Source organism: Balaenoptera musculus, chromosome 14 (assembly GCF_009873245.2).
Source record: "Balaenoptera musculus isolate JJ_BM4_2016_0621 chromosome 14, mBalMus1.pri.v3, whole genome shotgun sequence".
NCBI classification, from domain to species: domain Eukaryota; kingdom Metazoa; phylum Chordata; class Mammalia; order Artiodactyla; family Balaenopteridae; genus Balaenoptera; species Balaenoptera musculus.
Genome location: NC_045798.1, coordinates 89926725 through 89987672, shown reverse-complemented (window position 1 = coordinate 89987672; position 60948 = coordinate 89926725). Strand labels below are relative to the sequence as shown.

General features: G+C 55.8%; 1 protein-coding gene across 8 annotated transcripts; it reads right to left on the bottom strand.

Annotated features, from left to right (window-relative positions):
* Window positions 1-5130: 5130 nt before the first annotated feature.
* CTDP1 (CTD phosphatase subunit 1) lies at window positions 5131-55360 on the bottom strand. Of its 8 annotated transcripts, none has more exons than XM_036822862.1 (14): window positions 51051-55357; window positions 45663-45746; window positions 44915-45008; window positions 43375-43503; window positions 42697-42795; window positions 41396-41546; window positions 38598-38688; window positions 36531-36697; window positions 34695-35681; window positions 34264-34405; window positions 33476-33679; window positions 22330-22492; window positions 13477-13661; window positions 5635-5903 (listed from the first exon to the last, which is right to left on the bottom strand). In XM_036822862.1, exons 1-14 carry the CDS (start codon window positions 51353-51355, stop codon window positions 5762-5764), a joined length of 2943 nt encoding a protein of 980 aa, XP_036678757.1. In that variant the 5' UTR covers window positions 51356-55357; the 3' UTR covers window positions 5635-5761. The 8 variants fall into 8 exon arrangements, with proteins under 8 accessions (XP_036678756.1, XP_036678757.1, XP_036678753.1 ...); XM_036822858.1 differs by having other exon boundaries at window positions 34264-34489; window positions 51051-55356; XM_036822860.1 differs by having other exon boundaries at window positions 34264-34489; window positions 34695-35663; window positions 51051-55356.
* Between the last annotated feature and the right edge of the window lie 5588 nt (window positions 55361-60948).

Here is a 60948-nt window from a genome sequence, read left to right as displayed (position 1 = left end):
CGGGAGGGAGGCAGGGGCCGGGAGCCATGGGGGGCGGGGGGAGAATACGGATGCTGTTGGCTTCCGGGAACCCGAGCAGCAGAAGGTCACTGGGTGCTGCCTGGGCCCCGGCGGGCGCCACTGGCACTCAGGGCTCAGACGGGGGCTCCCGCGTCACTTCATCCGGGGGCACGGGTGGAGTCGCTTCCGGGAGCTGGGCTCCTGTCACCCCCGGGGGCCCGTGGCTTCGCTTTGTTTCTAACGATAAAGCGGCTGTGGACTGGCCCCCCTCGTCCCGAGGGAACAGAATCCACGACATACTTGCTGTCGGACTGAATCTCGGAACAGCAGCGTTCGGCGCTCGCCGTGCCGGTCGAGGGGGTGGCTCTCTCTTGTGGGGACAGAGAGGAACCAAGGCCACACGTTAATCTCAGCCCAGCGTCGGGAGACTGCGCCTCCTCACAAAGTCCATGAGGAAACCCTGGGGGGTTTGGGGGGCATCACCGTGGGCAAGGAGGGGCTGCCGGCTCCGCAGCCCCGGGTCTTTACCCCGGGACCCTCCAGGGGGGGTCAGAGGCTGAGCTGCCCCGCAGAATCTGGGGTGGCCCCTGGAGACCCTGGTCCAGATGGGGGTGGGCGGTGCCCTCCTCTCCTGCCCCGCATGCCCCCGCGCCCTGCCCCCCCCAGCGGCTCCCGCCTCCCCGAGGGCAAGCAGGATGGCGCCCATTGGCCTTCACCTGTTTCCTTCTCAGCAGAGGTGACGATGGCGGCCGAGTGCTGGGCAGCAGCTCCGCCCCCAGAGATGCAGCTGGACGGGACCTGCCTCTGAGCCTCTCCCCAGCGACCGGGGCCTCTGCAGAGGGCAGGGGAGAGGCCGAGACCCTGACGGGCTCTGAGGTGGCCCCTCACGGGGAGAGCAGGTCGGGGCCCCCAGACTTCACGGGGGGCTCTCTCTGCAGGGCTGACCCAACCTATCGCGGCCCCTCGTCTGCCGTGGCGTGAGCCGGGGGTCCTGACCGTGATCCCTGCAGCACACACAGGAAGCCAGGACGTCCCCAACCTCAAATCCAGGCCGACTTTTCTGGAGCACTGTCGTCTCGGGGGAGACAGAGAGCCTGGAAGCAGCTGCCCAGAGAGTGCTCTGGAACTCGGTCCAGCCTCTCGGGTGACACGTCACATGGTGACCTTGTCAACTCGTGTTGCTGCTCGGAGCTCAGACTCTAAGGCCAGGTCCTTAGGGGCCTTCGTCTCCGCACAGATGGTCCCTGGTTGGTGCCAGGACGCGGCGGGCGCTCAGCTGTTAAGAGAGGTCAGAGCTCGTGGGAGACCATCTCCCGTGGATGCGGCATCAGTCAACCCTGGGCGGTAGCGTGTGCGTGCACGCACGCCGTGTGTGCACACGTGTGCTCCCACATGTACGTGTGCGTGTGTCTGGGTGGGTCATACGCTCAGCAGGACTAAGCGAGCACTACAGCGGGTCCAGCGTGGGCCACAGACGTTGCTGGCCTCAGGCCCCAGGGGCCCCTTGGGAGGAAGGCAGACAACGGGGGCCAGCCCAGCTGCCCACCTGGGGTCTGGGACGACTGGGGCCTGGGTCTGCAGCCTGGGATGCGGGACCAACCGAACTGTCCTTTTACTACAAAGCAACTGGCCTTGTTCTGTGCATCTTTAAAACTCAGACCGAGCGACTTTATTCACGTTCTTGTCACTTTTTATTACAGAAAATTCCAAACACATACAAAGTAGGCAGGACTCAAGCTTTTCCAGTGAAAATCGCACTGACCTCGCTCCCCTCCAAGCCTCAGCCCGCCCGCTGTGCCTCGTACTGTTCCAATGCAAACCCCAGACATCATGTCACTCCATCATACATCTTTCAGTACATTCTCTTAAAAAGGGGGCTCCTAAAAGAGCTACACTTCACCTAAAATAAGTGAACAATATTCATTAATATCACACATCTGTTCATGTTTAAAATTCCTGTTGTCACGCTGTGTCTGTGTACTTTCAGTTTGTGTGAATTAGGATCCAAACAAGCCCACGCGTTGGGATTGGCTGGCATGCTTCAGTCTTTAATCAGTAGGTTCCCCTCCATCTCTTTTGCTTTTCTTGCAAATTATCTTTTGAAGAAGCCAGGTTGTCTCACGGAGTCTCCAGCAGCCTGCCTTTTTGCATGTTGGATATTGACGATGAAAAGACATGGAGGAGACGTAAACGCATGTTGCTAAGTGAAAGAAGCCCATCTGAAACGGCTGTGCACGGTGTGTCCAACTACAGGATGTTCTGGAAAAGACAAAAACTGTGGACCCGGTGAGCAGATCGGTGGTGCCAGGGGCTGGGGGCGGGAGGGAGGAACGGGGGGAGCACAGAGGGTGTTTAGGGCAGTGAAAACACTCTGTATGACCCCATGATGGTGGGTACGTGTCATTACACATCTGTCCAAACCCACAGAATGTACAACACCCAGAGTGAATTTTAACATAAACTGTGGACTTTGGGTGATGATGTGTGGACATAGGTCCATAAGTTGTAACAAATGTCCTGTCTGGTGGTGATGTCGATAGTGGGGAAGACCGTGCATGGGCCGGGAGGGGGTGTACAGGAGAGGTCCACAGCTCCCCCCTCAACTGTGCTCTAGCCTTAAGCTGCTCTAAAAACTAAATTCTATTAAAACAATATGCATACGAAACTAAAACAATACATTGAAATGCTAATGTGGTTACATTTGGTGGCGGGATTATAGCAATTTTTCTTCCTCATCTTTGATGGGGTCTATGTTAAAATTTCACAGATTTAAAAAAGCCAGGCACATGACCACAGGAAAGGACCGTAAACGCTAAATGCGACTGTCACCTCCAGGTGGTGTGATGAACGTCCTTTGCTTCCTTTGTTGTACTTGAAAATTTTTCCACCTGGGCAGCACTTTCACAATGGAAAAGCTTTATGTAAAGACCAGGCGGCAGCTGTAAACGTGTGTGCGTGTACACACATGTGCACACGTGTACATGCACACACACATGCACACGCTCAGCAGTCCACACTGGATTGAATCTGACTTTGAAAATACAAGGCCTGTACCGTGAAGCTGGCCCTTGGGGCGTGCGAGTGGGTGGCTCTGGTCACCCTCCAGGCTCTTCAGCTCGTGTGGGGCAGCCCGGGTCCCTGCAGGGAACACGTGTCCCCGCCCTGACACCTGGGCAGCCCCCGGCCCTGACTCGGGTTCCCGTGTGGGGTGGGCCCACAGACGGGTCAGACTCACACGACAGGTGTCCCCACGTCACAGCTTCACGGTTGTTTTAAAAACGTGAAAAAACATGAAAAACTCAGATGGGACATGAGATCCACCCACGTTTACACAAAATTTCAACATTCCGTTTCTCAAGGAAGAGGGTAAAATTTCACATTTCCAGTGTTACAGATTTTTGAGTTTTTGTAAAAAGTGGCTTAAATTTATGATCTGCTTGTGCAAAGATTTCTCATGGACCTAAGGGATTCTCTCTCCCAATTCCTGGTCATGAATTTCCAGACAGCTGTCTTAAGCATAAAGCCTGACGTTTAAGTTACGTTCAGGATAGCAAGTTCAAGCTTCCTATTAAAATTTCTAGAAAAGATGTCACTTGGAGGGGTTGCAGCACATATTATCCAGCATTTCCCTGACTCGAGTGCACCTCTCTCTGCGAGACAGCACGCAGGCCCCCCAGGCAACCCTCCCCCAAGGGTGGCGCCACCTCCTCAGGAGGCTCAAGGGGCCCCGGGGACCTTCGGTGCCACTCCGGCCCCGGGACGGCTCAGCATCCCAAGCACGTGCCACTGAGAATAAGGCTGCAAGGAGACGTTTAACCACCCCCAGCCCTCTTAGGGATATCCACCCGAGAGGCTGTGTTGGGTTTCGGGGGAAACCTTGAGATTATTCATGTTCCCAGTTCTGTCTTCTCCGTTTCTGCCCTAGTACAGACCCATCAGAGGGGCCTCCCCCTCGCTGCTCCCCAGGAATGGTTCTGACCGGGAATCCTGGAGCCTCACACTGTTGTGGAGACTGGCAAGTACGCGAAAGTACACTCACCTTGGTGAGGAAACTAGGCAGGGACTGTGCCTGGATTCTTGACGTCTGCCGGCCCACATCTGTCCCGTGTGCATCATGATTCCCGCTCCCCTCCCCAGCCCCGTCATCAGGAGGGTGGGTGGCATCTGACCGTCAAAGAGAGGACAAACCACGGGAGGAGGATCCAGGTTCCCAATGACACCTGAGCGTTTGGTGAACACCTGGATCCAGCCGTACCTGAAGCTCCACCTCACTTCTCAGACAAGCCAGTCGATACAGGAAGACAAGCCCACTGGAGCTGTGGCTGTTACTTGCAACTGAAGAGTGTGAAGAGGACACAGCCTGAGCCTAACACTCACTTTTAATCCAGTAATTAGCCCGGAACATGGAAAGAAAAACGTTTGCTGTGTGCTGATCTAGAGCTGGAAGAAGGCACACCTTCTGTGTCTTGGTGATCCAGCAGCCCAGCGGCTGCCCCTCCACACGACAGGAATGCAGCATCACAGGCACATCCCGGGCTCTGACTCCTCCACCTGCAGCCTGACCTGGAGGGATCACGCAGGAAGGACCATGGGGCTGTCTCAGAGGAGGCACGAAGGCAAGTTCACCAGCGTTACTGCCCCGGGGGCCACGGCCTAAGGCTAGTGCCCAGGGGTCTCGGGTCAGCGGTACCGGGTGGGGTCTTCCTGGGGCCGCCCGAGCACACGGGGCCTGTGGGTGAGACCTGTGACCCCAGGGGCGGGACCACACGTGGCCATGCTGTCTGGCTGACACACCAAATACGATGAGTTTCACACCCTGTCAGCGCTGAGCTCCCAGGTCAGAACTGCCTCTGGTTTCCTTGGCTGTCTTAGATCAAATTTTGATAAATCTAGTGATTAGAAATAACACCGGTCCTTGGCATTCCTAAAGCTTTGGTGCAGTAAGGGAGAGACTAACCGCCACACACTGGCTGGAGAGGATCATCTGCTTTTCTGTTTCAGCGTCCAAGGCCCTGGCCATTCACCCAGGAATCTGCCCCGCGAGCTCCCTGGAGGGGAGCAGGACGGGGCGGCTGTGGTGTGAGAGCTGGATCCCGCGAAGAGGGAACGGGGCAGAGAAGAAGGCTTACAAAAGGGACTTTTATTAAATGAAAGAAAAATCTTGTTTGGTGGGTCACGTATGAAATAGATATACAAAACTTTACATCCGATCTCGCAAAGGAGCCAAAGGCTGCCCGCGAGCGCAGGGCCCTTTGTCCCGGCGCCCGTGGGAGCTGCAGGGCCCCGGGGGCAGCTGGGGGCCCCAGGCCTGTCCTCGTCACACGCCGATGCGCGGCCTCACTTGAAACCTGTGCATGTTCTGGTAGCTTCAGTTGTGAAAGAGCAGGAAGATGCTGGGTTCCTGCTGCATCACCCCTCTGTCTGGTCGGATGCCCAGCCTTCACCCTAAGTAATATGCTGCGGTATTTAAAGGAAAAACACCTCCCCACCCCACCCCCCTTCCTGATAACAAGCCGCAAACTCCAGTCCTGCTGTGCGGCTCTGCTGGGCTCACCCAGGATCTTTGGCATGGCCGCGTTCCCTGCTCCGCTGTCCTTAACAAGTAGGCTTTCTTGTAGAGAAACTTATAAAAACAGCTATTTCTGCAAAACAATGTGTTTCTGCAGGTGGAGCTCTGCAAACAGACATGTCCCTCTGGAGGACAGGCAGCCCCCCGAGGGCAGCCCCCGGGACGGAGGTGAGTCGAGAGCCCGCCCCGCGGTCACATGAGGTCGCCGAGCTCGGCCTCCAGCGCGGCCGCCATCTCGTCCGCCTCCGAGCTGCCCCCCTCCTCGTCCTCGCAGCTGGACGCGCCGCTGGACTGGCTGGCCGCGTCCTCTTCGTTCAGCTTCCTCTTGTGGCCCCTGCGAGGGAAGCACACGCGCCGTGAGACGCTCGTGGCGCACACGCTCCCCGGCCCCGCGGCCGCCAGCCCCCACGCTTCCGGGACAGCCCGGACAGCACAGGCCGGGCACCAGGGCAGCCTCCGTCTCCGGCAGGTAACGAAATACGCAGGATGTGTGAGGGCGGGAGACGGAGGGGCCCGGAGCGAGCTCGGGGCTACGGCTGGAGCTGGACGAGCCGCTGGGAAGGGAGGCGGGGACAGCCGCCAGCAGACGGGTGTATGTTTTAACATTCAGGTCTACAAAATCTATTTTGAGTTAACTGCTGAGTACATTGCTGACTCAGATTAATTATTCTGCATCTGGAGGTCAACAGTTTACAGTTGTCGTCGCACCATTTATCGAAAAGAAAAGTTACGTAGGAACTACTATGGTTTGGGGAAACCTTCTGAAGGGAAGAAACCCCCCAAAAGATTTACCTCTTAGAGACACAAAAGGCATCTCAAGCAGTCACAGACACACACGAGACTGGGAAAATGACGTGCAAGACTATGACGTCTATAACCTGAGACCTATAACACGCACAGAAATTTCTACAACAGACAAGGAATAACCTAATTGTGAGAAACACTCCTCAAACAGAAAAGCGCAGTTGGCAAAAAAAAAGGACCAATGAACGCTGAAAAAGATACTACTACGTAATTTGAAAAGCGAATCAAGGTGACAGTGAGGAAGCACATTCAGCCCTGAGGCTGGCAGAAGTCAGAGGAGAGCGACCCCGGCCCCGAGGGAGCACGTGACCCGAAGGGGACGTGAACGATTACCGCGACCCGGCGCCGCCCCTGCTAGCCGCTCCGGCCTGGCTCATCAGCACCGGCGGCTGCAGCTGGGCCCCCAGTGCGCATGAGGACAGGGAAGGGAGAGTAAACCCGAAGGAAACCCCTCCTCTCGGGTCCTGTCGGCACCGGGAGGAGGTCGGTGCAGGAAGGGGGGGCGGATGGGAAGCGACACGGCGGGTGGGGGGGCGCCAGGGTCTGGACAAGAGGACGGAGCCGTGTGGTACCCTGTGATGCGCTTTCAGGAGAAACACTGACCAAGGTGGTTGCACAGCAAAGCCACGGCTGGGACACGGCGCCCGGGCCTCGCCAACTCCAGCCAAATCTGAGCAGACACGCGGCCCGAGGGTCCAGCCCCTCACTCACACTGTAGGGTTAACTCTGGATTTGCGAGAGATGGTGGAACAAAAGATGGGGTTAAGCATAATTAATCTGAGGCGCTCACGCGATTCCCCTTCGCTGAGTGGTGAACATACAGATAAACTTAGAAACGACGTGTAGCTGGGAACAGTTTAGAGAGACCGCTTTCTCCTCTACCGTTCAAACTACTGCAGATAACCCCAATGACACCCACGCTCCACGGGGCACTGCCCAGCACCGCCTCCCAGGGACAGAACTGGGGGTCGCGTGTGCGCATGCGTGTGCAGCAATAACACACACGAGAGCAGAGAAGAGTCAGCCCCCAGGCCTGAGCCGTGCTCAGCTGCGGGTGGCGGGCAGAGGGGGGCTAAACCCCGCCCTCCCGGCCCCCGCTTGTGGCTGCACCGCCGGCGGCGCCGAGAGCACGTGGGCGCCGAGAGCACGTGGGGACGTGGTCTGTCCTCGAGGCTCCTCCCCGCCCGCCCTCCGCCTCCGGTGTGTCCCGCCTCCTGGGTGCCCCCGGGGTGGGTGCCGTGCGTGCCGTAAAGCAGATCCCCGTCTTCCGGTCACCGCGGGGACGAGCTTCCAGGAAGCACCAAGTACAAGGGCAAAGAGGAGGGGTCCCACCACTGGTGAGGAAGCCTCCGGGTCCAGGAAGAGCCGGGCCCTCTGCCTGGGTACAGAGACCCTCGTGCACCCCGAGGTGCTTCAACAAGGAGGCCGAGGCTGAGTCAGTGGACGGCGCCCGGCTGCGTCGCCGGGGCTGGTGCTCTGCTGCGGGGGCGGCTCACAGGTGGTGCAGGGGGGCCGGGGAGGGACCCCAGGGTGGGAGAGGCGCAGGCCCCTAGGAGGCTTATCCCGGGGCGTCCCGTTGATAAAACCTCCTGCACTGCATCTGGAGACCCCGCTGCAGGGCAGCCTTCTGGGACAGCATGGGCTGCACGGGGTGTCCGCCCCACCCCCCAGGGAGACGCCAGCTAACAGCCAGGCGGGACCCCACAGCTGTCACAGCCTCTGTGCAGAGAGACGAACGTCGACTGTGCTGAAACGCGGCTGGTCCCGCGGGAGAGGCTCTGGGACCTCGGTGTCCACTCGTGCGGCCGCGTCTGGGGGCCTGGGGACCAGGGTCGGGGCCACAGTGGCCACAGTGCCTTGTGCTGGGAAGAGCAAAACCTTCAGTCTCGGTTAAATAATGTTTGGAGTATTCCTATATCCAACACGATTAAGTTTTAGTAATTAAAAATCACCTCAAAGACTGGACACAGCGGCAAGTCGTGGATAATAAATGCCTAAAATTGAGACAAGTTTCCTTTCCTCTCAGCAGAACGTGCAATAACTGTATTTTGTTTTCACAACCAACAGCACAGTCCCCTAGAGAAACGCTAACAGATTTAATTTGGGGAAAATTTAAGGCTCAAGAATCGGCCCAGATTCAACGTGGAATAAAGCAAGAACGTGAACAGGAACGTAAATCACGTATGCACGTCTCCTCCCTCACGTCCCAGCCTCTGAGCTCTTTGCTGTAAAGAGGCACGTGGACCCGCACCTGAAGTCTGCTGTTTAATACGATGCACAATTATTTCAGCAACTACGGCAAATAAACACACATTATTATTTTATACTGGCGTCTAGCCAACAAGATCAAACAGTCCACAATGCATTTATTTTTCAAATTGCTGGTTACAACCAGCTTGGTATTTTTGGCAGAAAGAAAAAGAACAGAGCAGCACGGCAGGTGGTAAGGTCACTATTTTACCTAACAAAAGCTGTTTCAGGTACGTGTGTGCAGGTGCCCACGTGCGTGCAGGGCAGCACCTGCCCCGGGGCGCGGAAGGCCGTCCGGACCCCGAGGCAGAGAGGACGCGCGTGGGCTCCTGCCTGCCCCGTCCCCTCACGACAGCGGAGGCTCTGCTGCCTCTTCAAAGAGATGCACGTGTAGGTTACTGTAACACGACACCGGGCTCCGGGGCGTGTGATCAGGTCAGGGCCACAGGCTGCGAGGGCGCAAGGGCGCATTCCAAGGAAAAATCGTTCGGACCACGTCTCTCTCTTCAACTGTTTCTGGAGAGCCTGAGAACTCAGGTGATGGCACCTATTTCGAGACAAAGGGGTCTTGGCTTCCTGCATCTTCGCCGTGAAGCGTGCAGATGGGGACCTCTGAGCTGACCCGGGGCGGGTCCTGAGCTCCCGGGATGTGTCCGATGGTGTCCCCCGTCACATTCGGGAAGGTGCCGGTCATTACGCCCCCGGCAGTCCTGCCACGTGCGCGCCGAGGGCCTGGCGGTGCCGTCTGAGATGCTGTCCCCAGGACCCTTCGGCGGTTCTCAGTCTCCGCGGCCCTGGGAACGTACCCCGTCTGTTCCTCTGACGTGGTCGCCCTCTCGGGCAGCTTCTCTGGCCTCTTCTGTCTTGTCTGTGGATCATTCTTCTGTCTCTCCGACGTCCCGTGATTCTTTTTGCTGGAAACTGGGCGTTTTAGTTACTGCGCTGCGGCCACTCCGGGCCCTGGTCGCCCCTCCCCCCAGGGCGGGGCTGTTCTGGTGAAGCTGCTGCACCGGCCCCCCTACCCCCCCCCCGCCCCCCGCCAACAGCGCAACGTCCCTGGGGTCCAGCCTTGGGCGCGGGCTCAGCGCAGGGAGGGAGAAAGGCACACACACCTAAAACAGCGCCGCTTTCTATCCGCCATGCTGCAGGGGCCAGAAGCCGTCATGAAGCACCGTGTCAGGGAGGGTGGGGGACAGCCAGCCCTCTCACCATTGGCACGACCCTCCACGGTCGCAGGGCAACTCGAAGCAGCTACCAGCTCAAGAGCGCGAAGGCCTTCCGACCTCGGCGATTCCGCCTGCAGAAAGCGACCGTGTGTGATGACCTCGCACACGCAAAGGGCTGGGGCACCAGGGTGTCACCACGGTGCTGTCGGCTACGGCGGGTTGAACATCACAAGTCGACACGTGAATCGACGGGAAGCCACGTGTCCACGCAACAGAAGGGCAGCTCCTCAGCCACAGCCTGGGGAACGTACAACCTGAACCAAGCACCTTGGTCCCAGGGTCGCCAGCTGGCAGCGCAGACACAAGGTGTCTGACGGCAAAGCAGCGACAGGGTGGAGGTGGAGGGCTGGCTGAGAAGCGGCCTTCGGGCTCCACCCCGGCAGCACAGCTGGGTCTGCTCTCTGGTCACAAACACCAGGCCCACGTCTCCTCCATCTTCGAAATGACCAACCTCCCCAGCGTAGTCAAGACAGCCTTGCCTAGGCGACCACCCAGCACTGAGAACAGCTCTCACGCGTGAGGGCCTCTGCACACCTTCGCACCGTCTGTCTACACGTTCGGCTGGGACCCCGGCCACCGCGCCCCTGTGGAGAAGGGGAGGCGGCAGAAGTACTGGGCGGCGGGAGCCCGGGACTCGGGTCAGGAGTTTAGCCTTTGGACGTGGAGCCATGCTCCTGACTAGTTCACCACGGGGCCGGGTGGGACGGGGAAGGTGCTGAGACTAAACCCTCTGGCACTGAGAGAACGGTCTTCGGGAGAGAGAGCCGGCTTCCGCTGGCCAAGCCTACCGCCCAGGACACGAGACCCCAGGCCGAGTCTCCAGTCGCACGTCTCCTGCGAGTGGTGGGGACAGGGGGGCGTCTCCAACGCCTGTGGACGTCTTGTCGGGCAAGTGCCTGCCAAACGGCCCTGACTTCTTACTCAGGGATCTACCTCAAGGAGCGGAAGTGCCCCTCCAGCTGCCGTGTGTAAAACGGGCGTCTGACGTCTGTTCATTTGAAAGAAGAGTGGATCGGTTCTCAGTGGACAAGCCAAAACCCCACGCCCGTCCTTCCGTCAGAAGTCACCTTCAAGTTCCAGTGACGTTAAGATCCCGTAGAAGAGCCTGGCCACTCAGGCCGGCAGGATGTGCTGCCAACCGCTCGGGAGAATCCAGGCCGCGATCCAGGGCGCAAGGCGCCACCGCTCACGGCAAAGGCCATGGACCGAAATGTTCCGCAGGCAAGAAACAAACCCCCCAAACACGTCTGACTTAATTTCAAATAAAAACGCTACTATGGGAAAATCCAAAGCGTGCACACTTCTGCACCTACAGCCCACTGACAAGAATAAAACATACGCGGAAACCACATTCGCCAACTTCTGTGCAGAGAAAGGGATGAGCTCCCGAGCTTGATCACGGCGCCTCAGCCCCGACGCAGGGCAGACTCGACGTCGGGTGCAGGGAGACGCCAAGCGGCGGAGGGGCAGGCGGGGTCGGGTCCCTGTGGCCGCCAAGGGGGAGGCGGCCTCTCGGCGGACCCTGGGCTTTGTCCTCCTCATCTCAGATTCCCACACCACTGAGGTCAAGCCCTACAGCACGGTGTGAAACGGCGGCTGCAGTGAGGATGGCGAGGAGACCGGGGCCGGGGGGGGGGTCCTGAGCACCCCCCACCTGCCCCACGCCGGCCCAGCGCGGACCACAGCCCCGCGCCAGGCCACCGGCCCCGGCGCTGGACTCCCTGGCACCGTGCAGGGCTGACAGGAGCCGCAGTGGACGCAGGCCACATGCCTCTGGCCCCGACGGCAGCACCAAACCACTGCGGGCAGGGCTTTCTCCGCGTGGCCCTGAGCTGCTTCACGTGTGGGCAGATGACTCCGTGGAGACAAAGCAGGACGCTGGCCCCAGGACTCCGGCCCGTCCTTCCCAGTCTTAGAGAAAAGGCTTTATGTCTTTCTCTTCACTTGGCAGAGAAAACAGAATCGGGCACGCAGAGCAGCCCAGCAGCACTGGAACCGGGGTTCTGGGAGTGGACTCCTCAGAGAGGCCCCGGCTCCCCACATCCCTCGAGAGCCCCAGGGGGCCCTCGCACTGGGCTGAAGACGCAGCTGAGTCAAACAACTGTGTAAGGCAGGGGTCTCCAACCCCCGGGCCTCGGACTGGTCTGTGGCCTGTTAGGAACCGGGCCGCACAGCAGGAGGTGAGCGGTGGGTGAGCGAGCGAAGCTCCATCTGTATTTACAGCCGCTCCCCATCGCTGCATCACCGCCTGAGCTCCGCCTCCTGTCAGATCAGCGGCGAGATTGGATTCTCAAGGGAGATGAACGCTGCGGGGAACTGCGCATGCGAGGGGTCTAGGTTGCACTCTCCTTATGAGGATCTAATGCCTGCTGATCTGAGGCAGAGCTGAGGCGGTGACGCTGGCGCTGGGGAGCGGCTGCAGATACAGATTCTCATCAGCAGGGAGGTTTGACTGCACAGAGACCATAATGAATCCATGGCTCGCAGACTCGTATCAAAACCCTATCAGTGCGTGGCAAGTGAAAACAAGCTCGGGGCTCCCACTGATTCTGCACTGTGGTGAACTGTATGCTTATTTCATCATACATTACAAAGTAATGATAATAGAAATAGAGAACACAATAAACATAATGCCTTGAATCATCCCGAAAGAAACCACCCCTCCCCTACCACAGGTTTGATCCCTGGTTGGGGAACTAAGATCCCGTATGCCGCGAGGTACGGCAATCAATCAATTAATCAATCAATCAATCAATAAATACATACCAATAAGTAAATAAAGTAAAACACAATAAAATAAAAAAGAAAGCACAATCGCACCCTCCTACCTGACTCAGTGTCAGAACTTACAGTCCTAACAAGCTGAGTAACCCCGAGAGCAGACACTGGTGTTGGCAGCTGCCCTCGGCCTACGCCCTGCACACGCGTGAGGTCACGTGGGGTCCAGTTCTCACCACGACCTGCCTCCGCACACTCGAAACCCTGGGAAGACCAATGACCCCGCACAGGGGCTGCGAACACGCCACGCAGCCGGACGCAGAGCACGGGGCCGCCGTCGGTGGACAGCACGCTGCTCCCGGCCGTGTCCCGTCCCGGGGCCACACACAGCAGCCCTCCAGACACGGGCGGGGACTCAGGGAGGGGAGCCCCCCCGCAGGCTCCTGGGCTGCTGGGACCACACCTGGGCACGAACCACCACCGACAACAGACACTGTGCACTCTGTGAAGGGGAGGAGTTACATCTGCCCAAGTGGTAACTGAATCATAACACACTCGATAAAAATCGATGGCACCACAAGTGTAATACTCTAAAAAACCTGTCACGTGCTTTGTATGTTTCAGAAACAGGACAGTGACCTTTGCCCTCTCAGGACCACCCAGACCGACGTCTTCAGGTCTCTTACCCCCTCACTACTGCCTTGAAAATGATACCCGCACGTCGTGGTCCATAACAACACTGGGAAGCTACAACAGGATAACAACAGTGCACTGATCAACACGGAAGGCGTCTGGCACTCGCGGGGCAGCGCACAGGCCCCCCCTCACCTCCCAGGCCCCCCCTCACCCGGGCCCCCCCTCCTCTCCTGGGCCCCCGACGGCCCCCCTTCCTCTCGCAGGCCCCCTCACCTGGGCCCCCGGCCGTCTGCCGCGTTCCTCTCGCTGGATGGCGCTGACCCGAGCGTGGGCCCCCTTGGGGCCCCCAGGGCCTCGGGCCGCCTGGGCCGCGGTCCCCGCTCCCGCTCCTCCGCATCTCCCGGCTTCCTCTTCTCGCTGTCACTGTCATCGCTGCCCTCTCCCAGGATGTCATCCACCTGACGAAGGGCCAAGAGTCAGCACAAGATCACCTTTCTGAAGAATCCACGCAACGGTCCCTCCCCCAGGAGTGACACCACCGCAGATTTCTGCACGGGCCCCGCTTCCCGTGACTAAGCACGCAGGACACGTCGTAAAGCTCCAACACGGGGCCTGCCGCGAGAGGGGTGCTTACAAACAGCACCGAGGAGCGTGGACAAGGCCCACGGGGTGGACGACGGGAGGCAGAGGTGGCCCAGGCTGTCCCTCCTCCGCGCCCACCTCGCCGGGTCCTGGGACCCACGCGGCCGCGTGTGGGGCGCCCGCGCATCTGCCTTCCCTGACAGGCCTCAGGCTTAACTGCTCACGGACACGGCAAGGGAGGGCGGCTGGGGGGCAGGGGGCAGGGCCCCGACGACACCTGACGCCCACGACGGAGGACGGGGCGTTGGAGAGAGGAAGGCAGTGGCGCGAGGAGGAGGGCCCCTGTTTCCTGAACACGGACCCGCCAGCACCTTTCCCAGGAAGGAGCAGAGACCCCACGTCCCGTCAGCTAGCATAACTACGTTCTTAGGGCCTCAGAGCGGGGTCATGACCTAACAAGTTGGATCTGTGACGCCGCTTCGTGTGTGCGAAACGACAAGGGGTTTGTTCACCGGGCTCTGCCGCCGGCTCCCAGCCAGAGCTCCCGAACCCCCGGAGTCTCCCGGACGAGGGAGCTCCTTTGCTCTAACGAGGCGACCGTGGTGGACTCCGGGGCGGGGCCGCTCACCCAGAAGCACCAGCGGATGAGCGGCCTGGACCTTCCCGCCCCACCCTGCCCCCAGGAAGCCTCCCTAGAACCCCCAAGGCACAGGGCTCAGGAGCTTCTGGCCGGGACCCTCCCGACCTCACCCGTGTGCCCCTCACCCGCTGCCCGTCAGGCCTCGACCACGTGCCCGATTCCGCGTTTCCCAAGTTCTCAGCCGTCCCGGCAGGGGCGTGGGAACCGACAGGCGGCCGGCTGGTCAGAAGGACGCGTGACAACCCGGGACCCCCCATTTACGACTGCGTCTGGCGTCGGGGAGTCCCGTGGGCCGTGCGCGTCCTGTGTTTCTCGACTGCTGGCTGCGGCTGGGGGTGAAGGTCTCAGGGCAAGCCAGGCGGGCACTGCCACACCCCTGGTCAACCGAGCAAGAGTGACCGTCCACCAAACGCTCAGGGAACGACCCCCTGCAGCTCCAGCACAGCAAGGCTGGAACCAACAGCCAGCACTCGAGGGCCGCGCGGCACATGAGAGACCGAGGGTGGCCGGCGGGGGGGGGACGAGGGCCGCGCGGCACGTGGGAGACCGAGGGCGGCCGGTGGGGGGGACGAGGGCCGCGCGGCACGTGAGAGACCGAGGGCGGCCGGCGGGGGGGACGAGGGCCGCGCGGCACGTGAGAGACCGAGGGCGGCCGGCGGGGGGGACGAGGGCCGCGCGGCACGTGAGAGACCGAGGGCGGCCGGCGGGGGGGACGAGGGCCGCGCCCACGCAGGCTCTTGGGCTTTCTGAACTGTAAACTACGGGGATGGGATGGCCACTTTACCAAGCTAAGACACGCCAAGCAAAGAAGGCCGTTAGGCGCACCTCACTCACGGGAACTCTGGCTTCTTCCAGCAAAGCACCCATTTCTACCTGAGCCCTGAGTCCGGGAGGCTCCCGTGGGGCCCAGAGCCCAGGACGACCAGGGGATGCCCCCGCGGCGCCCCTCCCGCGCCCGCAGCACCCTCCTGGGCGCGTGCCCTGCACACCGGCTGCTCCCCGTGGCGCTACCGGGCCCGCCCGGGCCCGCTTCCCTGGGAGAGTCGCGGACTCGCGGTGCATGGCAGGGACACCTCGGGGCAGGCACCGGAAACGGGACAGACCGGGTTTCAACCCTCTGATTAAATTCGAGGGCGGGGGGGACACCGCCTCTACAGAGCAGCCCTGCCCAGGGACCACCCGCCACACCCTGCGCGCTCAGGCCAAGGCTGACGCCTTTGAACCCCTGTATCCAATTTCAAGTCTATCAACACGCAGCTTAGGAAGGGACGACGCACACGGACCTCACAAGCTAAAATACGGAAACACTTTGACAGTTAAAGCGTTGGCTTTATCGTCGGGGGTCACGAGATCCTCACACGTTATATCCTCTCGGGTTAAACTAAAGGCACTTAACAAAAAGCATCTAATTGTACTAATTCTAACAGGTTATTGGCACTTACACTTCACTGGTATATTTAGTTGGCTGTACTTAACTTCATTTTGATAAGCAAACCTCCTGTCAGATTTTGCTCTGAAAACACTTCAGGTCTTTAACTCCACATCCCATCTTTGCAGGGGAAAAGAAAGAACTAAAAGAAGCCAGTCGTTTAAAATCTGCCCGAAGCACGCCATCCCAGCAGCTCAGAGACTGCGGGGTGACCCCAGCTTGGGCCGCGTGCCAGGCCCCCCAGAAGGGCTCGCGCCTTGGTGGCGTTAGCACCAGGCCTGGTGGACAGCGTGGGCTCATCCCGCAGGAGGTCTGGTCTCACCTCAACCCTGCCTGGTGTGCTCTCCCCGCGGCTTCCCTCATATAGAGCTCTGCACGAGGACAACTTTGCCCTTCCTGAAGAACAGGGATCTGCAATGAACCATTTACTTCGTAAATGTTGTTTTAAAAATGCTCGTGTAAATATTTCAAAATCTTAATTAAGGGAAAATCTAAAAGCAAGTATGTGAAGAGAAATACAAAATTCACTTTTTCCTCAAGTACTGAAATCTCTCAAAGGGCAAGTACGAATGACATCAAATGCTCTTGGGAATGTTTCCACCCATCGACTTGGAAGATGCAGGATCGTGAAGAGTTAGTGAAACTCATCTCAGCTTCTGACCCATGGAGGTGAGGCAGACAAGGGAGAAACAGAAGAAATGGAAACAGAGCAAGTCCAGGCCAAGAACGGCCAGAGGGGACACGCCTCGTCCCAGCCCTGGTGCCAGCACTTTCTTCTTCCCACCATTCTGTTGCTTTGCCTGCAGAGGGAGGGAACCGGACGCAGCGAGAGCACGAGTGAGCTACTCTAAGCGACTAACAGCGCCGCCCGTGAAGAGGACACGCCTCCAAGGACCACGTGCGTGAATTCTAAGCTCTGGTCTCAGGCAACGCGCTTCTGGTAAGGTGGAAATGATACCACCTGAAGGGTCTTTGGACCAACACCAACGTACTTCTCTCTTGGCCAGAAGAACAAACGTCCTGGTCACTCTCCTTAATATGCTGCATTCTCACGAAATAAAACCGAAAGCAGTACCGAGCCTATTAAACTTAACTTTCTCCAATGACGTTCCCGTGATGTGGAAAAGGGGACCAGAAGGCAGCCGTGCACACACCCGCGTGGTCGACCCTTGTCTAGACTTCACGCTTCAGGCAGACACCACCAGAGTCTGCTGTCCCCTCGGCGGCCGCGGAGGGGACGCTCTCCCGGGGCCCACAGAGCCCCGCGTTTCGCAGGAAGCGCCCCGGTGGCCGGGCCTCGGGCAGCCGTCTGCCCCCGACGGTCCCCGCGTGCTCGGCACCCACCTGCCCGCCACGGGCCGGCCCAGCAGAGTCTGCGGAACAGGCCCCCAGGGGAGCGAGAGCCGGGCTAGGACGTGCCTCTCCCTCACTGTCGGCATACTAACGTGCTGTTTCCACACGTGCGTTATCTTCAATCTCAAGTATTTCTCCTAAAGCCCAACGCGGTACCTCAAAACACCTGGAGTCCCCAGCAGCGACTGCGGGGCTGCCCGCCTCCTGACGCCCAGATGGCACGGCACGGCGGTAAGACACGCTGACTTCGGGAGCCTGTCCCCCACACTGACCCTGACGGCCCGCCCGGGAGCGCCCGCCCCGCCTCGGGCTCGGATGCAGTCCCGGGAAGAGAACCGACCTCACACGGGAGTCGAGGCTGACCAGGCTGCACAGACAGAAACGGGACCACAGGGCGAGCCCGGACAAGCAAAGGGGCCGAAGACAAAGGGAGGAGAAGACTCAGGTGGTCGTGAAAACTAACCATTAAACCTCTGCAGACACGTACTGCTCCTAAAACACGCGGTAAGAACACCCAGTACCCGAGCAACGCGTGCTCTGGCCTCACGTCAGCTCAGGGAGCCCACATGCGGGGGGGGGGGGAGGCAAGTGGGCGTCAACCCCGACCCCCACCCCGCGACCGTCTGTGTCCCGCTGGGCCGGCCTTTCGCACAGCCCGCTTCCATCCCAGGGGAGAAGGAGTCGTGACCGCCTTTGAAGAAATTCCACAACTGGCCAAACTAGTTTATGCCATCAAGGGCAGTAAATTTAAGTCTTCCGCCAAATTTGAGGTTTTCAGCCATTATCTCCCCAAGTATTTTTTCTGCACCGATCTCTCCCTCTTATGAACTCGGACGACGCAAACATTCAACTTCTGATTTGACCCCGGCGTCCCTGAGACTCTGATCCCTCTGCCCGGTCTGTTTTCCTGCTGTTCCTCAGGGTGATTCCCGTAACCCTGTCTTCAAGTTCACTTAATCTTTCCTCGACACGCCCGTCACCAGGGGTCCTCCTGGTGAGTTTCAGGGCATCTGCCTGAGCGCGTGTCCGGCCCTGTCTCCACGTGGCTCTTCTTCGTGGTTTGCACTCTCTTCAAGGCTCTGCCTCTCCCGACGGCCACGGCCACGCCCGCTGCTGTAGTGCTGGTCTGATGACCCCAGCGTCTGGGCTATCCGGGTAGGCGCCTGCTGTCACTCTCTTGGGAATGGCCCGTTCCCGTGTTCGTGTGTTGAGTAACTGTTAAATCGTGTCCTGGACATCCTGAATATTATGTCCCGGTAGAAGCTCTGGAGAACAGGGCTTTGTGTTTTAGCAGGTGACCAGCCCAGTCGGGCTAAGACGGAAAGCTCTGTCCTGCCGGCCGGGGACTGCGACGGGAGTTTCACGCCTTTGCAGTGCCGTCCGCCCCACACCCAGCACGGCTGGGATCGACTTCTAACAAAGAGTCGAAGACAGAAAAAGCGGGAGGAGCAGAAACGGAGCCGGAAGCCGAGGCAGCACAGGGGACACGCGCACGCACACGCCCGCACACGCGGGCCACCGCAGAGCGAGAGTAGCGCAGGAAGGTGGCAGAGGAGGGAGGTGTGCCGTGAGCTCAGCGCGCCTGCAGCCGTGAGATGCAGCCGCGTCAAGCGCGCCAGAGGCAGAGTCCAGCCCTGCACTGGCCGGGGGGCGGGGCCACAGGGCGCCGTCCACACGCGCCCGCCTCCGCTCCCCTCTGCTCCCCGACGTGTGCGCCGCTGGTGCATCGTGCTAACTGGACACCTCCAGCTGAGCAGACGCCGCACGGCAGGCGCTGTGAGAACTTCCCACGCTTTCCTTGTGCATCTGCTAGTAACAAAAACACGTGCTGACGGAACTGATCACCAGCAAAAGCATGCTGTGAGAAGACGCCACCGCCTCTGGGAAATGACAGCTTTATGGCAACCACGCAGAATGGAAGACCACATCAATCCTAAGAATCATTAATTTGCGCAAAGAATCGCGAATGTGCTAATGGCCCTGACTTTTGAACACAAACCCAAATGCTGCTGGACCACGCCTGCTCTAGCCTCCGAAGTCCCCGAAGCTGGGTCTTCAAGTAGCTTCTGGGATCACCTGGCTTCTTCTCAATGTTTTGAAGCTCGTGGAAAATGTGCCTATTTTATTCAGAACATAATCCTCACAAGGCAGTGTTTGCCACCAGCACAGAGCGGACCCGCCGTCAGGGGTGGGATAAGCAGGTCTGCAGATCCCCCTGGGGCAACAGCCCCATGACATGCGCAGCAAAATGGACCACGGCAGCGAGGGCAGCAGGCTGAAACTGCCACCCACGTGTGCAGCGGTGGCCTCTCGGGGTCAACGGACCACCTTCGGACACTTCGGTTACTGCGTATCAAAGGCTTTAACCCACAAGATAGCAAACCTGTGCCTGAGGTCTCAATTTCTCCAGTGAAACGTGTTAATGTCCATAAATGGGAAATGAGACAGGAACTCGCTGTGCTGACGGATGGTGCTCGCTGGTCCAAACAGACCTACGTATCAACAGAAACAAAGCATGCCCCCAAACTATCAAATAAAGTCCACAATCACCTCCTTGAAGGAGGCTGCCGCGGGGCTGAAAGGGAACTGCTGCCCAAAGTCCGCACGCGGGCTGCACGCACAGAGGCCACACCGCCACCGCTTCCGCCTGAACCATGGCAGACGGGGAGTTGCTGGGCCTCTACTCGGCAAACAGCTTTTTCACGTGAACCAAAATACGCAAAGACAACCATCTGGCATCAACAAGACAAAGACAGCGGTGATCACACCAGATGTGCGTACGCTTTTGCTTCTTTGAAAAAAGCAACGAGGAGGTGCTGCTCAGATTCTGGGTCTGCAAGATGCTCATGTGAAATGCCAGCCTGCGCGGGGCGTGATACAAGGACAGCGGCATTCCTGATCAGGGTTAGGTGCAGGCTGCAGGTACGGGACACCTTGGGGCTGGTGAGATGTGCCTTTTGGTGAGAGGAGCTGACACTGGAAATGAAGGATTCGGGGCGGCTGGGGGCTGGGAGAGGCGTCTGTGCTTGGGACGCCCTGGCTGTGGAGCCCGCAGACGTGGTCCTCAAAGCGTAGAGCAGACAAGCAGCTGTCGCTGCCGGTCCCGGCCCACCTGAAGAGCCCCCTCTGGTGGAGTAAACTACAACTACAAGAGGCTCAGAGCCACTGCCCAGAGGAGCCCACAGGCAGCACCCTCGTCAGTAGTCCCGTTTCCCTGAGCTTTACGGGGAGGGAACACCTCTCTGGCCTCAGCCGCCTGCTGCGGCTCCACGGGGACCTCCCGTCCTTCGTGCGGCCCTGGGGACCACAGCCTGGTCTTCTCTGGGCAGAGCTGCAGGTGGTGGACACGGTCTCTGCCCAGCTCTGTCCGGCCTCGAATCCTAAAGCCCCACACGGCCCCCGCCCTGCCACGCAGGGAAGATGGGGAGCCGGGCGCCCGCTCCCCTGGTCACCTGGCGCCCGGCACTGACCGAGCGGTCCCTCTGGGGCCCAGATGTCACCGGGAATCGAGCAGGACCCCCTGAGCACCGCTGGACACCAACCCCTGGTTCCCTCATTTATAAAACGACAGCCATGTTCGCTGGCATCCCAAGTCCAGGATTTCTCTCTCCTTCAAAACCTTTCTTCCTGAAGAGTCAAATCTAAGGTTTTAAGGCTAATTTTCATTTCTGAAAGAAAAGTCAGGTTTCAGAGTGGTGGGAAGTGTATTTAACACTTATTTCATGTTAAGATTTCGACACCCTTTGATGTGCAACAAACAAGTGGCGAGATTGTGGCCGCTGCTTGACGAACTGAACTGTGTCTGTGCAGCGGTCCAGCAGCGAACCCGCCCCGTCCGCCTGGGGGGACTGGGGTGAGGGGGTGGGCAGGAGGAGAGAAGTGAGTGTCCAGCTGTCCCCCGCCCACCCCCAGCAGCCAGCTTCCCTCACGGAGAACAAGGAACATCCCAGATCAAGAAGACAGGCTTACGGATAAAGAAATTTTTCTAGGAGAAAACATTTTTATGAACAAACCCCAGCAGTGTACTGGCTAAATGCTCAAAAAGGCAGAAAACAGCAAATAGAGAAATTCGGCACATCTGAAAGCAGGTTTAAGCGTCACGGGATAAATTATCATCTAAAGATGATGGTCTGAGTTGCTGGTAGGATTCTATACTGAATATAACATTCTTCTGCTACCGCTGGAAGTAAGCTGAAATGCATCTCTGTCCTCAGGGCTCTCCCTGGCATCCGCAATGGTCCGAGGACAACTTCTGTCTGCACAGTACGAGTGGCTGAGTGGCTGTGGGAGCTGTCTGCCTCTAAGATGCAGATCTGAGGGCCGGAGGAATGTCGGTCCTGATCCGGGCCCAGCTCCGTTTAGTGGGACGTGAGGTGTGGTGTCCACGACGGCGCCTGCGTAGAACACAGCCCCAGAGCCATGCTGCCCAAGCCGCCTTCCACAGGCTGGGGCCTCCTCTGAGGGGCCTGACCTAGGATGGATCAGGGGCACACAGGGCCTGGGGCGGGCACGGGACACAGGGCGAGAGGGACAAAGGGCAGGCTGACGGGCGCTCCCACTGCTTCCTCCGTGGGCCACAGACAAACAGCTGACTTGCAAAATTATCTGTAGTTTAGTTTTGTTCTGGTCCTAAGGAGAATCCCCTCTGTACTTAATCTTCACTTCAGAACGGATTCTGGGTCCTATTATCATTATTCCCACAATTAAGCATTTAGAACAAAACACCACTTCTACCCACGTTGCCTGAAACCTGTTAGTGGTGTAACAGCCAATTCCCAGTCACGATCTGGGTGTGCTTCAAAACCTACGTGCAACCTGAGAGTGCAGAGGGTGTCTCGACCTGGGCCCTGAGGACGCGGGGGCCGCCCGGGCACCGCAGGCTGCTTGGCGGCTCCCCTGGCGCCCACCCACTCGACGCCAGGAGCCCCCTTGTTAGCGACAACGCCAGACACCGCCGTGGGCGCCGGGGCGGAAGGGGGAGCAGAAACCCGCCTTCTACGCTGCCAGTACACCGACTGGTCACTTCCCGCTGTCGTCACCTCCTCTCCCACGCGTCCCGTGGAGACCAGAAGGCCAGGCTGAGGCCGCACGCGAGGCGCGCTGCGGCTGGGCCGGGGCTCACCTCTCTGTCCATACTCTCTAAGTCCTCCTTGCACAGCGTGTACAGTGGCATGGTCTCCGACATGCTGGGCTGGCGCTTCCTTCCCGAAGGACCAGGCTGCTCTCCACCTTGATTAGCCGGCAAGTCTTCACCAAACGTCTGCTGGTGATGTGGCTGAACCGCTCTGAAAGGAATTTCACAGGCCCTACATGAGGAGAGTTGTCTGAGGTCACCTTTCCAGCCCTGAATCAGATTCCCGACTCTCGGGATAGGTAAACACACACGCACACACACACACACACGATATCCCAGCTGTGGAAACACACGCTGTCTCGTGGACGGTACCTACTCAGGCTTGATCTGGGTTTGTTTACGAAACCAAATCCCTGCTGGTCCAGCCAGGCTGCGGGCCGGTCAGGCTCGCCCTCCTTCGGGCTAAAAGTGCACACTTAGCTCCTCCCATCAACAAACTGCACTGTCCAGAGCATCCGCCTGGCGGGACTCATTTGAGAGCAAAGGGCAAAGGTGAAGAGAGACGGTGAACACTCGCCCAGAAACCAGCCGGAGTGCTACTCACCCTCAAAGTAAGATCAAGCAGCCATAAGATTTCACGAAACAAACCACTTCTGTAACGTGCGGGCTATAAAAGTGGACATGACGTGATGGTGAATTTAAGAAACAGAGTGCCCGGGGCTGCAGTGAAAGTCCGTCCGTCCACAGAAGACAGGAACGTTCAGGGTCACGCGTGTGGTTTTATTAAACTATTCAATACCAACACTGCATGAGGAGCCAACCTTCTGTTCCCAAAACGCTTCTGTCCTGGAGCCGAGCCCAGGCTGGCGTGACAGTGACTGTCCTCTGAGCTACCCTCTCCGTTCCACCTGGAACAGACCCCAGAGCGCCCCTGTCCCCCGCACACGCTCTCATCCCGTGTCAGGTCCCCAACAAGGGGCAGTGCCCGTGACGGCCTCAGAACTTAAGGGGCTTCGTGAAGCGGGCGCCTTCCTCTGGAGCTGGCCGTGGGCACCTCACGGCCACCAGGAAGCTGAAGACGGCATAGCAAAACCTTGTTACTCTGAAGAAAAACGGTGGTAATAAGTCTGAATCACGAAACTGAAAGGAAGCACCTGTACTGGGCTAACCACATACTATCTGATGGTGGTTAAGATTTCTGACGCAGAAACATGAAGGACCACCCAGAAACCGCTGACCCCTGCTTCTTCCCAAGTCAGGCTCTGTCCCCAGCCCCCGCCCGCCTTGCCGCCGCCACGTATTCACGCAGCCTAAGAGCTTCCTGCCCTGCCTTCTGACCTGGGCATCAGGCTGCACCTCAGCCCACACCCACTCCCCGTCACCCCACCAACCAGAGCTCCTCTTACGAATATGGAAAACGGCAGAAGCACCCTTTTACTAGCACAGCCTCCCTTCAGACCCAGCACAGGGAAGGTGAGAACACGTACACCCCCTACGGAAGGCTCATGGGCCCGGGGGCCGACTGGTCCTCAGGGCAGTGGGGTGTGGGCTCAGCCTGAGCTGCGCACAAGCACCTGAAAAGGCAGGATGTTCTTCCACGTGGAAGATGCTGAAAATCGGCCACCACGTTGGGGGCTCCTGAGAACCCCCTGAGGGCATTCGCAAGATCCTCCCTCTTCTAGAGACACACCGGGCGAGGCCAGAACTCCCTCCGGCGTCCCCACCGGATGGCAGGTCACACCAGGCGGACCAGGAGGCAGATGGGAACCCTGTCTTCCGCTACGCCAGAGATTCACAGAAATGCAGATGAGCCGCCCTTCGCGATTTGGAGAATAGTTTTTCTTCGTTAAAACAGTGTTAATGTGCAGTGGTTTATTGCTCTTTTGAGATGAGTGAAAAAAGCGAGTATTTTAAAGGCGTCTCGGTTTTGCTTTCTAACCTGGTGAACCCCAGTCGACGAAGCCCCCAGGACCGACGGCCGGAGGGCCAGCTCGCAGCTCCCCGCCCCCTGCTCGCACGTCTCCCCCCCACGGGAACGGCGCCGCGAGACGCGATCGAGCAGATTCCCTGTGGTTCCTGAATCGGCTCCGCACGCACAGCCGGAGCCCCAGGCCCCGCGGTGGCTTCCCCGGTGCTTCCTGCTCCTCGTCCCGGGAACCGGCAACTGGACACACCCGCGGGCGGCCCGGCTCAGGAGCAGCCGCAGCCTCCAGGACAGGACCGGACCGGACCGCAGCCCCGCCTGCTGCCTCGCCCTGACCCACCGCGCAGCCCCGCCTGCTGCCTCGCCCCGTTGCCCCCCCCCACTCCCGGCCAGCGGTCACGGAGCTGGCGGCGGAGTCGCTGGCAGAGCAGAGGTTTCTCGCTTGGAGGAAGCGCCTGATCAGTTTTCTTCCCCTGAGTCATGCTTCCGGTGTCAAGTGTGTGGACCCTGCCTGGCCCGAGATCCTCGTTCCACATTTTCTAAGCAGGTCCGTGAAGCGCTGCGGTGTCAGTGGAGCCCACCCACCTGCCAAAACCGGGAGGCGTCAGACTGTCGTGGACCCCGCACCCCCAAGGCTGCCCGGCAGTAACAGTGACCCCCAGGCCGGCGTCAGCGGAGGCCGAGCGGGACCCTGGACTTCGGCCCCGGCCCGGCAGGGGTGAGGAGGTATCTTATAGCTTCTGCGGCGGGAGCACAGCCTACAAAAGCCAGCTGAACAGAAGGTCTCCGCAAGGCCCAGACTCTCAGAAAGAGCCCGTCTCCAGGTTTCAACTGAAAACCACCTGTCACACCAAGAGCCAGAAAGATCTCCAGCTGACTGAAAAAAGACAATCAGGAGATGTCAACTGAGGTGACAGAAATGACAGAACTGTCTGACGAAGATTCCAAAGTATCCGCAATAAAAAGAAATGCTTCAATAAGCAATTATAAGCACACTTGAAATAAACGAAAGAAACAAAAAGCCTCAGGAAAGAAATAGAAGATAAAAAGAAGAACCAAATGGAAATTTTAGAAGTGAAAACAAACAAACACATGCATTGGGTGGGCTCAGTATCGCGACGGAGGGAACAGAGGGAAGGAGATCTGAATCTGAAGATGCCCTAGAAAGTACTCCATGCAAACGACAGGAAACAGACTGAAGAGGAAAAACGCACACAGCCTCAGGCCCACGTGATGACAGTGAGGGTCCACGTTCCTGTCACTGGTGCCCCAGAAGGAGAGGAGAAACACGCAGAGCTGAAGAAGTGCTTGAAGAATAGTGGCCGGAAACAAATGCCCCAAATTTGGCCAAAAAGACGTGAAGCTTTCAGATTCGAGACTCTTAAGTGAATCCAGAACAGGATAAACGCCCACATCCATATTAAGACACATCACCATCAAATTTGCAATTCAAGACAAGGAAGAAAAATTCTTGAAAGCAGTGAGAGAAATGCTACTCCAGTTACAAGGGAAATACGACTCAAGTAACAGGCCAAAGAAGAAAAACTGCGTGAGCTTGAGGTCAACACAGATAAGGCGATGAAGAAATTCAACACCCAGTCACGGTGAAACCCAGGGGAGACAGGAATCCGACGAGGAGCAGCTACAGAAACTCGCAGCCGACACCACACGTGACGGGGAGAGGCTCAACGTTTTCACCCTCAGACTACGAAAAAGGCAAAAATGCCCACCAACCAACCACTGCAAGAGACAGAGGACCCCGGAACGGACCCACAGGAATATGGTCCCCTGAGCCCAGCAAAGGTGCAGAACCAGTCCACGGAGGAAAGACGGCCTTGCCCACAAACGGCCCCACCCTCAAACCTCTCACGTTAGGCCAAAACTCACTCGAAACGGACCACGACTTCAATACAATACGTGAAACTACCAGGATCCAGGCCAGGCAGGGTCCACGGACCTGACACCGAAGCTTAACTCACGGAAAGACCACCAGTCAGAGAACCTCCCCCAAACGAGAAACGTCTGCTCTGCCGACGACTCTGTTAAGAGGGTGGAAGGCACCCCCAGAGCACGAGAAGCTTCCACAAGGCTCGCAACGGACGAAGGACAAGGGCCCAAGACACCCTAAGAGCCTCGAACGCACGGGCAGGCGACGGGACGTCTCGCCGAGGCGACTCCACAGAGGCAAAGGGCCGTGAGAAAGGGTGAGCACGAAACCACACGTCCCACACCCTCAGGGCGGCTCAAGTGGAAACGGGGGCACCAGATGCAGAGAAACAATGTCCCCCACCCGCTGGTGGGGACGTAAAAGGTACCACCACTGCAGAAAAAACTGGACGGCTTCTTGTAAAACTAAGCACACTCACTGTACAACTCAGCAGTCCCGCTCCTGGGCACCGATTCAGGAGAAACAGAGACTTGGGAGAAACAGAGATGTACACAGACGTTTACAACAGCAGCGGCTGTATCAGTAACATTCCAGAGCTGGACACACCCCAGATGACCTCCGGTGGGTGAACGCCACAGAAGCCGCGGTACCTCTTACCACGAAACACCCCTCAGCAGCGGACACGGCCACATCGGGGCAGAATCTCCAGGGAACTGTGCTGAGTGGAGCTACACACCGGTGACTCCACTTACTCCGTGTTCTCGGGATGACAGGAGTACAGGGACGGAGACAGACCGGCGATGGCCGGGTTAGGCTTGGGGGTGGGGCTGGGCGGGCTGGAGGTGGGCCGGGGGGCCCTGGTGGGGACGGATGCTGCGTCTGGACCAGCCCAGTGTCAGCGTCCCGGCTCGGGACTGGCTGCAGTTCTGTGAGATGACGCCACGGGGGGAAGCGGGTTAACGGTCCCTGGGATCTCTGTTATTGCTGACAACTGCCTGTGAGTCTACGATTGTCTCAAAATAAAACCTCTACTTTAAGAAAACAAAACGTTCACAACTTACAGCACACAACGAACAATGGGTAAATGAAAAGGAACTGGGAGTTTCAGAGGCTGTCCGCGCAGGGAGACACATTTGGGTGCCTGATGCCGGGAAGCCCGGGGCCACTCGCAGCCCGCTGTCTCCGTGAGGGGTGCTGCCCCCGCCCTGCACCTCTCACCCTCAGACACACCCCTGAGGTCGTCGCCTGCGGGAAGCCCAGCTTGGGCTCAGTGACCCCCCCGGAGCCACGCCTGTCGCACGGGCCCTAGCTCGGGGGGCCCTGAACTGAAGCTGCCTGGGGCGGACGGCGCCCAGCAACTGCTCTCAGCGCCAAGGTCCACACCCTGACAGCACTCCACGTGCGGAAATCCCGTGAGGGGGAGCTCCGCCCCTCGCTCCCCAGGGCCCTCCGACTCCAAGCCCCCCGGTGGGCCGCGCCCTAGCCCAGAACCAGAAGAGCAAAGCAGCAACTAGAGAGACTGACAACTCCCAGATGAACACGAGGAACAAAGTGACGACTGACAGCTCCAGGCGCCCTGTCACAACAGGGCCTGTGGGGTGCCGGGCTCGGGACACGGCTGCGACGCCACCCGTGGGGGAGGGGCCCCTGCTCCTGCCCTCTGCACACGGGTGGGTGAGGGGCCCCCCCAGGAAGCAGGGCCAGCAAGGGCCGACGGCCCAGCGGGGTGGCCGGCGCAGGGCCGGGGGCCCAGGGCTCAAGGGCGCGGCCGTGTGGAGGGATGGATGAGGCACAGACGTGTCTGGGTGCGGCAGCGCCGCCCCCTCACAAAACCTACACGGCCAGCGACTTCGTGAGTCACAGGAACGCTCTTCTGTGTACCTAGGCGGTCTGATAATTACCAAAAAAATTAATATTTTGGTGAGATTCACACCTGCAAGTTCAAAAAAGAACGAATTTCCTCAAAAGTCAAGTCACTAGAATAAACTACAGCCCGACGCGTGTGTTTTCCATAGGAAAGTTGGGCAGAGCTGGAACACTGTGATGTCACTTGAAACGGAATTACTGCTGTTCACGTACATTCTACACATCTGAGAACAAATGTGTGGTGACCTGTCGCCTGATTATTAGTGTCGTACGGTGAAAGACGCACTCTCCCCGCATCCTCGGGTCTGTGTTCAGACGGCACTCGACCACTTCTCATCGGAGAAATCCCAAGCCTGCTGCCACTGTCTTCCACCAAGGCTTAATAATCGGAAAACCATTTTTGTACCTAATTTTTAAACATTCCAAACAGTTTAAGACAATATGCACTTGTTCTTTACATATTAGAGAAATAAATCAACGTGTGACTTTGTTTTCAATGGTAAGAAAGCAGATTCTAAAACCAGGAGCGGCTCAGGTAAAGCTCAGGACAGTACTGACTTCGTGATGCTTGAAATTACGTAACTGTTACTGTAAAATTGCACTTCTGTGCCCTTTTAACGCACAGATCTTTCCTGTCGGTGTGCTTCTGACTCAAATTACAAATCTACAGACCATCCCCTGGAACAGAAATGCGACCACACAACCAGCAAGACTGCAGTGAAACGTGATTCTCTGAAGAGCGGCCCAGGTTGCTGCTGATACGGCCCATCCTTCGTGTTCCCTCATCTCAAGGGTCAGTGCCCATAACGTCGTTTTACGCCAAGTGATGCCCGTCTACGCTAATCTAGGCAGCGATCGTCACCAGGCAGCCTAAGGAGGCTTGTCCACTCTGCTAAAGGCTGGAAGCTGACTGGGCCAAACGGAGAACTAACACCACAGAACCCCCTCCTGAAAACCGGCCGTGCTCTCATCTCTGTGGCTGTGTCTTCACTCCTCTCGCCCGCGTTGGAAACCCCAGACTCTTCGCGGGCCCGTCCCCTCCCAGGTCCACCCCTACTGGGCAGGGGCACCTGCACGGGGGCATGGGCACCTCGCACCCACCCGCTGTTCTCAGGCCTCTGTGTCCGATCACGACAGTGGCCACACGGATGTGACCTGGGAAACGAAGCATCAGGGCGCACTTCCCAAAGGAGCTGCTTGTGGAGATGCCCGTCACCGCCCACCTCCCCCCACCGTTTACACACCCTCTCCTGCGAGCCAGAAGGGTGGGGCCCCAGCCCCCGCAAAGCACAGGGCTGGATGCTCGGAGGGGCCTCAAGACACCTTCCCATTAACTGCACCTCACCCAGCACCGCGTCCGAGCCCTTGGCGTTTCCGCTGCCTGCGGGTCCCGAGTCCAGTCGGGAGGCATTCCGGGTGGGCGGCCGGCTCACCATGGGCGCCCTCGCGTCCAGCGCAGCCAGCCTTCTTGGGACACCTTCCCGAGCCCAGGCAGGGCAGGCGAAGCAGCCACCCAGGGCATCGCCCCGTCCTCGCCGCACGGGCAGCCGGGGCCCCGAACACACACGGGCTTTGTCTTGGCGCGAGTCTTCCCTGCGCTCCCCTCTGTCTGTGACGGCGGCCGCCAGCCTGGGCCCCTGGTCAGAGCAGTGGCTTCCCTGAACTTGGTGTCACCGCTTCCTCCCAGGATGCCACCAACAGCCATGCTTTCTGTTGCTTAAAATACAACCAGGCCTCCGAAGCCTGACGGACGGAGCCTCCAGACCCGGAGAAGGCGCGGCCGCTGCAGGAGGGCCACGGGCCGCCAGCCCCGCCTCGTCCTGGCGCCTGCCCTGCTCCCTGCTAAGCGCCCGCACCCAGGGGACCCGGCCCCTCCCAGTTCCACCCACACGTGCACGGCCAGAGTCGTGCTCAATGCCTAGCTTCTCTTACTTAGGTGACCTTATTTTCCATTAATTTATTAGCCCTAACATACTTGTGACAGTTGAACAACAGCTTGCTTTCTTTTGCTATATAGAAACGTTAAAGTTTAAGAGGTAAAAACCAGCTATGTAGTTACACGTCACATAACAGTGTACAATTATAAAATCACTTAATAGTATGACATAACATCGATACACCACTAATATTAGCACTAACTGACGTTATGTAACGTATACGGCGTCGTATAACAGATGCCTCAAACAGGCTTTCTCTGTCTGGTTTTAAGAAGGTGACGTGTTCTGCTTTTCTCCATCAACTGGCCTGTGGACGCCGAGCTCCGGGATGTGAGTGCTTGTTCCCTGTGGGCTGGGGAACTTCCACGCTGACCTGCCCACCCACCCCTCCTCTCCTCTGGGGTCTCGCGGGGCCCCACGTCTCCTCTGTCCCATTCCTTCCTTTGTGCACCCAGTCTGCATATTTTCCATGGGCCGTCTTCCGTTTAATTTTAGGCTTCGCGTTTTTCAGTTCTAGAACAGCCATTAGATTATTTTCAAAGGATTTTCAAAGGCTGCAGTCCTCTGTTGAGATTCTCCACCTTTTCGCCTGTCCTAACGCCTGTCCTTTCTTTCGCCTTATTGGCATGGTAGTCACCGTCCTCTGAAGGCTCCTGGAATCCCAGGAGCCTGTACGGCGGGGGACTCGAGGGCCCCTGGGCTCCCCCGTCTGCTCTCCCCTCCGAGATCTGTTCCGATGGCCTCAAACCCCCAGCTCGTCTCAGAGCCGGGGAGGCACTGCCTCAGGCTCGGCTCTGCCCAGCAGCCACACAGGACGGGGCCCTCGGGGACCAGCTGTGCCGGAGGCTGGCTGTTACCTTCACGTGGCCACGCAACACGTGCTGTGCGGACTTCTGGTTCCCTTCCGCAGGAGGGTTAATCTAACCCGAGCGGCGCCATGTCGCCAGGAGCAGAAACCCTCCGCTGGCGGGCGCCGATCTCAGGCCCGCGCTCACCCTGGGGTGGACTCCCGAGCCAGAGCCAGTCCTCAGCGGGCGCCGCCGGAGCTGCTGCGCTGTGCCGTCCACAGCTCTCGAGCACAGGCGGGTGGGTTCCGGGCAGCACTGGACCACCACGTCTCAGTCTTCTGCTGGCTGAAGACGTGAGGAACGGCAGCCGGCACTGCCCCCCGGCCGGGCCACCACCTGCTCGGCCCCGCGTCTCCTCCCGTGAGCACCTGGACTGCAGCTCCCCCCGCCCCACTGCCCGTCCTGGCTCCGCAGGGCCCGGCGTCCCGAGCTCACTCACAGATCCCCGCCCGTCCCCCAACGGCTCCAGGACTGCGCGTCCCTCACGCCGTGATGTCGGCCTCCCTTTGAGCAGGTGCCTCACGCTCGAACTCGGGGTGTTTGGCGGCCTCTGATGTAACCTTGCTGGAAGTTCCCTGAAAGTCTCCGCTAACCCTGACCCTGTCCTCAAGGCCCGGCCGTGTCTGCCTTGGGAGCCCCGCGCTGGCTGCAGACCCTGGGCCCACGTCCTGCCTGGGCGGGGTCCCCCTCGGAGGTGCGTCCCGCACACTCGTCAGGCTTACTTTCACATAGAGGGACCTCAGAAATGGGGGTGATCTCAACACTTCAAAGAACAGTTCAGCGTCAGGACGAACGCACGACAAACACACACCAGGTGGTGACAAGCGGGACATCCTTAACAACCACAGGCCTACACACGTGAGGAGTTCAAGGCGTGCATGACAGGACTAGGTTTAAAGAAACAAGCTACCTGTGAGGTTCTTTTGGACAGTAAAATACAGAAGAGCTACAAAACAAAACTCAAACTGTTTGCAGGACGACACGCCTGAGTTGCTCTAAATACTGAAGCACTTCTGTGCTGATGGCGCACCCTCCGCAAGCACGGGCCAAGCCCATCCGTGCTTCAGCATGACCTCTACTCAACCAGCAACCCGCTTAGCTGCTGCTCTGGAGACAGAGGACGCCCAAACATCGGCTCTACGTCAAGAAGGATCTGACAGTGAAACGGCAATTATAAACACTTGAGCCATAAACGTTCACTATAAAGAAAAAGTCCCAGCAACCCACGTATTCAAACAAGGATGAAGAACCAGCACAGCTCGGTAACAACCGTGGGACCCGGAGCCAGCCAGGCACCTCCTCCTGCATCCAAGTGGGGACGCTGCCTACCTCACAGCGAACATTTCCCAGAAGGGATGGTGACAAAGCTTCCAAAACCCAGTAAGGAAAAAGGGGTCAATTAAGGGTATAAAAAGCCAGTCCACTCAAGTGAGATCCAGGAGGCTAATCAACATGTGCAGAGGCGACCCTCACGCCGCTCGGCAGCCGGAGACGCATCGGAGAGAGAGGGCGGCCGTGCGCCTCGAGACAGATCCAGGAGGAAGGAGAGGGCGGGGCCGGTCCTGCTGGGCGGGACACGAATCCCAACAAATCTTTGGCAAAGTAACAAATAACGGCCCCCATTTATTACAGTCAAGGACACCCACGACCTTTAACCTAGTAACCCTGCTTCTGGAAAGTAACTCCACGGGAGTATAAGCAGCACAGAGATCTCAATGCATCTTCTTAAGTAATTAAATATCACGTTGTCGGAAGAAAATCAAAGCTTCATCAGCGACGATGCTCTTAGAACAAAATAATCCACCCACCAATAGCCCAACTGAAACTGGCCTAAACCCCGGGCGTCTGTCCACATCTGGAGCCCAGCCGCAGGGTCAGCGGACACCCTGCTGGCCTCCAGGGGCCCCTCGTCCACATCCACTCTGCTGGCGTCAACCGGCTCGTGTCAGCCCCTGTGGAGTGTTGCCGAGGCCAGGGACAGGCCAGAGGGTAGGGAATCGGACTCTGGTGGAGCCATGCGGTCAGCGCAGGAGAAATCCACCGCCACACGTGGGCCGCTAACAGGAGAGGCGGCTCTCAGGATGTGCTCGGGGCTCCAGGAAGGAGGGGGCCCGGAAGCAAGACCACGTGCGTTCAGCACAAGCATTTCAAAGCAGTGGCCACTCTTCAAAAACAAAACAAAGCTTCAGGTCCCTCATTTACACCTCAGAGTGCTAAGGTGTTTACGGGGTGCTCTGTAAGGTCCCAACTCAGCTGATCTCCAGTCAACATGCAGAAAGGAAACAGACACTTGTGGAGACACGTGTGGAAACCACTGGCCACGTTCCCTCAGGGCAGTGCCTTCCTCCCCGACCTGGGTCTCTATGTTCCTATTTACCAACTGCCACCACCACCAGGGCCCTCAGTGTGACCTGTGACCTGTGACCTGAGGGCCGGGGCTACAGAGCAGAGCCGCTCCCGACTGGCCCTTCTGGGGGTGGCAGCGGGGACGGACCTGAAGGGCAAGGCAGGAGGGTCAGGTTCAGCCGCCTGAGGCCCCCCTCGGCACCGAGCAAAGGTGGAGCATGTGCAGGTCCAGGCTGAGCCACAGACTCGCCTGCCCCAGTCCCGGGACCCGAGACGGGACGGAAGAACGTGCAGGAAGGCCCCCAGCCCGACCCCACAGGCACCCCACTCCACTGCCTGCCGGCTAAGCCCTGCAAGGACACCTTTGCGTGCGGGGCACGTGTACCTGAAGGAGGAGAGCTCCGCGTGCACCGGCAGGGAGCCGGGGGGCCCGGGGCCCGCAGCGCCCTTTCGGATGAGCTTGCCCGTGCTGGCGTCGTAGATCCGAACTTCAGGGCCAGGCGGGGCCTTGGGATGCACAGGTGTTGGATGAAACAGGGTGGTCGGAAGCAGGCCCTGCCTGTCGGGAAAGGCGGCCGGGCCGTCCTCCCTGGGGGGTGAGAACGAGGGCGGTGAGGAGGGGCTGGGGCAGATCGGGACCCCCCGCGCCTCCCTCCCACCGGGACTGTGAATCCGCACATGAAGTCGTGGTTCTCCGTTAAGCCTGGGGCTCGACCTTGGCTGCGGACACAAGGCCCCTTGGAGAGCACAGGCTGCACCGCTCTCTGTCTGACGCCGTTTTCGGCCTCATCTCTGAACACAGCACCCGCTCTGATGGAGCAGGTGTGCCGTCCCTGCCGCCTGGCTCTACCCACGGGCCCTCTGCACCCATCCCTCGTCCTGGCCACCCCCTCCCTCCACGCTGGACTCTGTAAAGACCCTGTGACTCGATGGGACCACGTCCCAGCTGTGGAAGAAACAGCCGCAAACTAGGATCCGCGGCTCCAAGCTGACTTGTGTCTTAGGAGAAGCACTTGCGCTTCTCCTCCAGGCGACGCTGGTCGGAGGCGCTCTGTGTGACAGTCTGCTCGGCGGGGGCGGCGGGGGCAGGCGGGCGTCTCCCGAGGGGAGCAGCGGCCGTGCGGGCTCCAGCGCGGACCCTCCCTCTGAGCCCGCGGCCCCCGCGGGGCCCACCTCTGGGACTTGGCCTGGTCACCACGCAGCGGGAAGAGCCGCTCCTCCACCTTGTCCCAGCGCTCCAGGCAGCTCCACAGCCAGTCGGGGTTGACCACATGCAGCTGCCCGCAATCCTGGGCCTGGCGCACCTTCTCCGTGCCTGCGGGCACACGCACTCTGCTCGGAGCCGCCGTGGGCCACTGGTCTGTCGTCAGGGCTTGGGGCGGCGGGAACAGCAGGGGCCCTGGAGGGAACAGCCCTCAGAGCGGGGCCGGCCACGTGATGGCTCCTGAAGGGCCCCGTTTCTCTACGTCGGTACCCACTCCAGAGCCTCGAGCCCGGGGCCTCGGGGAGCAGTGACACCCGGGTGCCCCCGGTTCTGAGGGGGAGCCGGAGCCGGGAGCCCCGCCCAGAGGCGGGCGGGGTTGGGGGGGGGGGGCGTGACTCACCGGCCCGCGCGGCTACCAGGTGGGTGGCCCGGTCGGGGTTGTCGGGGTCCAGCACCAGCTGGGTGAGGATCCTGGCCCCCAGGGCCGTGGCGTGGTAGTGCTCCCGTGTCTTCTCGATGGGGAAGTTCGTGGGGTGCAGCCCGCTGAAGATGATGGCGACGTCGGCCAGCACCCTGCTGCGCAGCTCGGGGACAATCTTGCGGATGTCGGGCGCCTCCTGGGTCTCCCCGCGCAGAAAGCGGTCGTACCTGGCATAGTAGGCGGAGTGCACGCGGGCGAGGATCTCCTCCAGGTGGACCAGGTGGTCGTCGGCGTCGGCGTCCTCCTCCTCCTCCTCCTCCTCCTCCGCGCTCTGGTCCAGGGACTCGCCCACCGTGATGCCCGACTGCTCGCTGTTCTGGGACTCCGTCTCGGCCTCCCTCCTGTCGGCACAGCCGCCGCCCAGCCCGCAGAGGCCGTCCCGCTCGCCCTCCCCCTGCACGGCCGCCTGGACGCCGGGCCCGGGCTCCACGCAGGGACTGGCGCCCGGGGGGCCGCCCTGTGCCGCAACGTCCCCAGCGTGGCGGGTGGCCGGAGGCTTTCTCCGGGTCTTCTTCTCCCCACTCTCCCCATCAGAGGGGATGGGGGACGGCCGGCCCTCGGACTCGCTGCTGCTCGCGCTGTCACCGGGGACATCCGGGTCCGGGTCAGGGCCCACCGGACCCCGCACGGGCCTCTTCTCCGGCGGCGTCCGCCCGTGTTGCTGGGTGCCCGCCAGGGGCCCCCGGCCGTCAGCCGAGGGGGTGCGGGCGGCGGGCCGGGCGCCCCTCTCCTCCTCCTGCCCGGGACAGGGCCAGCCCCCACGAGGGCCCGCGCCCCCGTTGAGCTCCCTCGTGGGCTTCCCGAGGCCGTTGCTCTGCTCGACCCCAGACACCTGCCTTCCTTCCTCGGGATCCTTGACGGACGGAGGCTGCTCCGTGGCATCGGCACCTTTAGGAGAAGCACTGACTGCACGTGTGCACAAGAGACAAGGTCACCGTTACCTAACATGTAAGAAGGAACCCCCCGTGGAAGCAAACTCCATCCACCCGCCACCGGCTGCTGGCTGGAGCCACCTCTGGCCAGGGGGCGGCACCCTCGGCCGGGAAGGGCTGGAGGGTGAGCAGCTCAGGTTTGCGGGCCCCACCCGGTCACCTCGTTCCGGGTTCCACAGCGGTACGAGCTGCACAGAACACGCCTGGCTCCCAGGCTGTGGTCGGATCGGGCCCCGCTCGAGCTGTGCTGTGCAGCCTCGCCCCCGAGGGTGCCCTGGGGTCTCACTCGCCTGCCTACACCTCAAAGTTCTACTTTAGCGACTACGGCAATAACTCTATGCCTCAAAGTGGATTATTTGAAAGCTAAAGATCATCAGAAACACTTCAAACCAAAACTTTAAATTTTTTTCAGACTCTGGGTTCCAGCTCGCCTGGGAGGTTCCCCGCAGGCTCTGGGCTGGGGCCCGGCACCAACCACCCACGGGATGGAGTCTCACACACCAAACTCCCAGTGTCATGCTTGTCTTTCAAGGGAAGCCGGGATGAAAGGTAGCATTTAGATGCATTAAATTAAATAGTATTCTTTAATCTTTACTCAAGGGGAAAAACGTTTAGGCTGGTACTATTAAAAGAAAAAAAAAACCCAAACTGAAACCAAATAATACCACGTTTTTCAGCATAATATAAATAAACCCAACACAACCTCTCTGACCACTGAAATATAAATAAATGACCAAAACCAAACTGAGTCCTGAATTAACAGCAGCCACAGCGGAGACAGGACCGAGCCAACGCTATCTGACAGCCAGGAGGGGCCACCCACCTCTCCTCCTCGCCTGGGGCTCCCGGGACCCGGACGGGGCATTGATGTCACCTATGCCCTGGAAGTACACGTATTTCTTCACAGTTATCAGGTTGGGGGCAAACTTCCACACGTCTTCTCGGTCATCGATAATGCAAACCATGGAGTCTCCACAAGGAAAAAGATTTCTAGAAGTAAAAATGCATCGGAACCACTAGCACCATTTACAAAAGGTCACCATCAATCGAACGTCAAGGTCGTCTTTTGTATGAAACCAGCAGAGAGCATGTTAATCAGAGCCAGATGCAAGCTGCACTGAGGGCTTCTGTTTAGCTCACGTTTAAAAAAATTTCCAGAGAAAGTTACACTAAGATAGTTACACTTTCCTCCAGTGTCTGACACTCCTCAAGGCAGGAGTCATGACAAATTCTTCAAAGGGCCAGAGAGTGAAGGGTTTACTGTTTGGGGCCATGGAAAGCCCTCACCCAGGGGAAGGTGGCACGGCCCAAAGGGCCTGGCCACATCCCAACACGGCTTTATTTACAAACACATGTAATCGGCCTGTGCCAGGTGAGAGCTATCAGTTACAGGCAGGAGGGCAAGGCCTTACTCAAATCTCGGATGGGGCACCTACATGATGCCACGTCCAAAAAGTGACTGTTGTATTCCCCAAAGCTATGAGGATGTACGGGTGGAGGAAGAATGTTAACAAGGGTCCAAAAAGCCACCTGATGGACACAGGCCTGCTCTGTGGTCTTTTCACTTGATTTCTGCCCACAACACTTAGACTCAGACAGACAGGTGCAAGCATGCAAAATTCAGAAGGATGAGTGCTTCCTGCCTGTTTTCTAGGATTGAGAAACAAACCCGGGAGAAATGCATGTCATTGTTCAGGTTTTCTAGCTGCTACTGAAGGCTACAACTAGTCAGAAAAAAACGTTCCTGTGTCCAAAACTGTCTTCGGGGAGTCCGTTTTCCACAGGCAAAACACAAGCGTCGGCTACAGTGACTGACACAGTTACCGCCTTCAGCACATCTAATTCCAGACGAGGGAGGTGAAAACCACACCGAATCGAGGCCGGGGGACAGAGCCAAGTGCCGCCCCCGAGCTGCCGTGGAGCCCCTCTCCTCTGACGCGCTCGTCCTCGGGTAGGGTTTCCCCCGGACAAGTCATCACACCCTCCCTCAGTTTCCTTCGTCCTCGTATCTGCTCATTCGGATGCCTAACCAGTAAACATGAGAACTGTTTCTGAAACAGGTACTCTGATTCTCTTCTTGTATCCCATAGACGTGAACAGGTCTCAGTCTGTGTGGATACCCTAAACCTGAAACACGAAATGTTAGCTAAGGGTGGCCAACGCCAGCCAAAAGGCCACTGAGGCCACAGCTGTTACTGTCTAAGTCTTAGGAATCAACAGCCATGAAAAAAGTTATATCTGATATAGGATCATAATGGGGGGAGGCTACCTATCTGGGTAGAAATGGGGAGATTCCTTGTACAGAGTGAGCAGGAAATTCCCAAGAATATAAATCAGCCCTTCAGTGAGGGGTGGGAGGGAGCCCTGGTGTAAGAGCACAGAGACCGGGATGGGGAGGGGCACACGGGGGTGGAAGGACGTGGAAACGGGCCGAGCGCCAGTGCAGAGTATCACGACTTAGGAGTTGATAACTGACTGTACGCTGCACAGCACGCAAGGTCTTAAGGAAACAGAAACCCGAGGTGCCAACACCCCCTAAAACTCCCGACTAGGCCAAACAGCCCCCTGGCCCTCTGGGGAGGCTCTGGGGGCTCGGCCGCCCAGACTCTCTCTCCACGCATCCCCCAGGCCCTGGTCTCGCTCCTCCCCCGACACCCATGTCGCCCCGGGCTCTGGCCCGAGTGCCCCAGGAGCCACCATTGCCTGGACGTTCAAGGAGAGCAGGGAAGGGAGGGGTCTGGTTAGAAGACAGCGGGCTTGCTATGTGCCGGAAAGTGGACGCTGGTAACCGGGAGAATAAATACAGAACGATTGGTCTGAGGCTCAAAATGCAGGCTTTACAGTGGAAACTGGACGGTGACCTCAGCGGTGCGCACAGCCAGGTACATACCTAAGGTTCCCCGTTTTGGAAAACGGGTCAATACATTCGTCCCTCGATAATATTCGATGAGAAAAAAGCTTCTTCTCAGGATCTAAGAAGCCTTTGAAAAGAAAACAGGACAAGGTCACGTGTCTGAGATGCACTGACGTCCCTTCCTGCGTGCGGTGATGTGCAGACACAGAGCACCGGTGTCAAGCACTTTCCTCTTTCAGGTGAGACCGTCACCCTCTTACAGTTCCTTTCCTCTAAGGGCTTTGGTCCAGGAAACGTTGACTGAATCTCCCATCACCTGGAATCTTGCTAGGACAGCAGACGGGATGAACAAAGTTCAGTGTTACCCCGGAAGCTCAGAGCCGCGGGTAATTAACACGTGAAGGCACCACGTCCGCCCACCTCGCAGGGGACTCGGGGCGGCATCAGGGAGGAGCCCATCGCCGAGAGAAGGGGCCCCAAACAGGAGTTCAAATGCTGGTTTGGCTTTGTCATCTCCCTGAGCCTTCGTGTTCGTAAAGCAAAGGGGAAGGCAGGGTGTTTGGGCAGCACTCTTACACTCACACCGTGACAGGAGAACCCGTCTTTCCTCAAGCCTTTCTTTCCACAGACGAGGAGGCACCTTCATAACCTCACGTGCGTCCTCTCCCACACGGCCCGCCCAGAGCTGCCTCCCTCTGTGACAGGGCCCTTGACACTGCAGATCTGACACCCACGCCTTACTGTTCCCTACTACCGACGGGGACGGAGGCGTCACGTAGGTCGCTAGGCCTGCAGCCCGCGGTCCTCCTGCGAGCGGAGCCGTGTGCCCCTCCTGAGGGCCCCTGTGCAGTGAGGCGGCAGCCGCCCGGAGCTTAGGGCCTCGAGGTGCCCGAGTCGTCAGTGTTTGACCAGCAGACAGCGCTCATCTCGCGAGAGAAACGCACGCTACCGTCTTACTATGTGAAGACTTGTAGGAACGCTGAAGCCTCTCAGCCGCTAAATCTAAAACACTAACTATCAGAGCCTCTGCAATAAATGAAAAGCGTGCGAAGCGCTTAACGTTTCTGCCCCAACGAAAGCGTGTCTATCCTCCTTACACCGAAAGTACACACTCTGTGAAAACAGTAAAGTTGACGGAAAGAGGAAGTCACGGAAGCATCACTGTTAAAACCAGTCAGGCCTCCGCACGTCTGACCTCCGCTTGTCATGTGCGAACGAGCAGACTGACACGGCCGGTCGGCCGACTCCTTCCAGCCAAAAGCGCTGTGCCCCCGAAGCTCAAATCCACGTGCCCCCGAAGCTCAAATCCACGCGCCCCCGAAGCTCAAATCCACGTGCCCCCGAAGCTCAAATCCACGTGCCCCCGAAGCTCAAATCCACGTGCCCCCGAAGCTCAAATCCACGCGCAGCTCCCACAGCTATGTGGGGCACCAGCCCTGGGGGCCACGTGCTTCCTCCTGGGCCCTCTCTGCAGGTGAACCGTGGTCGCTCTCAACGCCCTCACCGGGGTGGCCGAACCACCTCGGGTCCCCCGGTCGAGGTGCTGCTCGGAGGGTCTCTGCACCCACCGTCGCTGGGATACTGCCTGCGGTTTCCTCGTGATGGCCTCGTCTGGACTTGCTGCAACTTGGGATTCTACGGCACACGGCGCAGCCTGAGATGGGGCTGGGGCGAGCCCTGCTCTCAGGAACCTCAGGAAGCGGCGATGGCCACAGGCCCTGGGGGCGGGCAGGGCGGCAGGCAGAGCAGAGATGCCCCCCCGGGACCTTCGCTGGTGCTCTCTGTGCCTCACTAACTGACACCCAGCGAGGCCAGGTTCCAGAGGTGACGGCCGCAAGGAGAAGCCTGAGGCCGCACCTGAAGACGTCACTTGCTATTTCCACGCGGGGCGTGGCTGACTCAGCGGTGTGAGAACTCTGCAAAGGAGATGTGCCAGTCTCCAAACCACGCTCCCGGGGAGCCGCAGAGCAGCCATAGGCTGAAGGTGAACACGCTGAGTGTCAGCTACAAGATGGATTAACTAATACGCTGCCTCCGTGTTTGTGACTACCATTTCCTACAAAGGCACCAAATGTTAAAGGGGGATTTAAAATGTATTTCCCCGTTGACAAAACCAAGACCCGTCTGCGAGGCGCCTGCATTTAAAAGTACTTAGTTTAACGTCCCTGTAACTAATCCTAAGGAGCTGTGACATACCGCAGGTGCCAGTGTCCACTGATGGGCCTCAGTGGGCTGGAGCCCAAATGTGCCTACGCAGGGGAAGCTGGTGCCCTTCACCCCGTCCCCAGCCAGAGCTGGGGGCCAGGGGGCTCCCGTGTCCATGCACGAGAGAAGCCAGCACAGGACCGCAAGCCCGAACTAGGACAGCAGATTAATGCATCATCACGCTGCTCCCTTCCAAGCAACAGAGACTGTTCTGTCTGCGATGAAAGTGCTAACTGCAGACAAACACAAGCAACACGGCTCCAGAGCTATTTCCAAACGGATTAACATTTTTTAAAAGAACCCTCGTAGAGAGAGTTTCTACTTTTCGACGTATGTGTGGTCCTGACCAACTTCCAAAGTGGCCCGTGGCGTGCAGCTGACCGGAGTGATGGCAGCCTGCCCTCTGGACTGGAGCGCGTCTGGTCACGGCCCGTGGGCCCAGCAGAGCAGGGAGGTTCTCGGCCGCCTGCAGCCTGTGGACTTAACTGGGCCCCCACCTGCCAGCTGGGAGACTGAAACTGAGTTTGGGAGACCTTCCTGATCTTTCCCCTTCATCTTCAAGAAACGTCGAGAAAAAGAAGCCAAATGTAAAGTGTCCAGCGCGGGGACTGAACCCCGCGGCCGCTCACCTGCGATCGTGTGCGCGTACAGCCGGCTGCCGAACGTGAAGACGTGAAGCTCGTACAGCTTGGCGATCTTCTCCAGGAACCCCTTGCAGTGCGGGCGCAGACGGGTGTGCAGCATCGGCTCCCCCCGGCCCAGCTGGAAGTGGAATATGCCCTGCAGAGAACACGCCCGGTCATAGGGCGGGAGCGGCGGTCAGGGGGCGGGAGCGGGGGGTCAGGGGGCGGGAGCCGGGGGTCAGGGGGCAGGAGCGGCGGTCAGGGGGCGGGAGCCGGGGGTCAGGGGGTGGGAGCCGGCGGTCAGGGGGCGGGAGCCGGGGGTCAGGGGGCGGGAGCGGCGGTCAGGGGGCGGGAGCCGGGGGTCAGGGGGCGGGAGCCGGGGGTCAGGGGGCGGAAGCCGCCGTGGTGAAGGCTTGGCCCTGCGGCTGACACGTGACACGTGACAGCTGCACGGGTCACCACGCCCACTCCACAGAAGTGCTCTCCTTTCTCGCGCTCTATGGGGGAGGGGGGCTCCACCTTCCCTGCTGCGGTAACCACATATGGTAAGCACCCAGGACAAGCACGGAGCTACCCAGAGCGACCAGGTAACTACCTACCTGGGATAACATCCTGTGATGACTACGGTACCTCGGCTATCCGAGGGCTTCACTAAAAGTCTATCAGGACACCGGTGGATGCTTACACACCCTGACCGTCTTGCCAACACTGTTCCTCTGATCACGGACAAAGTGAGCACCCCTAAGAGAGTCACCGCACACAGCAGCAAGCAGCAGAGCCGCTGCGGACCGCTTAGAACCCATCTCCAGGGGCCTACTGACAGTGTCTCCCAGAGCTAGCTATGAACACATACCAAGGGTCCCACATCACTCAGTCTAACTCACGGACGGTTTAAGATGCAACTTTACTACCTTACAAATGAAACACAGAAGCTGAAACAGCATTCGCAGACATCTTTAGGAGACAGATGAAATCAGTAACCCCAACCTGCTTATACGTGATTAACGTGCACACATGTCTACTCTCCTTAGGGAGTTAAACTTTGATCCTTTTAATCCTCTTTATCATTCATTTTCTCAGCAGTAATAAACTAAGAAGGAAGGAAATGACCTGAGGCCTCGTTAATTTTTCCGCTGGCTCTAAACTCGTCACCCCCTCGTGATGGGCTATTCTGGTAAAGGGCCTGAGAGTGAGAAATACTGTAAAACACCTTCCACCACACTCCACAGCTAAAACGTCCAGAGGCTGCAAGAGAAACACCCTTAAAATCCCAAGTCAGGATCTCCGAGGTTAAGGATTCAACGTGCCTCTCGGGCTGTCGCCAGCAGGTGTCCTGTGGGTCCGGAGCTGCGGGCGGGGCGGGGGTTGCCATGCGTCCCGGATGCCGTCTGGGGGTCCAGAGGGGCCTGACCAGGGGGCAGGTGCGGGCGGAGGCACAGGGAATCCCCCAGCAGCAGTTGAGCGCCGTCCACACGGCCCCGAGGACACCCTCCTGCCACATCGGCCGAGAACGGGAGTGGCGTAACCGAGCAAACTCTTATGAAAGGAATGAAAAGGCCTGGCTTCGCAGGCGGATTGAGCCCCGAGTGGCTGCGGTGCTCGCCGCTGTGGTGCTTGCCGCAGCCATGCCCTCAAGCTCTGCCCCGCCCAGCCTGAGTGCAGCGGTCGTGATGCAGGAAATCCCCGAGACCCCTGCCAACCGCGGATGTCACACAGAGAGCATCTTACAGAAGAGCCCACGACATCAAAAGACTAACGTAGCTGAAAAACACACGCGTTCTGTGGGTGAGGGACTCAAGGCCAGCGCTCACCAGCTGGTCGCCGTCCTCCGCACCGCGGCCGAGAGCTTCAGGGGCAGAGCGACCCGCGCCTGCTCACTCACTGAGCCAAGACCCCGCGCTCCTTCAGACGAAGCTGGTAACAAAGCTGCACCGGCCCGCACCCGCCGCTGAGTGAGCCGCCCCCCGCCCCCCGGAGGAGCTCACCTTGTTGGACATCTGCTGGCAGAGCTGCTCCGTTGTGTGGATCAAGGTCTGGTCCAAGTCCACCATGAGCACTAGTTTTCTGTTGCGATGCAGTCGCTGCTGGTCTTCCCTTCCCAGCTGTTCAGCTTGCTAGTGAAAAAGGAAAACGAGAGATGGCAAAGGAAGTACATGTGGATCCAAAGTAAAACTCAGTCTTATCAGAAAACAGAAAAGGAATCTGAGGGTGGTCTTCGCCGCCCTCACGCCTTGCCCGCCTCGCTCACAAGCCTCGCGGCCTGGGGGCTGCACCCCAGTGCCCAGAGCCAGACCTGTGCGGTCCGACCCTCTTCAAGCCGCTCCGACTTGTGAGTGCTTTTAATTAAATAGGTGGACCAGTGAACGGGGGCCGAGAAGAAAGTGGCTGTGTCTGTACAGACTCAGCTGAAGGCTCCGGAGCAGCAGGACAAGCGATCAGGGCAAGCGACCAGGGCAAGCGATCGGCAGAACTGAGACAAGCAGTGAGCCGAGCGCGGGGCGGAGGGGCGGCCGAGGCGCTCCTGACTAGTTACCGAGGAATTCCACTGTCTGTTCCTAAAACGGTTTATGCAGAAAGGGCGAGAGTTATTCCTTTACAGCAGAAACAACGGGGTGGGGGGGATGCTTTCTTCTCTTTTTATCCTCAAACTTCCTTGTTTTGTCTTAAACATACACTTATGTATTTATATTTGTTTAAATTTCAGCAATTCAGAAAACCAGAATCATGTACCTGGCATTTTATCTCTCCCATGAAAAACAAAATAGGTATATATCATTTAAAAGCACACACCTAATAAAATTATAACACTGAATAAGGTTTTTACCTACTACCTGCAGAAACGTAGAGCTCTGAGACTGCCTTGCGATAAGACAAGAAGCCAGTGGTTACAGGGCCCCGTGAGGTGGGCGCTGTGCCTAGTGCCCTGTCCTGGCGACGCTCACTCACCCCACCGTGTGGAGCCTGGCCCAGGTGTCAGGAGGCCTCTGACCAACACGGCAATGTACAAAAAGCAACCTTTTTCTTTCCAGACATCTCTCCAGCACTCGCACGTCTTTGCACGTGAAAGCACAGCACCGGGCCCTCTCCCTCCACCCCACGACCACGCAGCCAGCGCTGACCAGATCTGACACCTCCCCGCTCCTGCTCGGCCCCCTGTTCCCCGGGCAGGAGCCCTCGAGATGCCCTCCCCTCACCCCTGCTCACACCCCGCAGCTCTCCAAGCCCAGGGTCCGGCTGCAGCACCCTGAAGAGCTCCCGACCCAACGGAGCCCAGAGGAGCGGTGCTGCCTGCAGGCGGGATCGCGTGGGGAAGGAAGCGGAAGCGGCGCAGCCCTCACCCGCGGGCAGGCCGCATGCTCCACATAAACCACCCGGCCACCGCGGGCACGCTGGGAACACAGTGACGACGACGACAGAGCTGGTGTCTTCTCCTGTCGCTCCTGACGCTAAGCGCGGCCCACAGATGCGCTCACGGCTCTCAGGAACCGTCTTCCCAAACGCTGCCCCTGCCAGGGGCGCACTTACCTCGGAGCTCACCATTAGCTCGGGGACGCTGTGCACCATTGACACGGTGGCCGTGGACAGCGGCACCTGCGGCCTCCCATTCTGACTCTGCAGCCTGCGAAGCAAGAAGGGGCTGCTGAAGTGACGCCTGCCCCTCATCAGCTTACGCGGAAGTTTTAGCTCAGGCCTTAGCTGATGAGGCCTGCGGGCTTAGTGCTGGAACTTCCCCCCTGTCTGGAAACAGACAGGAAAACCGAGGAGAAAATTAAGTAAGAGTCACACTCACAGAGTTCCCTTTGGAAATAAAGATGGTCCCACTGAAACACAAAGGCCCACAGCGCGAAAGTACACAACAGTCCACACTGCTCTACACGTACAAACGGGGGAAACCGCTCAACAGTGGTGGCAAACTAGCGCAGGCTGCGAGATGGGGGCCTGGGGGTTGTGAAGTGCCGGCTGGGTCCAGGGATGGCCGGTCCCAGTGGGGAAGCGCGGTTCACTCAGCGGGGATGAGAAGGCAAATCCCAACCCACCAGCTGTTTCCTACCACACCCCGGGTGGGCGGCAGACATGCTTTAGCGCTTCCAGAGCTCAAAGAAATCAAACCAGAGGGGAAGCGGACTGACTCGTGCTACATGCGGGCAGATGAAGGGCAGCGGAGACGGATCCTCCACCCCAAGCCCCTCAGGCGTCCTGTCCCTCCACGCTGGCGCGCACCGCCCTCGGGCTCCAGGGGGAACGGTGTCCCACTCGAGCTGCCAGAACTTACTGGGTCAGGTCTTGGCCACACTCGGCGCACAGGCCCTTCATGACGACGGGGTGGCTACATCCTTCTAATTGCACCAGAACCGCCCTAGAATCGGGGGAGAAAACGGTCACAAGTTAGCAAGAACTAAAATCTCTTGCTTTATCCAACTCCTCTAGAAAGAGCATCTGAGTGGGCACCAAGGCACCTGGATTCTGGTACCACTTCTCCCGGTGACTCTTGCATAACTTTAACTTCACATCACTCTCCAGGGGTGCCATTTCTCTGGCTATAAAATGAAGGGCTTTTTCACTTACGATGAAACACCTGGGCCCCGTGCCAGTGTCGTGAGGGAGGCCCTGCTGGGCGTTTGCCCACAAAGCAAAGACCCTCTCTGAGGCCCAGCGGCCTTCTGGTCGGTGCCCCACACGTGAGGGCGGACGGCTCTGCACTCCTCCCTCCTCACCCGTTTCTGTCCTAAAGGCTCTGGACTGCAGATGATTTTCATGGGCAGACAGAGCTGCGAAATGGGGGTGAAACCCGGGAAGCGACGCCCATCCTCCGAGCAGGGCCTCCTTCCTCCCCACCCTTCTGGCCCCAGTGGTCATCACGACCAGCCACTCGGTGCCCTGGGCCAGGACGCCCCCCCGACCCCAACCCCGGCGCTGGGCGGGGAGGGCACACCAGGCCCCGCCCTGGCCCCGTCCGCCCGGCCCCTCTCCCACCCTCGACGCCGTCTCAACCTCTCCCCGAAACTGCCCCCTCGCCCCGACCCTAGACAAACCGGAGCAGCGGACGGGTCGCTGCCCTGAGCGCACGTGGCGCCTCCCTCGACCTTGCCCTTCTGGTGGCGCCCGCTCCAGGTCCTGCCCGCCTCGGCCACTGGTGATCGGCACCCAGGGGAGCCCTGCCCTGGCTGGCCTTCTCCACGTGTGGCCCCTCAGCCCCCCACGTCCACCCAAATCCCTCCACGAGGCGCCCACGACCCCTTCACCCAGCAGCACCCCCAGGGCTCGTCCGCCTGCTGCCTGGTCGGGGTCTCTGCTTCCCCAGCTCTCTCGGCACCTCGGCCGCACGCGGGCCATGCCCTGGGTTCCGGGGTGAGGTCACTGCCAGGCCGCACCTGGTCCTCCCTGCCCGGTCGGTTCTGGGGGGAGTTCACTGCTGACACGGGGCGCCCCCCTTCTGAGACCCCTCCCCGCTGGGGACCCTTCCCAGCCAGCCCTGCTCTCCTGCGCCCGAGGGGAAGAACGGGGCCCCGGAAGCATCTGCGACGGTGTGGTGGAGCCAGCAAGTGGACCGGAGGCGCTCCGCTCAAGGTCAAAGGTGCATCTCAGACACCTGCTCACGGGCCAGTGGTGCACGTGGGCCCTTCGGCACCTGGTGAGAAGTCTGCCGCTCACCCCCGGGGGCGCTGGCGGCAGGTGTTTGGGAAACACTAAGTGGCTCGTCCACCAACCCAGGAGGTTTAAAAACGCCGATGCTGCTTACATTTTAGCTACAGGCTCCGCTGACCTGCTACCCTGTGAGAACGTGCAGGCCACACGAGCACCAGTGACCCAAGGGCTCCCGGGCCCAGGAGCGATGACCTGGGGGCTCGGCCTCCACGCACCGCTCCTCTTGGAAGGCACAGCTGGTGGAGTGAAACTTACGGGGTACAGCAGCTCAGAAACAGCCCAAATTAAAAGGAGGGGAAACAGACTTGACAGTCACCCGTCCGTATCCGCAGGGGATTGGTTCCAGGACCCCGCAGGTATCAGAATCCGCGGATGCGCAAGTCCGTTATATAAAATGGCCTAGTATTTGCATATAACCTACATGCATCCTCCTGTGTCATTAAATCACCTCTCAGTTACCTATGATACCCAACACAATGTCAACGCTATGTAAATAATTGCCAGTATGTGGCAAATTCAAGTTTTGCTTTTTGGAACTTTCTGAATTTCCCCCCCACCCCCCCAAATGTTTCGATCCAAGCTTGGCTGAATACACAAATGCGGAACCTGTGGTATGGAGGGCCGACTGTATTTTCTGTCAATTACCAGATCACTCAGAACTGCCCTCCAGGGTCAGAGCTGAGTACGACACGGTCTTTCCCAGCTGACTTCTGCATCTTTGCATGGGCTGAAAAAATTCCCCCCAAAAGAGATAAAATGCCAAGAGAGAGGGAAAGAGAATGAGATAGGAGCACAGCAGCAACGTCCCTTTCAGCACAAGTTGTTTTCCCCTCCAGCTTTGCAGACACTGCTCCAGGCCGGGTGAAAGGCGCCGAGCGGGCCGTGTTCTACCCTAACCCTCCACACGGCCGAGGGACTGATGCACTGTGAACTCTAAAAACAGTGCTTCAGCCAAGGAGACGAGCCGCAGAATGCCAGGCCAGTCACCCATAAAGGTCAACTTTCCTGGTCTGTCCCTGAAGAAAATCCATCGGATAATCATCAAATGCAATTCCTAAACAAGTTATTTTCCCCAAAGTAGACAAGTATCAAACTCTCCTGATTTTTTTGTACTCATGAGCTTTTGTGTCTGCTCCAATAGGAAGGTCAGAGAGCACAGGGCGTATCAGAAAGAGCAGTGTCAGGGAGCTGGGCCCCAGCACGCTGCCCCCTCGAGCGGTCACCGTCAGGTGTTGGGTCTGGGCAGGTCTTACAGGTTAGGAGGGCTAAGGGATCTCTTCTAAGTGCTAAACCTCTGAGTACTGAAGAATATTGGAGGAAAAGAGACTATTTTGTGCACCCAGATCGTGGTTTCTAAATGCCATTCTCCACTAAAAGAAAGCAGGATTTCTTGGAGAAATGGCTGACTCCAGGGCTGGGGATGGGAGAGCAGAAGCCGCCTGTGTCAGAAAACAGGACCATGCTCTACGTTAACGGGACCTGGAAGGGCGCCCGCTTCCAAATCCAGGACAGTTTGAGCATTAAGGCCAGTAATCGGAATGGACCATAACCCACTGAATAAAATAAGAACCCCTGAATCCACACTGATAAATTAGTTGTTCTTACAGAGGAAAACGAAGCAAGAAATAAAGCGGAAACAATGGAATTACGAACGTCGGCACTGGACAACCCTGATAAAAACAGCAGGTTCAGACAGGCACAGATAAAGCTGGCCGGATGTCGATGGAAGACGCAAAGGCACCCCTACACAGCCTCCTCCCGTGTCGGTCCCTATCCATCACCAGACTTGTTTCCTGATTATTTTACGTATATATTTTCCTTTCCTTTGGAGACATCAATGTACCCGAGTGAACTGAAAAAAAGCAGACAGGTGAGGGAGAAAGACATCATCAGGTCCACAATTAACAGATTTACTCTCTGGCAGACAGTGCCCTGTTAGAAAATTTTCAAATCAAAATAATTTCAATCCACATATATATTATGCAGACAGAAAACAGACTCATTCTATCTACTTCCCCCCAGGGGGACGCTCTGGATGAAACGTGGCCTAAGGAGAAAGCAGCGCAGAGGAAGCCCTGGCAAAGCCTCAGCAGGGACAGTGCTGGCGCGTCAAAACCTCCTGGGACCTCAGCCCCTTCCTCTGTCTCAGTCAGTATAGGTCCCACTCTCCCCGACAGCATGAAGCACTACAAAAACGTGCAATCCCGTTACAGATCACAACAGTATCTACTGGCTACTTCCACTACACCCAGAGGCAGGACTTCTACGTTCCTGCAACTGTTCACTGCCTGAGAACAACCTCTGACGTGGTCAGGATGAGTCCTGCAGAGAGAGGACAGTGCAGATGGAGACAAGGACAACTCCGGCCAGGTGAGCCCGGCGCTGCGCTGGTGCTTTCCTCGCCCACACACCTGCCTTCCAGCAGAAATGCAACCACTCTCCAGCTCCTCAAAAAGCCCCACGGTGAACCACTGCAGTAAGATACCCCGAGACTTGAAACACCAAAAACACACCAGAAAGAAAACTACTCACGGCTGGGAGCCTGCCACTCTATCAGCTACTTGGCCGGCTGGTTACATGACCTCGCTGGGTTACTCTGATCGCGGGACCGGCTGCCCTGATCCGCGCAGGCACGTGAGTCTCACTAACTGCTGGGACCAGAAACCGGCCTGTCTGGGCCTTGGTGGCCTTTCCCATGCAGAGGAACAGAACCACATGGAGAAGAGGTCTTTCCCTCAGGGGTTTTCTACACAGTGAAACGGCAGCATCAGGGTGCACCTCCATCGTTTAGCTGGCAGGTTTACAGGCTCATTACGGACCAAGCAATGGTCAGGTAAGACCTGACTTCAAAGTAACGCTGACAGTGTGTCACACACACAGCACAACAAGCCCCTCTCTCCTAAAGGAGGCCAGGCAGACAGCTGTGGTGGCGGATGCACTCAGTGGGCAGGCGCGGGCGCCTGGGCAGAAGACTGAGGGCCTGGCTCCCCCCCAAAGACGAGAGGAGAGGAGAGGAGCGGATGCGGGATGAGACTCCCAGGATTGCGAGGGAGGCCAGCTCTATCCTGGTCACCCACTGCTGTGTGGACCAGGTAGAAGATGCTCAAAAGCCAGAGGGGCAATTAGAGCCACAGGGAGAGGAGCAGGGACGACGCCCCCCCAACCCCCGGGGAGGGCCAGGGTGGGCAGAAAGGGAACTGAGCACCCAGTGTACTGGGGTCCCCACACAGGAAAACTGAACACCAGCCACTAAGCAGGAGGCAGGAATGCTCACCTGCCCCAGGTTTCTGCTCCTGACAATGAAAACAACCACACCAGTCATGTGCACATGCCTTTGTGCACAACACTGGTCAACTTAGGGAGAAGATATAAACTGACAAGTTCATACACTTCAAAAAAGAAAAAAAAAAAGCCCTTTACTAGGTTAAAACAGAGATACGACAGCAAGAGCCTGTGGCAGGAGGATGCACTACTACTTCTCACCCTGACCTACCTGTGCCCAGGCCGCACCCCCTTCCTGAGCTGAGATGCACAACTGCACCAGGTTTTACAACCACGTTTCGCAGGGTTTACTAGAACCTAAAGAAGTGCACGTCTCCCAACAGCTGACACTGCGACAACAAGCATGGAGTACGCCTGATTCGTTCTGTATGCACTATGACTCCCTAGTTTTCCTAATTTACAAACATTAAGTCTTGGGGGGAGGCACCTATTACAGAAAGAGAAAAAAGAGAACACAACTGTTTTACAAAGAGTGCTATTTCGGTGACGGAGAGTTTTCAAAAAAAAAAAAGCTGCCGCTGATTAGTATAGTCACTAATAGTGACTGCCGTCCAGTCTTAGAAAAACAGGCAGCCACGCAGCTGTGGGCTCTAACTTACAAAGTTCTCCCGGAGCGCAGCCTTCAGCTGCAGCCCCGGAGACCCTTTCCCACCCAGTGCCGGGCCAGGACCCCCTCCCGGCCCAAGCCCAGAACTCCCTCTAGAATTCAGCCCCTTCCCTCCTTTCCACTCACCCGGGGGCCACCACCTGGCCGGGCTGCGCGCACAGCTCCCGCACTACGCCCGCGCGCTCCGACCTCAGCCTGCGCTCCGTGCGCACGCAGCCCCCGGAGCCGGCGCGGGTAGGGGCGGGCCCGGTGGGCTGCGCGGAGGCGGCGGCCTCGCACACGGCCAGCACAGAGCCGATGCGTACGGCCGCGCCAGCCGCCACCCTCCACTCGAGCAGGCGCAGCGGTCCGGGGCCGGGGCAGCGCACCTCGGCCACGGCCGGCGGCTGGGCGCCCTCGGCGGGAACGCGGCTGCCGGGCGGTGCCTCCATCGCAGCCGGGCGGAGGCGCTGTGGAAAAGCGGCGGTGGGCGCTCAGAGCCCGGCGCCCATCGCGGGCAACCGGGCGACCCCGGCCCAAGCGGAGGCGGCAGCGGAGCTACGATTCTCCCTTCGGCACCGGCTTCCACCAGCCGCCCGTTCCGCGCCGACTTCCGGGACAGCGTGCGACGTCACGTGCCACCGCGTGCGTGCGCGCAGGCGCTGAGGGCCTGGGTGTAAACACGCCCATGCGGGGCCCGAGAGGTCCTCCGCCGGCCATGGGAACTGGGCGCGTCCTAGGACCACGCTTCTGCGACTGGGCCCGGTGGGAACAGTGTTCCTTCGCCCCATCCACCCCGTAAGCGCCGGCATCTGGGGCTGCGGGTCGGCATGCAACGCGGGGCTGCCGACCCAGAAGCCCCGTCAGGCGCTGAGGCTGCACTTCGTGGGACTCTGAGTCCCGGCGTGCAACGCGCCCCTCTGTATCACGAATCCCCGTAAGGCGCCGTGAATCCCGGCGTGCAACGAGGGTCTCTGTCCTGCAGCCCCCGTCACCGGCTGAGGTCCGGCGTTATGAGAACTACAAGTCCCGGCATGCAACACTCTGTTCCCACAGCCCTCTATGCGCTGAGGGCTGGCTGGTGTCTTAGGACTGCGAGGCCAGAGTCCCAGAAACCCCATCAGGCGCTTTTGGTCCCGGCATGCAACAGGGGCTGACGTCCCACAACTCCTCCCATCACGTGCTGAGGCCGGTCGTCCGTCGTGGGACTACGAGGCCCAGCGTGCAGCGCGCCGCTGTCCCATGAATCCCAGTCAGGCGTTTGGAATCCCGACGTGCCTCGCGGGAGTCGTGGACTGCGGTCCCAGCATGCTGTGCGCAGTCTGGGGTTGGAGCTTGGTGGGCTCTGGGTTCCACTCGTCCCCCTGGGGTGCGTGTTTTGGCGTCTTGTCGGGGTCTGTCCCTTCCCGCACTGTCGGAGCCGCCTCGCCGTCGTGCCCGCCTGGGGAGGCCAGGTGCACTGTGCGCAGGGACCGGGAGCCACTGTGGAGACAAGCCGAGCCTGTTCGGGAGGAGTGGGAGTGGTCGTCGGCGGGGGCCTTCAAGGTCTTTCTTGATAGGATTTCTGAAGAGCTGCACTTTCTCTGGTGGGGTTTGAACATAAGTACCTGTCCCAACGGCAGAGCCCCCAGGTGCATGAAACAAAAGCTGACGTAATTTAAGGAAGGCAGACAGCAGTAGTACGTGCATGATTTTGCAGCACTTTGCTTTTTTCCGCTTCACAGATACTGCGTTTTTTACCAATTGAAGGTCTGTGGCAACCCTGCATGGAGCAAGTCTGTCGGCACCAATTTTTGCAGCAGCCTTTGCTCACTTCCTGTCTGAGTGTCACACTGTGGTAATTCTCGCAAACCTTTCCGTCGTTACTGGTTACGCTGATCTGTGATTGATGGCCTTTGGTGTTACTGTTGTAGTGTTGGGGCGCTGACAGCCGCGCCCAGGTAAGGCAGGGAACTTAACTGATAAATGTTGTGTGCGTTCTGACTGCTCCACCGACGTGCGTTCCGTGTCTCAGTACCTCTCCTCGGGCCTCCCTATCCCCTAAGACGCAACAATATTGAAAATAGGCAAATTATTAACCCTACGATGGCCTCTACGTGTTCAAGTGAAAGGAAGAGTCGCACGTCTCTCACTTTAAATCAAAAGTTAGAAATGATTAAGCTTAGTGAGGAGGGCCTGTCGAAAGCTGAGATAGGCCGAAAGCTAGGCCTCTTGCGCCAAACAGTTAGCCAAGTTGTGAACGCAAAGGACAAGTTCCTGAAGGAAGTTAGCAGCGCTACTCCAGTGAACACACGAATGATCAGGAAGCGAAACAGCCTCATTGCTGATATGGAGAAAGTCTTAGTGGTCTGGATAGAAGATCAGACCAGCCACAGCATCCCCTTAAGCCAAAGCCTAATCCGGAGCAAAGCCCTAACGCTCTTCAACTCTATGAAGGCTGAGAGAGGTGCGGAAGCTGCAGAAGAGAAGTTTGAAGCTAGCAGGGGTTGGTTCATGAGGTTTAAGGAAAGAAGCCGTCTCCATAATGTAAAAGTGCAAGGTGAAGCAGCAGGTGCTGATGTAGAAGCTGCAGCAGGTTATCCAGATCTAGCTCAGATAATTAAGGAAGGCGGCTACACTACACAACAGATTTTCAATGTTGATGAAACAGCCTTATATTGGAAGAAGATGCCATCTAGGACCTTCATAGCCAGAGAGGAGAAGTCAATGCTTGGCTTCAAAGCTTCAAAGGACAGGCTGACTCTCTTGTTAGGAGCTAATGCAGCTGGTGACTTGAAGTTGAAGCCAATGCTCATTTACCACTCTGAAAATCCTAGAGCCCTTAAAAATTATGCTAAATCTACACTGCCTGTGCTCTATAAATGGAACCACAAAGCCTGGATGACAGCACACCTGTTTACAACATGGTTTACTGAATATTTTAAGCCCACTGTTGAGACCTACTGCTCAGAAAAAAAGATTCCTTTCAAAATACTACTGCTTATTGACAATGCACCTGGTCACCCAAGAGCTCTCATGGAGATGTACAGTGAGATTAATGTTGTTTTCATGCCTTCTAACACAACGTCCATTCTGCAGCCCATGGATCAAGGAGTAATTTCAACTTTCAAGTCGTATTATTTAAGAAACACATTTCGTAAGGCTATAGCTGCCATAGATAGTGATTCTTCTGATGGATCTGGGCAAAGTAAATTGAAAACCTTCTGGAAAGGATTCACTATTCTAGATGCCATTAAGAACATTCGTGATTCATGGGAAGAGGTCCAAACATCAACATTAACAGGAGTTTGGAAGAAGTTGATACCAGCCCTCATAGATGACTTTGAGGGACTCAAGACTTCAGTGGAGGAAGTAACTGCAGATGTGGTGGAAATAGCAAGAGAACTAGAATTAGAAGTGGAGCCTGAAGATGTGACTGAATTGCTGCAATCTCATGATAAAACTTTAACAGATGAGGAGTTGCTTCTTATGGATGAGCAAAGAAAATGGTTTCTTGAGACAGAATCTACTGGTGAAGATGCTATGAAGATTGTTGAAATGACAACAAAGGACTTAGAATATTACATAAACTTAGTTGATAAAGCCGCGGCAGGATTTGAGAGGATTGACTCCAATTTTGAACGAAGTTCTACTGTGGGTAAAATGCTTTCAAACAGCATTGCGTGCTACAGAGAAATCGTTCATGAAAGGAAGAGTCCATTGATGTGGCAAACTTCACTGCTGTCGTATTTTAAGAACTTGCCACACCAACCCCAGCCTTCAGCCGCCACTGACCTGATCAGTCAGCAGCCGTCAACATCCAGGCAAGACCCTGCACCAGCAAAAAGATTACGGCTCATTGAAGGCTCAGAGGATGGTTAGCAATTTTTTAACAATAAAGTATTTTTAAGTCAAGGTATGTACACTTATTTTTAGACATAATGCTATTGCACACTTAATGGACTACAGTATAATATAAACATAACTTTTATTTGCATTGGGAAACCAAAAATTTGTGAGGCTTGCAACATTCACTTTACTGCAATGGTCTGGAACCAAACCCGTACTATCTCTGAGGTAGACCTGTCACGGTCTTTAGTTGGCTCTCTCTCTCTCCCTTTGTTCTTCTCTCCCCCCATTTAAAAATTATGTAAATTATGTACATACCAAAGACTATGTAACCCTAAAATGAACGTATCCGCCAATCTAAAATCTAGAACATGACCAATATTGTTACAGCTACCTATGCACTCCTCACCGTCCCATCTTATCCCCTTGATTCCCCACCAGAGGTATCTGCCATCCTCAGCTTCGTGTTTGTCTTTCTCCTTTTGTATGGTGTTTTGCTGCATTTGTATATGTGTATGCACAAAGATACTGTTTAGTCAAACTTTTCTTTGAGGTTTATAAAAATGCATCATGTTCTAAAATCTGAATGGCTTTTTCATTCATCACTATGAATCCGAATTTTATTCATATTATTTTATATGGGTATAGTTTATATATTGAGACTTCTGTATAATAGCTCATTGTGTGAATATACCAGGATGTATTTATCTATCATCTTGTGAATGGACATTTGGATTGTTTTCACGTTTTGATATTCTGAAAATTGCTACAGTGAACATACTTCTGCGTGTTTCTTGGTGTAATGAGTTAAAATCTGAGGATATGTGCGTAAGTGTGGAACTGCTGAATTAGGATATGCAAATGTTCAGATTTATGAGATAATGCAAAAATGGTTGTCTCAGTTTATATTTTCACCACATTCTCAACAACTTGGTATTATCAGACTTCTTTATCTTTGCCGATCTAAATGAAAATCTGTGTTAAAATTAAGTTGTGATTTTAATTTGCACTCTTCTGATAGCCTTTTGGCTTAGTATCTTCCTATTTTTTAAAATTTACCTTTTTTGTTTTCTGCAAAATGTCTATTCAAGTTTGTTGCTCACCTTTCTATTGGGTTGTTTGTCTTTTTCTTGTTGAGTGGTGGTAGTTCCTTATGGTTTCTGAATACAGATCCTCTACTGTTTATATGTTACTCATATCATTTACCAATTTTTGGCTTGTCTTTTTCATGATCTTTTGAGAACAGAAGTCCTTAATTTTAAGAATTCATTCCCTAACCTGAGGTTATAAAGATAGCTTCCTTTTTTACTCCTAAAATTTGTAAAAGTTTGCCTTTCACAGCTAAGTCTTTAAATAATAAGAAATGGAAGTTTTGTAAATGTTGTAAGGCAGGGACCTGATATCTTTCCCATACGGGTAACCCATTATCCCAGCACTATATACTGAAAAGCTTACCTTGTTCTCACTGAGCTGTGGTGCTGTCTCTGATACAGAGTAAGTCTCTATAAAGGTATGAGCTTATTTTGGACTTTCTATTCTGGGTTGTTCTTGTATCGTCTTAATTGCTGTAGCTTCATAATAAGGCATGACATTTGGGAGGGCAACTGCCCCACAGTAGTTTACTTATTTAGAAGTTTCTTTAGAAGTTTTGTGGCTATTCTTGGCCTTTGTTTCATAAATTGTTGAATTAATGTGTCAAGTTTATTGATAAAACCTGTTAAGAGTTTTGTTCAGAACTATATGGAATCTATAATTCAGTTTGGGGAGAAGTGACACCTTTGTGATTTGAATCTTCCCATCCACAAACAGTATATCACTCCAGTTATTTAGGCCCCTTTTAAAATCTTCCAATAAGGTTTTATAATTTTCTGCATATAGGACTTGCACATTTTTGGTTAGATTTATTCCTAGTTACTTTATTTTTTGTTGTTGATACTTTTGTTGATACATGATACTTCTAAAAAATTGACATTTTCTAATTGACTGTTGGTGGTATATAAAAATGCAGTAGATTTTTGTGAACTGATCTTATGCCCATTTACTTTAATAAGTTCTTTTATTTTAAATAGTATATCAGTAGATTCTTCAGAGTTTTCAATGTAGGAGTTCATATCATTTACAAATAATTGTTTTATTACTTCCTTTCCAAGTTTTATAGCTTTATTTCTTTTCTTGTCTTAATGTGCTAGTTTATCCCTATACTGCAGTGATGAACAGGATCAGTTATTGTGGTATCCTTGTTTTATTCCACATTTTAAGGGGAATGTTTCCAACATTTCCCCATTAGGAAAGATGTGTGATGAGCGTTTTTGTATATTCATGATCAGGTAAAAGAAACTTCAGTCTATTTATAGTCTCTTAAAAGATTCTTATGACTATTTAAAAATATTATCAAATGTTTTCTGCATCTTTTGAGGTGATCATATGGCTTTCTCTTTTGTTAAAATTATAATATATATGCATACATGTACATATACACATATGCAAACATACAGATATATGAATTCTGTTTATGTAACTAAAATTATGCACTCCTGGAATAAACCCAATTCAGTCATTAGATTTAGTTAGCTAATATTTTACTTAATATTTTTACATCCATGTTTATGAGTGAGAATAGTCCATATGTTTCCTCTTCTATATTATCCTTATTTAACTTGATATCAAGGCCAGTAGGTGTCATGAGATGAGTTGGGGAGCTTTTCTTTTCTGTTTCTAGTTCTATTTCTGAAAGATTTTTTGTAAGTGTGGAATGATCTGTTTCTTGAAAGTTTGGTGTAACTAGCCTTTATAACCTTTTGGTCTTGCTATTTCCTTGTGGGAAGATTTTACCCTGATGATTCAATTTCTATCCTAGTTATAGGTCTATTCACACCTTCTATTTCATCTTGAGTCATTTCGGAAATTGCATTTTCTAGGAATTTTGTCAATTTATTTGGATTCATTCTTATTTCCAGCATCTTAAATTGGATGTTTAAAGCATTAATTTTAGCCTGTCTTCTTTTTAAGTAAAACTTCAATGCCATTTGTGTGCTATTGCGTATCACTCTTGCTTCATCTCACTAGTCTGGATATGTAGTTTTTTCTTTACCAGTCATTCAATTATTCATTTATATCCATTATGATCTTTTTATTTGACAAATGGGTTATTTAGAAGTATATTTGAAAATGTCCAAAGCATGGGAATTTTTCTCCATCTTTTTATTGTTGACTTCTAAGTTAATTGCATTATGGTTAGATAACATAATCTGAATGATACTACTTCTTTGAAATTTAATGCAGTTAACATAATTCCGGTATATGGTTAATATGTACTTCAAAAGAATGTGTCATCTTTCCTTATTTGAATAAGGAGTCTATATCTACTCAATAAGTTAAGCTTGTTGAATGTGTTATTAAAATTTCCCATGTTTTTTCCTGATTGACCAAGCAATGATTGAGAGACATACGTTGAAATCTCTCACTATGATAGTGGATTTACCAAATTCTCTCTGTAGTTTTTTAAATTTTTTTGTGTGTACACACACACACACACAATTGTACGCATACATACACAAATGGGTTGGGGGCAAAGGTTGTTATTAAGGCATACATGTTAAAAATTTTTATATCCTTGAGGAATTGAAACTTTTTGTTATGTAGAGCCCTCTGTATCCTGAATAATGCTTATCTATTAAAATGTTTTTTGCTTGAAGTAATATGACTGTCTGCTTGTCTGGTATATACTTCACTTTTACTTTTAGACTTTTTACACCTTAAGTGTAGGTATTCTCTTATAAATGGCATCTAGCTAGACTTTTATAATTCATTCTGACAATCTCCATCTTTTAGTTGGAAAGTCCAGGTCCAGTACATTTATATTTAACCTTCCAATTTTTCTTTGGATATCTTTTCTCCCTTATCTTTTTTCCCTTTGGGGATATATTGAGATCCGGTTCTCTGTTTATTTTCTCATATTTTTTCTTACTCCATTTTTTTTTCGTTTGGCTATCACCATTGAAGTTTTACCTTTGCGTATTGTGATTTATAGGAGAAATATATATTTGGTCTTCATCCACAGTGCCTGGATCACATCTCCCAAAACCCTTGGAATTTCCTGAGTGATAAGAACAATGGGATAATATCTGGTCTCTTGTCCTCAGTTCCTGCAAACACTTTCAGTAGGGCCCCACCTAAGGGTAGGGGCTGGTTGCCAGGAGAACCAACCAGATGATTAGAGGGTTAGACTTTTCACCCCATCCCCACCTCCACCCTGAACTCCAGGGAGGAGAGATGGGCTGGAGGTTGAATCAATTGCCAGTGGCCAATGAGTTAATCAATTGCGCCTTAGTAACGAAGCTTCCATAAAAACCCAAAAGGACAGAATTTGGAGAGATTCCAAGTTGGTGAACATGTGGAGACCTGGCAGAGTCGTGCACCTGGAGGGAGCATGGAAGCTTCACGCCCCTCCCATACACCTTGCCCTGTGTATCTCTCCCGTCTGGATGTTCATCTGTATCCTTTCTCCATATCCTTCTGTAATAAACTGGTAATCCAGTAAGAAAATGGGTTTTCCTGAGTGCTGTGAGCTGTTCTAGCAAATTAATCCAACCTGAGGAGGGGCTTGTGGGGACCTCTGATTCATAGCCAGTTGATCAGAAGTACAAGTAACAACTGGACTTGTGATTGGCATCCTGAGTTGGAGGGGGTCATTGGGATCTCGAATTTGTAACTGGTGGGTTAGGAGCATGAAACCTGGGCTTTTGACTGGAGTCTGAAGTGGAGGGCTGTCTTGTGGGACTGAACCTTAACCTGTAGAATCTGATTCTGTCTCCAGGGAGACAGTATCAGGATTGATTCGAATTCTTGGACATCCTGCTGGCATCTGAGAATTTCTTGTTGGTGTGGGGAAGCCTACACACACACACACACACACACACACACACACACACACACACACACACACACACACACACACACACACACACACACACACACACACACACACACACACACACACATTGGAATTGGGTCCAGGAAGCCAAAAGAACCTTGTATTCCTAACTTAATAAATTTAAAGTGAATATTCCAGTTTCCTTCCAAACAGTATATAGATCTTAAAACACTATACCTCTGTTCTTCTCCAGACTTACACACTATAGTTGTCTAATATTTCAGTTCTGCCTTTTTACAATTCCCAAATTAGACATTATTTTCTAGACAATGTTAGTTTTGCTTTAACATATATTTACCAATTTGTTTCTCATCATTTTTTTCTTAACATTTCATATCCTTTTTTTTTGGTAACAATTTATTATGAAAGATACATTCCAATGAAAATAAACAGGTTCTACTAAAATGATGGATACCTAAAATATTTGTATAATACATAATCTACATATGACATGTACATGTCATACACATTTGTATATACTATGTTGTATTGTAAATAAATCACATCTTACCTCTGGGATTAGGGCTCACCTTGGAGTATATTCTTTAGAATTCCTTTAGTAAAGTTCTGTTGGAATTAAACTCTCAGTTTCTGTTTATCTGAGAATGTTGTATTTTGCTCTCATTGTGGAAAGGTAATTCTGGTAGACATACAGCTATAGAGTGACAGTGGCTCTTTTCATTTAGAAGACATTTCATTAGATTCTGGTTTCCATTTTTTATTGTTGAAAGTCTGTTAATCCAGTTGTGGCTTTGTAGGTGATAGGTCTTCTCCTTGTCTTTGGGGTTCTGTAATTTTGTTTCAGTGTGTCTAATGGTAGGTTTCTTTTTGTTTTTACTGTTTGAAATATATTGTGAATTCATGGATATCATTAATTCTTGAAAATTCTCAAGCATTATCTCTTTAAATATTTCTCTTTAGTCTCTCTGGAACTCTGAGTAGATATTTGTTGAAATTTCTTATTCTATAATCATCTCTCAATCTTTTAAAAGTTTTTCCTCTTATTTCTCTGTCCAGCATTCTGGGCAATTTCATCAAACATTGGCTGCAGTTTATTAATCTCACTTCATCTGTGTGTAATCTGCTGTGTAACTCATCTTTTGAAGCTTTACCCAAAAATTATTTTTTGCATGTATGAAAGTTCTGTTTGGATATTTTTCAAATATGCCTGTTCATTTATAGCCTATTTTTACAATGCTTGCTTATAATTTTTGTAATTTTCTTTTTTCTTTTATAGGTTCACACCTAATTTGGCAGATTCTGATTCTGATCATTTGAATAATT

Coding starts and splice junctions, on each gene's coding strand:
- CTDP1 (XM_036822858.1), bottom strand. CDS start 51,355: ATGGAGGCACCGCCCGGCAGCCGCGTTCCCGCCGAGGGCGCCCAGCCG. Junction 45,009..45,662: donor TGTGGCCAAGACCTGACCCA/GTAAGTTCTGGC, acceptor CTTGCTTCGCAG/GCTGCAGAGTCAGAATGGGA. Junction 43,504..44,914: donor AGCTAATGGTGAGCTCCGAG/GTAAGTGCGCCC, acceptor CTTTTTCACTAG/CAAGCTGAACAGCTGGGAAG.